Source organism: Taurulus bubalis (assembly GCF_910589615.1).
Source record: "Taurulus bubalis genome assembly, chromosome: 16".
Lineage (NCBI taxonomy): Eukaryota > Metazoa > Chordata > Actinopteri > Perciformes > Cottidae > Taurulus > Taurulus bubalis.
Genome location: NC_136604.1, coordinates 16872630 through 16944718, shown reverse-complemented (window position 1 = coordinate 16944718; position 72089 = coordinate 16872630). Strand labels below are relative to the sequence as shown.

Genomic DNA, 72089 nt, shown 5'->3' with positions numbered 1-72089 from the left:
GGACATTAACTCCTTTATTAACATTTAAGTACAGACTCGATAGATTATTGTATAAATCCCTTTATCTATGATTTACCATTTTAACTGTATGCATATCATTTTTATATGGCTTATTATTAGACAGTAAGAAACTAATGACCTAATATGAATGGCTGTATTACTATTTAACTGGATAATTAATAGTTTATCTTTTAAAAATGATATATTAGCAGTTAGAACAGCAGGTTTATTCAAAATGGGACACTTTTTTTTAAATTACTTAACTACTAATGACTAACCAGTCAAATATTTTATTTTAAGTTATTATCAACTGTTTATATCTGCAGTATAAAGCATTGGCAAACTATTTGGTAACCATTAATAAAGCCATTAGTTAAACCCTTCATAAAGGATAACATTTCAGTAAAAATTGCTGCTTCATGGGGAAAAATCCCACCCAGGCTGCCAGATGATAAAGATAAACTACTTTATATAGCATACGATCAAATATTTGGCAAACTGGTCCAAAACACATTGTTGCTAAATGTAGGAAGTAGTTACAGCCATATCGAGCAACTGGCCCAACACCTTTTGTTGGGGGTTATCTTGATACTTCCATGTTGTTTAGCAAACATTCACACAACAACCATGTCTATATGATCTTGCAAGCCACGCAATTCTTGCAAGTTGATGACTCAGCTGGAAAAGGTTGGCCTTCCACTGGATGAGAGCGACTTCACACATGCAATGCATACTTAATGCATTTTTAATGTTCCAACCAATATGGGCATTATACGACAGGCGCGGTGTGTCGTTAGGTTTGGCGATGAACAACATTACATCACTTGGCTATTAATCAATTCCAAGGGCTTATCGCGCTGCAACAGTATTACCCATGTCTTATTACAGTGCTCACAGTGGCATTCTGCCATTTATTACAGAAGGGAAGTTCAGTCTTGCAGTGTCATCAATTTGCAAACCAGGCCACACTGAATATGGTAATATTTGTAGTGGAACTGATTTTTTAAAATGCCGTCCCTGCCACGTCATAAGGTTGCGCTAGAAGAGGAAAACATGGGGGAAATAGCTAGTTCTGTGCAAAGGGTTACACAACCACTAACCAGTGCCGCAAAGCTACAAATAAACACACTATATCTGTAGATATTTCTAAATATGTTTGTTTTAATACATCTGGTGGTGGAAGGTGTCAGCAGGGGCCCTCTCCTCAGTGTTGTCATTAAGATCCCTCATCCAGATTAGGTTTAAGAATACATTCTACCTCTGAGGTTGTTAGGATTTGTTATATGGAATATCAGTTTACACATACAAAAAAAGAAGATACATTATCACGTAACTTTAAACATGTATTACTGTTCTGCAGTCTTTTTATAATTTCACAATGGATCAGAAAAACATTCTGCTTTTTCTAAATAGCCTCCATTTTTTCCCCTGAATTCCTATTTGCTTTTCTTTGATCTCATGGCTCGAATGACTGGTGAACATCAAACACAGATGTTCGTGTTTTCATTAGGACCATGGAGCTAAATGTAATTATGCCGATACAGTGGGAGATTTTAGCCCTCAGCAGCAATTTGTTGAAAGGTCATTACCCCGACTAATATTGCACCCGAGGAGTCGTATGCTATATTTAATGCTGTACTGTATTATAATGTTGAGATGTAATGATTGCTAAGAGTTAATGTCAGCTAACCTTTCACATGTAGCTTTAGATGAATGCTTTCCTTCCTTCATTATGCCTGCATATTAGGGAAATATGCATTAGTCACTGTGTGTGTGTGTGTGTGTGTGTGTGTGTGTGTGTAGGTGTGTGTGTGTGTGTGTGCATTTATGTTTGTTCTAGTTTCCATTTGATGTATTACTTATTTATTTTTTTAGGGCCACATGGAAGCGAGACACCACTGAAAGAAAATTGGAAGTGTGTTGAATCCCAAGTGCTGTATCCATTTTTTTATATACCACCAGAAGCTGTACCGTGGCTGTACAATCAACGCTCAATGGTTTAGTTTTTAGTGGGCAGTAAATTGAGATTTTGGACTTGTGAATCAACATATGTTTGAGTCAACACTGACTGCAGTAATTTTCACATCTATAAAATGTGACACATTGATTTTTAGGATTTCTAGCACTAGTGCAGGCTACATGTCATGGACTCTTTTTTCTTTCTTTTGTGGATATTTACAGACGTGACTCAAATTATCACTCAGAATTAATGGTGGACGGTGAAAGTTGTGCACTTAATGAATGTAAATAGAGAGTGATGTCGGGTACAGCCTGTACAGCCTTAGTCTTTCGTCTTAAAGCCAGAAGGCTGGTGGGTGCACCTTCTTTCTTGATTAGTGTATTTTCACACAGTAGCAGTAGAGTGGAACAAGCTGCATACAGAATAAAAACTAATCAGACTTCAGCAAGCATTCAAACTGCAGATGGAATCTGAGGAGCCTTGTGAACAATGTCTCTTGAGCAAAACGCAGCATAAACCAGGAGGAAGCTGTTCAAAATGTTCGTTTTATTGTTGTCCCAGCGTCCCATTTGTGTCTGCAGTCAGTATTCGTCTCCATCTTTGGAGATGAAATTAATTTGTTCTTCAACATTTGTGTCCTCCCATTTGTAGATTCATAGAAATGCTTTTCATTGATTATTCCTGATACACAAAGGCAACTGTGGCAACTGTTTAACACATTTGGTTTTGACCTGAGCGGTTGTGCATGTGCAGGTTCTTCTTTTGTGCTTTCATAGCAAGCTGTGCTCCTGTGGCAGACTGTCGCTAAAGCGCAAGCTGTGTAGATTTTGTTGTTGTGTGCTAGCCTGAGTGCCGGGTCATACTGTGGATGATCAGACGCCCGACCAACCGAACTGTCAACACATATCCCCATCCACAGAGACCACCAGTTAGACAAAGGTTAGTTGAGGTTTTTTGACATTGTTGGGTGTCCTTTGTTATTTAAGTTTTGGCAATTTGACCTTCTAAGACACATTTGCCCTTTAGCTAAATAGATGGCAACGGTCTTGACATTTTAGCATTTTTAATGGTGATATCAGAGAACTCCAAGATTCTTGAGTTCCATGTGGTATATCATCCATTTGTCTCAGAATGTTGCTAAATATCTGATAAAGTTATACATTTAAAGCTAAACAAATGTTTTTATATTAAAGGAATACTTAATCTACTAAATGAAGAACACTTCTGCATAGACAGTCTCACTGTTGAGCAGCACTGTACTCATCCATGGGAGTTGGGATGAGTCCAAAGGATTTTAAATGGTACGGTTTTAACGAAGATGCATTTGATTGGGAAGTATTGAGTATACTACTGGGAAATGGACTTAATATTGCATGAGTTATATTGCAGATGTATTCAATAAACAAGTGTTTATCGCACCATATTGCATTTTCTCTTTAATACGCCATTTGTTTTACACCTTTAGCCAAGTGTAAAATCATTTTTGCAAAACGTTTACTTTTTTTATTTCTGGTGTTTTTTTTGCACAAAGTTTATGAAAAAAAACACAAACATTTCGACCCAGCGACTTTCAGATTGTATGAGGAAATGCGTGAAAGGCTGCTTTAAGGTCTGCCCTGTCCTCATTGGCTGTTAATACTTTTGTATTTTGGTGTAAAACCATAAAACTAATCTTAGTAGTTTGAGTTATTATCTCGAACTACAGTACGTTTTCCCTTTTAACCCTGATTTATTTTCTATAAATAGGGGCTCAAACCTCTGTAGAAATATTTGTGACAGTAAATATAAACAGTCTAATTTGAATTGAGCCTCCCTTTTAAGAAGGCTTGGATATTTCCGCCTATGCAGCTGAAAGCAACTCTGCCCCCCTTATCGACATAGAAATGCAGATTTAGCATATTTTGCTGAGGATACATTCAAACTTCCTCCAACCTGTTTCCCATTTCAATCAGTTTACTAACTTAAATGAATAAAAAACCTTTATTTTTGCTCATTTACTATTCATGGTGTAAGGCCAGCTTCTTATCTGCCATCGAGGCACATTTCCATACAATATCAGACTCAGGGGCGCAAAATAGCAAAGCCCTAAACCTTACTGTGCATCTTTAATTCATAAAGCTTTCTTAGACACAGACTTCCTCCAAATCAGTGTTTCTCTCTTTTTTTCCAGCCAAGTACTCCTAAAACGATACCAGGGACCTATTGCCCCTCGGAATAATTTGACATAGCCTATTTCTTTACACAATAGTTACATAAAAGAACAACACCAGAGAAAAGTATTAGAACTACTTTGACATGTAACCTATTTGCAGATTTTGAAAGTTATAGTTTTTTTAGATGTGTGTGTGTGTGTGTGTGTGTGTGTGTGTGTGTGTGTGTGTGTGTGTGTGTGTGTGTGTGTGTGTGTGTGTGTGTGTGTGTGTGTGTGTGTGTGTGTGTGTGTGCGTGCATTCGTCTCCATTTTTCCACTCCACCGCACCTGCCTTCAAATCGGCTCATCCTCGCTCCTGCAATAAACCAGTTAAACTTCAGCCGCCTCTTTGTCTGGTTTCTGAGCTTGGATCCACTTTCAAACAAACCGAACACTCTTAAGTCTGTCAGTCCTTCAAGTTTCAAGAAAATCAACCTCTGCCAACCTGCCCTCCATTTAGGCAAATGGCAGTAAACAACACTGCAGATCCTTCACACCTTGGACACAACATGCTCCAGCTTCTACTCTCTGCTAGAGAACACTTGTACATCACAACAACACGACAAAAGACCAGTTACTTCCCATTGGCTGTCACTGAGGAAAAGTGAATGTCACTTGTACACTGTCGACAACCATGTAAGACCAAATTATACACTGTCCTAATATTGACCTTAACACATTCTAACATATACATATCATCCTGAAGTGTGAACACTATAGAATGTATTTACATTACATACAAGATCAGTGTGTGGCATTTAGTGATACAAAAGGCCCACGTCTGAGCCAAAGTTAGGTTTGTCCATTCTAGGCTACTGTAGTTCAAGGATGTGCAACATGTAAGACTCTGTCAAGAGGACCTGCTCCCTATGTAGATGTGATTATTTTTAAGATAACAAAAACTCAAGAATTCTTCCACAACAATTGTTCTTGATCCAATTGATTATACACTTAGTAATCAATACTATATTACATTTATGCAAATAAGGTCCGCTAAATCCTACACGCTAGACCATTAATAAGTGTTAAGATGCTATTTTGACTACATCACTGACCGCATCACTAACATGAAGGCAAACTACTTAAATGTGAAACAAAGCTGAATCCATTGTTCATGTTCAAAGTAGCCTTTCTTCAGTTATCAAGTGAAAAAAGAGCAATGTTTTTTTCTCATTTCACTTTCAGGTGTTTGCGCGCAAGTTTGCAGGCAGCAGGTTGCTGGATAATGGGGCTGCATTCTTCCCACATATTCACTGCAGGCCAATAGCGCTTAAAAAATGCTTTAAATTTCTGTCTGGCTGAGCATGTTTCTGTCTCAGATAAAGGTGAACACTTTGACCAAAAAAAACTAAACATGTGATGGTCTTTGCCTGTGAAGTAAAGTAACCACTCATCCTTCTGAACTGAATAGAAAGGTTGGGCATTGGAGGATGAAAATGGTGGTTGGGAAAATTATATGGCAGACAATGGCAGAGGAGAACAAAGGTGTATTGCTGCTTTACGTGCTTTTAACAACAATGGCAAAAGAAGAAGAGATTGGTAAAAAGCCAAAAGGAGAAAACTGCGAGAGAGAACGGTGGATCTAGGGCGAATAAATATGTGAGATAAGATGAGCCTGTAAAACCTGGTCTGACACTCTTTCCAACAGTGTTGAGTAGAGAAAAATTATAGTGATGGTGGCAGGTAAACACCATTCAGCAGGGAGACACAGTGTGACAGGTCATTTCCACCAATGTCTTCCCTGCACGGCATCGTGTTGTGTGGAGTTCCTTTCATCCTTTGATGGAGCAGTTATCACATGATGAAACAGGAGGAAGGGCCGTGGATATTCAACATGTAGTGGGCAGTAAACATCCATCTTAGCGCTTTTATCTTTGGTCCACAATGCATTATAACAACAATTAATGGATGGATTGTATTAGAATGTTTCTTTCATGGTCTCCAAAGAATGAATTGTACAGACTTTGGTGATCCTTTGACTTTTCATATCACGCCAAGGTTATCAGCAAGCCAAACATGGAATTGTTCCAAGGTGGAGTTGGAGGTAATGTGGAGGAATCATGATGGAAGATGCGGATAGACTTCCTGTTCAACATGGTTGTGTCAATAGTTAGATGAATTAAAAGGTTTGTGTTTGACGGTTCGTTTAATCATGGGAATGTCTATTAAATGTAGAATTTGAGTTACCAGCGACTGATCTGAGTTGTTTAACCACCGTTTGATAACCTGTAACTGTGTGCCTAAAGAGTTATAATGAACACCTGGGGCATGCAGTCGTCTTATTACAGAGTGGTTAATTAGAGTGCCTTTCCAGTAAAATGTAAAGACAGCAGAATAGAGAGAAGAAGAAGTCAAATGAGGATGTGCCCGTGCCATTTAAACAAAACAATGGATATGAAGTCAGACATTGAGGTCCTATTCATATTTGTGTGATCAGCAGCTGGTAAAACCTTCTGGTCTACGGTCTGTACCTGAACCAGTGAAGAGAATATTAAGAAAACTCTAACAACATAATTTCCCACTTAAAACAAAAACAGTGCACAGAGCATGTACCTATTTTTCCGCTCCACGCTCAATGTCCAGGCTGTCGCTGCCATCAAATCATCAGCCTCCTCCTTCGATCGATCCTGTCATTTTTCTGCTCAGCTTCACCAAACACTGTTTGCTTGCGTGTGGTCGGGCCTGCAGCGTCTGCTGGACTGTGCTAAATCAATCCCTCCAGAGCCTGCCACACTACATTTCCCTAACATTCATCACTATGACAGACAGTGTAGATGTTCTCTCAGCACCTGACTCTGGGACTTTGAACTCCACTGAGCCTCCTACTTTGTACCAGTGGCGGGCCATCAGGGCTGCTAATCCTTCGCTGCTGGCCTGAAAAGAATCACAAAGTTTACATTTAAATTAACATTTTTTATAATTTTTTTTTTATTTATTTTTATAATTAAAAGTTACAGCTATTTTATAATGTAATTGTTTTTCACAAATACACTACATATATTATAATTATTTTCCTCTATTAGCTTGTTTTCTCATTGCACAGCTCATGTGTTCCTCTGTTGCTCTGCTTCCAGCCTGCTGCATGGTGCGACTGCTTTTTAAGGGTCTGCTCATCCAATCACATTTCACCTCTGTTTCTCTATGGAATGGAGCGCGGGTTAACTCTTTCCAAACGGCCGACGCGAGGCTGCGCTTTGACAGTGTTTACGTTTTTTAAATATTCATATCTTCGCGAAAATACATCGCATAAATATGGTTTCACGTCTAGTGGAAAGAGCAGACTTCCGGCTTCCGCTGCCTTCCTCCCATCTTACGTGACTCACACAGCGAGATAGGGGCTTTGGCATGTTATATGACGCGGTGCAAAAAGGTACTCGTCACACAAAATCCTTCACTGTGGTTTGTTGAATCATGTGTCCGTCGACATTTTGTGAAATAACCAACCAATGAACAATCAGGAAATCTCAAAGGACTACACACCTGAACATATAAACACGCTACAGTTTTCAGTAAAAAAAAAGCAACATCATGCCGACGAAGCAGTTCAACACGGAGGAAGCACTTTTGGCGATTTTTGAGAGCAGTAAATCCAGTAAATCTGCCTGTGCCTGCGTCTCTGATGCTGTTGCAGCCTGCCCCAAAATGAAGGCAACAACGGATCGCAGGATTTGCGAGCATTGCAAAATGAAAGGCCTGTGAAAAGTCACACCATGGAAGTGCGATGAGTGTGACGTTTCCCTCTGCCTGCAGCAGGACAGAAACAGTTTCCAGGCATGGCATGTCATGGCATGAGGATATGCCATTGAAGCAAGCCATATTTATATTGTAAATAGTCTGAATGTGTTAATAGTTTTTTTCTGTTTTATATTTCCCAACATGCTTATTCTGTACATATTTTGTTTCGTTTAATGCGTGTTTTTTAATATATTTTTTAAAGAAAATGTTGTAATGGTCATTTTCCATTTGCACACACATGAAGCTTGATCTGCAGTATAAGTAATTTCTCAGTCCCATTTTTATCATGTTAAACAACTAATTCGAGACTCAGGCGGCACTGTATGCGCAGGTAAAAAATCCACGGCCCGCCACCGCTTTGTACAGTAAAATGTGAATCCTCTTTTATTGACTTCTCTAAAGCCACAGGCTCCACTACTCAATATTTTAGTAAACTGAACTCAAACCGTTGGCTTACTCTGAGAATCAGATATAGGTCACAGAGATTAATTAACTTCTTATAGGATGCAAATTCAATCATTTTGGGAGATTCGGCAGTTGGTCGATTTACCTTTCAAATTATGAGAATAGCTTCTAGGAATATGGAATAATAGGCTTACAGCTCTACCAATAACTTTGAAAACATATTCTTATTTTCATCAGATGTTCCACACTTTCTGACTAACAATTTAAATTTAAGCAAACATGCCGTTGCGGACATTTTAATATTGAAAATGGTCTTTTCCTAATATAAACGTATAATAAGTAATACGTAATATAAGTTTACAGTAGCGATGTTAATAATTAACCATGCTATCAGTTAAATAATTACAAGAAATGTAAAGAGAGCTGAGCAAAACGCTGCGGTTCGTCACTTAAAGGAGAATAGCGCTGGTCCACCTTAAAGTAGCTATATTTAACATTTTGAAATATTTTATTGCAGCAAACAACAATTTGCTGTGAAACGATGTATTGGAATAATGTGAGAATGTAACTTGAGTAGAGGATGAAGTTGTTCTTGCTATCCAAGCTTCTCTGTGCTTTGCTGACAGTCGGGGTTGCGGTGGTTATCTCACGGCCGCTGCTTTGCGCTGCTCTCAAGCGTCGATAACTTCGATCCGTCGATAGGCTTAATCAGCATTGTGTGAACTATGTAAAAGTTCCGCCCTCCATCTTTGACTGTACTGGAGAAGCTGTCCTGAGCAGTACAAATCACAGACTCCTGTGGCCATAGGTGTAATGCCGTGTTCACACCAAAAGAGTTGCGAAATATTCGCGCGAGTAGATTACATGTTAAGTCAATGCACAGATGCGAATGATTGTGAAAAAGACATTTTTTGCCGGGCGGCGCGATAGAGGCAAAAAAGCGTTGTGAAGATTCGCTTTTTCACTTTTCCGCTTTTTCGCCAGAGTTGACTTATAATACAAATTTGCCCCGACTCTTAGTTATGAAAGCCAATCAGCATTGAGAAGCTCCGCTGTCGTCACCGCCGTCCTGTCGTCGCTGAATCAAACTGCTGCTGGTCCGCTGAAGGAGCGCTGGAAGCGGCTTCATTCAGACACTCGTCCTGGAGGAGTCGGAGCTGTGTGCGACTACGGATGATATTATGAACCCAGACACGGGGGCGTTTAATGTTCCGACGTTTGTGGGACTTCCTCAACAAGTATAAAGCTAAACTAGTGGTTATTTCAATGGTGAATGGCGGAAATGGTAAATGTGTTCACAGAGTAAAGCCATGGAGATAAGCCACGCCCCCTTTCTGCAGCGAATGGTTGTGAAAAAGCGAATTAACCACATAAAGTTGAGCGAGTAAACTCAAGCGAAAAAGCGTTGCGGAAATTGGCAACTCTGTTGGTGTGAACGCAGCATTAAGGTATGATACAGAGGACTTCAACACCTTATTAGCCACAGATTGACAAGCAGACATCCGGTTATTTTAGACCTCTGGTGTCGTCATTAAGTGGGGCCAAGAACAACGCTTTCATTAGTTTATATCTAAAGAAAAACTGAAAATACGCTTCTGAAAAGGTTGTGTATAATGAGTGCTCCAGGAGAACACAGAAACTCTCTAAGAATGAATGAACAGAAGCTTTTGAGAGGGATATTATGCAGAATGGGTGTGTTATGCCTGATGCAAATTCCCATTATCTACATATAAGCAGTATTAAAGTGCAAGGTCATGGGTGTAGATGTATTTGGTTAGACTCAGTGTATTAGCTTTAACAAACAATATTTTTTAGATATCGTCACCAGACACAGATATTCAACAACACAAATGAAATGTGTGTAATTTAGGAACAACTGCTGATTCACCTTAAAACGAGAACAAAAAAGGTTTTAGAACCTCCCAAATTAAAATATGCAAATAGACAGATTTAAATTAACAAGTGAGCAGATGTCGCTGCAAACAGCACGACCACATAAACACCATGCAGCGTACATTTATAGCCAAGCGAGATCGCTGCACTGGATCTTGATACATCTTTGTGATTCAACTGTACAGCCTTCCAGTCGGCCTGACCTTCTTCTCCAATAACATCTAATTAAGCAGCACTTATGGGGAATGTGAAGAGAAAAAAAATATCTTTGCCATTGTAATTTTGCCAAAGGCTCACAGATGTGTAAGTATTTTACCAACACTAACAGATCCGTAATGTCATGCTTAATAACCTAGTCATGATCACATACAGTAATCAGCAGACATTAGCTGACGTTAAACACACATTTTAAATTTGGTAAATTCTGAGTAAATGACTGAGTACATAACAAGTGGGGAACAGAATCAAGATTATGTCTGATGCCTCCAGTCTGTTTGAAGTGTTTTCCTCTGTTTCCTCCTCCAGTTCCAAAACAAGTTGGGAACATTTGATGCAAAGGAACTGGCTTTTATCTGACAAATAAAAAATGTGCTTTGCCTTCAGCATCACAGGAGTCTGGACGGTAGAACTTTTGCTAAACCGTGGCCACAAGTGACAATTGTAGGATAATGATGAATGCTAACATGGTTTTGTAAAAGTAGCACAGACGGAGGAGATTCATTTTGTCCTTCCATAAAACACAAAAAAATGTGGGATTGCAAACCATCAATACACAAAACCGAGGCCCACTGAAGTCAATTAGTCAACTGGCCAGTCATTTTGGTAAACTGGGATTTCTTTAATTGATTCAACGTTTTTATGCTTTTTTCATGCTGAATGATTTCCAAGAAAGTAAACACATCTCTGGGAAACACAATACGTAAGTGCTTTTGTGGGGTTCTTTGTAGAGAACTTAAATCAAGGAATTCCTCGGTTGAAAAAGTAAATTTGAGTAATAAACAATTATAATGTTTTAGGTTGAGGACAGCCCTACTGCAACCTCACTTATTTTCATTCCAAAATATGATAAAGAGCAACAATGTTAAATGCAAAGAAATGTACAATCACAGTTTAATTGGATTGTCTTTCGGTTTGCATTTGTTACCTTTGATTTGCAACTCTTATCTTTTGCACTTTTGAGCTTGGACCTTATGGTAATTGGACACATGTATTCTCATGTCAGTTACTTTCAGCTCATTTATTGAGAAAGTGAAGAATGTTTGAAACATCCATAGAAATCACTCCGACAGAATAATCTATTTCTCCACTTTTGACCTGTATGTTCCAAAGCAATTCAAAACCAGTTGTTTTGCCCTGTGTCTGACCTGCTAGTGGATTCCATTATAACAGCTGATGACCTTTGCCAACAAGCAAGCTGCACACTTTCAAAGCCATCTTTTAAACCTACAAGATGTGAGATTTAAAGCAATACTAAACTGAACATCTAACCATCCAAAAACAACTTTGAAAAAAACCTTGTCATGAGTAAGAATAGGCTTATTTATTCAATTTGTTGATTTACAAAACAGATGTTGCACTTTCAGAACAAAGACAACATGTATACCTATTAAGACAACAAAGAAAACCAAAATGGAAACAACAAAAACACATTTAATTTCACGGTCATCCCTCTCCTGTGTCACATTGAAATAAACAAAATACCTAAGAGGTTAATAATTGGTATGAAAAGGTGTTGTACAACATGAATATGCGTTGTGGAGATGTGTGTGGTGTTATTTTGTGTCTTTTTTTCCAGTTAAATATTGTCTTTTTTGCAATGGATACAAATGCTGTTGTGGTATTTGTGTAGGTGACTTACGTTTAAATACATTTTAAGGATTCTTTTATTTGCAATATTTCATCAGGTCAGACCGTCTGTGGACAGTTTACATGTTGTTTTTTGTACAGATGCTGCTTTAGTGGATATATCATACATATTACAAGCTAATCAATCCATATCTGTCAACATATTGTAACCTTCCCAGCATCTTGCTCAGAGAACTCGCCTGGTTGTATTTTTTGTTGCTTGCATTTTTTCTGTGTAACACTGGCGGACAGCTCCATTACTCTAAAACCTGCCAAATAAATTGAAGAAACCTGCTATAAAATCCCTCATTAAGGTTCCTTATTCAACCATAGTTTGGTGGCGACTCTTTGAGCTGTTCCATCATTTGCGGACATATTTCCAGAATACCTGCCGTCTGTCTGCACAGACCCTGCTGCATACGGTTGGTTCTGTTTTAATCAGGATAGCTGAGTCGGGGATGTTGCCATCACTTCGGCACGGCGTGATGTGCATGCGTGCGTTGCATTAAAACAGACAATGGCTTCAGTTGGCATTCTCCTATTTAAATAGATGTTGCAATCTACCAGCACCACGTATATTTTTAACCAGTTGAAAAAAAAATTGTGGAAATGTGGAAAACTCATCAGATTGTTGGCATAAACTAACAATACTTATTCCAGCTGAATTGTGTGTGTGAAGTGTCAAGACCACAGAGCTTCAGCTCCTGATTCCAACTCATCCATTTTGCCACTTGATATGCACATGCTGCAAGAGAATAGGAACATCCTAAACAATCTGTCATGGTTCAACTCATGAGCCAAAAATGAAGAGAGCGATGTATGAGCTCAGAATATGTCTACTTGTATTTATAAAATGGGCTCAAACATGAGATACAAGATGAGTAGTGTGGGAGTGTTGTCTGGACAATCTAAAACCCAAAACCCCATTACATTCGGAAAACTAATACGCTTCGTGGATTTCAGTCAGTGTGCAGTTACTCTGCTAGAGACATGAAGCGGCATCTGCTATCACACGATCTGGGCCTGCATCTAATAAGAGTTGAGTAGTCAAATGAATGAATATTGATGTGATACTTAAATATTTTTGAGCTAACAAAATTCATAATGCTTTAAACCATAACCACAGAAAATGATGGATGCTGTTTGACTGCAAGGTGATGATTGACTTTTAGTAAGCAGACAGAAAAAACAGATATTTGTGATCCAAAATATAATGTCCAAATTAAATAAAGACAAATCAAACAATATATATAACATATTGATATAGTTTATATATGTCCCTTTTTATGTATGAATTTACTGTGTCTTAGCTACATGAAAAACACATGTGAAAAGGGTAATTTTCCGAGCTTACCTTGAACACCATATGTAACACCATATGTAAGTTACATAATAAATTTGAGCAAAGTAAACTTTGCTCAGATTTCTACATACATCTAGCGATTTTATGGATTACCACAAATAACTAAATGAAAGCATCACTGATCGATAACTGTATATCAAGAATGGATCAAATTACTTTGAGTAACTTTAAAAGGGCTTGCTGTGACAAACCAGCGGAGAATTTGCGGCCAATTTATTGGAAAGGAACTTTCCCTGAAAGGAGAATGTCGTTACACTCATCAAGAGACAATTAAACAAAACGATTGCTTATGGGGCCTCTTGTCTGATGGATGTGTAAAAGGTGGAACAAGTTAGCTGTAAGAAATGCAGAAGATAATAATGCCAGATATTGTGATTGTAGCTCATTTCACTCTTCCACGAGTGGGCAAACAAATCAAAGAATCAATCAAGTACTCAAGTAATGCTAATAATTATACAAATTACAGACATGTAAATTCATTAACATTAATTTTACAAAAAAAAGTGTTTTATTATGTTTGATTGTGTAAATAAGTTGATAATTGACATCAGTCTCAAACAGACCCACACTACATGGGGTCATGTTGAATGCTTTATGCCCAGGATATTTTCTGATAACCAAACACTCACTCGACGACTAGCAGCAAGGGGACAAGTGGAATATACAGTGAGTCACTTATTGATTTATGTGGTGTTCTCACAACAATTTTATTTTCTCACCTTTTATAAAAATATCCATTGTTATTAAAACATATTGATCAGGTTAGTGGGGGCAAATGAAACGTAACACCTCTGTCCAGCAGCTGCTCCACCTTCTCTGTTGGGAATCTCTTCTACTCTGATGTCGGAGCTTATGTGGAATACAACGGTTTCACATTAATTATTTATTTCCTGTAATAGGTGATGCCACATTATCACTCATATACATTAGAAACGGCTTAACCCGATCACATCTGGGTCCGGGTCAAACTAATCACTCTAAACAGAAGAGTATTTTAACTGTTTTTTTTTTTAAATTGTTATTCATCGTGCATATTACTATCTTATTGATATTAGTATACTTATTAGACAAATATATTAACATTACAGGAATACAATTTGTGCCGTCACAAGATCTGACAGCATCTTGCCGGTGCTTGTAAGAAAAGTGAATGCTGAGCCAAATCAGGTAATCCAAAAACTATCTTAATGTTGATTTTTGTTAATGGACAATAAATAAAACAAATGTGTATTACGGCGACAAAAAAAATAAATACTGGCCGACATTTAAGTCATATATGCAGCCACCTGACGTCCAGTTTGCGGGTCTTAGCTGGTTTGGTTTTCAACTCTATTGGAAGTCTTTTCCTCAGAACTCACTCTGGAACTTTCTTCGCTAGCTAATTGCTAACTTTGTCCAACTTTTGTTTGGCGGAAGGAAGGTCGTGTCACACCGACAGATGATCATCCGGGTTCGGATCACAAAGTGCAACAGGGCAGCAGAGCATCCGACCGATCCTCCAGAATCTTATTCCCTCTTTCCCAAACACATCCAAGTCATCTGGGACATCTAACCCCTTCAGCCTGAACCACTTCAACATCACACCGAGGTCCTCAATGATTGCCGAGCTCCTCACGTCATCACATCTCCAGTGCGCCCCGGAGACGTTTGCAGCTGTGTGTGTAACACTGTCAGAATAAGGATCAGCACGTAGCTAAGAGGCCACGGTGTAGTGTTGTCAATATGACTCAGCTGCCAACTTTGGCCATCTAGGAGAAAGTCACAAGCTGTCTGTCTCTTCAGAACAAACAAAAAAAACATCAGATCTGCAGTCTCTGCGTAGCCATCAGACTCAAACAGAAGCTGCAGATTATTTTTATTATTATTGCTTACCGTTTTGAGCAGTGATGGAGAATAAAAAATGTATTAGAACTTAGGGACCGTTTGTCATTTATTATTATTTATTCTTGTTTTATCTTTTATCTTCCTGGAGCTACAATAATTTATTGGCCAATTCCTTTGCACATACAAGGAATTAGACTCGGTAAAAGGTGCACAACAATAAACAGACATAAAATAAATATATCTTCCCTTGAGCCCCGCTGAGCAACCGGGAGGGAAAAACCTTCTCTCTTTTATAACATATTCTATTCACATTAAAAGGTAGGTATTATTGGAGAAAATAAAACGCAACCATTGCATTTAGTAGCAAATTGTGACTCTTACATCTTGGCCCCCCGTTTCCGTTGGGGAAAAAGTGAATTACCAGCCCAACTTACTGTGTCCTCTCCGATAGTACTGTAACAGTTACCTGTGTCAAAATTAGCTCTTAAATAAAAACGAGACGCTAACATAGCTCAGCCAGTGCATTGAGCAAACAGGAGTGCGTAGTAACCACTAAAACAAACTTCATTTCTAAAGCAATATGCAGACTCCTGACAAATAATTGCATCATCACAAGCTCTGTGCACATGTCATATATGGATGAATGGCATCCGACCATTCTACCACACAAAATTTACAACATTTGACATCACACCCAAACAGTTACATATGGTGTCTTGTCTTGGGTTTTTGTCTCGTAACTTCCTGTTTTATTTTGAAGCCTAACTCTCCTCTCGCTGCAGGTCACTTGCACTTGATTGTCTCCCCCGATCCCTGATTGTTTCCACCTGTTCCCCATTACCCTCATGTGCTTATAGTCGGTGTCTCCCCTTTGTCTTGTGCCAAAGTGTTTCGTCCTTGTACGTGCAGCTAAGCCACAGTCAGTCAATTTTGCCAAGAGTTTTTTGCTATGCCACGTAAGTTGTTTTCCGTTTCCTCTTTGGAGAGTGACTTTTTGTTTGTTTAAAGTTTTCTAGTTTATGTTCGTGTTTTTGTAATCTGTTTTCTTTCCTCCCCTTTGGAGCGATTTTGTGTTTAATTAGTACTAGCTAGTTGTAGAGCCTCCTGTTTAGGTGAGCCTTTCTTTTGTCCCGTTGATCAGCAGTTTTAGTTTTCCTCCTTCGGGAGCGATTCATGTTTTAGGATCTTCCCTGTTTCTAGTGTGTTGTTGTCTCTCCTTTTATTGGAGCATTTCCTTAGTAGGAAGGTTATCTTCCGCGAGTTATTCTTGCCAGGAGTTAATGAGTTTTTCATAGCCCAATTGTTTCACTCTTCGAAGAGAATCTGAAATCAATAAAGTAAGCTGGTACGTGATATCTTCTGCATCTGAGTACTCATTTTAGTCCAGGCCTGACATGTGGGCCTGGTCATCACTCCAACTGAACATAACTTCCTGTGATCATGGCATGCTCGTGTGAGCAGCACAAAGTGTTTGTTCATCCAGAGTGACAGTTGAGTGAGCAGCCATGACTCCAGCTGGGGATCACAGAGCCATGTAAAAGTGAGATGGGTTGATGCAGGCATGCGTTTGGTGACATATTTATCTCAGACCAACCACGATGCTGACGTGAAAAACCCCAGCATGCTGTGTTGTAAACACAATTGTTTTGTAAAGCTACATCTGTTCATCAATGTACTATTTTTGTTTTGTCACTGATTTGGTTACTGGTATTATCAGGCAGTTATTCTATGTGTTTTTCTGCATTAGAGTATTAGATAATTCATGAACCAAATAGTGACATTTGTGTCAATTGTCTGCACAGATGTTCTCATATAATAGTGTTACAGTCTATTAGCTATGAGGTTATGTGAAATACAGTTAGCATGGCCCCTATTTCTTACCTTAAAGCAACATTAGCATTGTTGTGTTTGTTTGGTGCCGGTGTCTAATATCCAATCTCCTTTTAGCTCCATTTTAGCCTCCACCAGGAAATTATCTGGCTTTTTAACGACAAAAAGCTCCCTTATGTTCACCAGAAAGTCACTATACTGTATCCGTCTCCTGTTTGGTGCTGGGCGAGTGGTGACTTATCAAAGCTTTTTAACTGAAAACAGCTGGCAACTGTGGATGGAAACGAGGTAGATGGAAGCAATGAGATTGAGAGAACCAAAGCAGTAGCGCAAAGTTTCAGGCGTTTACATCAAAATGTGTTAACAGATACCAAAACACTTTAGAGGAGAGGGGCACTGCAGAATTGGGAGGTAATTCTTAATAGGTTTGACAAGTGACACCTTTCACATTACAAATTGTCATTGGAGCCATCTTTAATGATACATTTTAAGAAGTGCAGCTTAAAGGCACTTTTCAAGGTTAAACAATTACTTACTAAATTGGTTCGAAGTTATGAATGTGAACACTGTCAGCCAAGTTGAGTTATTTGTTCACCTCCCTAGAAAGGAATGAGACAATAAATCATCATTTTAGTTGACCTTTTCTGTGTCCCTGGAGATGTTCATGTAATATTGAGAAATACTCAAGGCTATATACGACATTGTCAGCACTATCTAGATCATTTATAATCAGATGCCAACCATGATTTATGTCCATGATGTGTTCGATTTCCATAACAGACTAAACCTTTTTTTACAAGTATCATCATATAACACCAACTGGTCTACAATGTAATGCTAGTTGATGATGCGTTGCATTTGAAATGAATGAATTGCTGTTTGGTTTCTAATATTAGCAAATGCTAAGCACTGCTAAACAAGCGCTATAATAACTCTGCCTTGAATTGAACTTCCACGAACCATCTCCGAAACCGATGCCATGTAACAAGATGTTTAGGCCAGTAATGATTTACAGTCATCAGAATCCTCAGTGTCCAATCTGCGCCTGCCCACACAATACGGCATAGAGAATGTAATCGCAGTGTGTTAGAAAGGAGACGGAACCAAATTGGAGGCCATGTCTAAAAAGGCTGTAACCCTTAGATGGCTACTTTCTTTCCCAATTATCTGGCTACAAAAGATAGAGAAGATTGCATGTAACAAAAGGTAGTCAGAAGGGTTATGCAACTGCCTGAGTTTCAGCTCATGGACACTCCAATTTACTCAGTTGATAGTTGACTCTGTTAATTGAGAGGGAAGAACTGCCTCAGACAGTGAAGTCGACAAAAAGCAAATACATTTTTTTACAATATAACATTTTGAAAGCAAGTTGAGAACTAGCAAATCATGTCAATATTGTAGTTGTTGTTTTTTTGCATGCAAATGTTCATAAAACATGCAGTGTTTACTCAGAAGTTAAGCATTACAAAAATGAACATGATTACACACACCTGTCCCAATTTCACAGATGTTTATTTGTGTAAATAGAGCAATTTCAAGTGATTATATTCCCAAATGGAGTTGCGGGAGCAAAACAATTTTACAGAGGTACCGTAACTGCTACATAATAAGTCCTCATGTGTCTCTTACAAAGGAACAATGTTGCTGATGTAAAGGTAACATTTTCTACCGATTAATACAAATACTGTTCTGCCTGTTAGACTGCACCTGTTTATTTAATTGTACTGCATGGTATGAATACAGCAAGCATTTCATTTGAAAATGAACATGTTATAGGTATACCTACATGACAATATTGAGATTGTTGATGAAATGGATTTCATGTTCACAAAACAATCTTGTGCAGTATGTTGTATATAAGAATTTCAGACATGTTTCGACATAAAACATATCGCAAACACATCCTTTGTGATGTCTGCATCGTCTTGGAAAGCAGGTCCCCATCTGGATGTATGAAGCCAAAGCCCTCCACAGTCAATTGACGTCCAATTGTTCCCAATGAGGAGATAAAGGATGCGACTGTCAGGAGAAAAAGCACTACATCAAGCCTCTTTTTCCACAGAACTCAGAGCCTCATCCTTTTTTGTGCGGCTACTAGTGCGCTGCTGGAAGAAAATCTCAAGAGCTTTTCAGATAGACGCTTGTGCCGTCACTCTTGATGAATCTGTCTGCTTTTCTTAGGAAATAAAGCTCTATATGGACAATCGGCAGTCTAAAAGCAGGACTTCTGCTGTATGAGCTTGAAAGCCGAGCGGAAGCAGCATTGCACGCTATGAGCCATCAGCACGACGTTGAGAGCCTCCCAAACACGGATCTTGCACCTTAAAGAATTGCTGTCACTACCAACAGCTTTAAAAATGCTATGAAAGTTAACATTTTTGGACACGTTGGATACAAATTCATTTTAAAATCTGTTTTCTGGAAAGATTCTGCTACAATACTCCCTCTGAATTAGAGCAGAGAGCGGAATATGAGAGACCATCGAAATGAGATATCTCAGAGGAACTGGAAAGATGCAGTACTGCATTAATAGTGAAAACAATAATGCAGACTAACTAAGGCATTGAGAAGGAAAACGTGTTGTTATGATGCGACGACCGTAAGTTACGTTCTTGTGCTTTGCGTGATCACCAGATTTGATTAGTTGGCGTCAGAGTGAATCATGTAGGGCACACCAGCTCCTCGGAGAATTAGCTGAATTTGCTCCACTGTTTAATTTCCCTTCAAATCTTACATAACCCTGTCATGGGGTAGTACATTTAGAGTCTGTTCATCTAATCTCAATTGAAAGTGGCTTTATCCAATACTACACCTTTTGGTTTTTAATGTATTTAGCAAGAGGCAAGACTTACTGTGGCACTCTGTATTTTATTTTTGTAATTCAGAAGATCAAGCTCAAGAAGCCAGCAAGCGTGTCTTATTATAAACCCTCTTTCTCAGTAATTCTGACTACGTTGTCTCCGCTGGTGAACTGAAAACAGTCATAAATTATCAGTGTATTAGCTTCGTTTGCATACATCCATTTGACCAATGTGTTCAAATGTTTTTGTAGGAGTTAAATCCAGTGTCTTTATATGACTATATTCCTAAAATCTGAAAATAATTATGTTCAAATGAGAAGACCGCATTCAGGTTTCCCTCCTGTCCGGCCTTATCAAAGTGAATGTGTGCACACTGAGAACAAAGCTTCAGAGGAACTTTGAGGAAATGTATGCATGAGCATGACTTGCATGAAATAACTTTTCAAAGCCAACGGAAATCTCTGTGGTTTTTTGGAAGTTCATGTTCATGAATATTTGAGGTCTGCACCTTTTGCTTATGTGAAAGATGTTTTCTGAACTGTGACATTGAGCTTTTTTAAAAACCTTTACATTAGCATAGCTTCTGTGCAGTGCAACTATAGCATTAGTCAACACTGAAGATTGTGTTTAGTCTTCATCGGATATAATAGGCTATTAGGCTTATATTTTAGTGCCAAAAGATGGGTGATTGTTTCTATGGAAAGCTAGTATTAATATTAAATTAAACAGACTCTGCAGTGTTTATCAAGCTGTACTGTCATAAAGGTACTGGATTCAATAGTTCCTGCACTCTACCTACACTTTAAACACAACCCTCTGTAGCATTAGGGTTGTGTATTGTATGAACAACATGCTAAGCTAACAAAAATCAACATAAAACATGTTAAGCAAACCAGCATGTTGCCATTAATCGCAGCAAACCACGCAACACAAAGCATCTTCATCATAGCAAGCAACACAACCTACTCCTGTCTATAGCATTACCAGCTAACGTTCACATTTTTCGATGCAGTTAAAGGGTACACCTATTTGTGCCAGAGGTCACTCACCTTTCTTTCTACCCACAACTGGCTGCAGTGTTGGACACAGAGCTCTTATACCCAGCTTGGTTGACAGGGACACAACTGGTTAGTATTGATAATACTGTCAAATATGTTAAATACTAAGACAATATTGTTGACATTAGTGTGGCAAACACAATTGGATTTCCCCCCCCAAACAATTTTACGTACTGCACCATCAAAATTCAAAACGACGGATTGGAAGCTTCAATTGATTATTAGCCTGATAATCTCTCAAAGTAAAAAGGGATTTGTAGTGTGGGCACAACTAAGAACGCACATTAAAACCAACAGTCTGTACATGACACCTACACAGACAGTGGGAACATAAAACAAGAACAATACTACTGAAGGTAAGATGACAACACACAATACAGTAAGATATAATTTAGCAGGACACCAACCTGCTATGAGACCTGAAAACTAATGTTCGCAGGTCTTTTTTCCTTTTTCTTCTTTGGGGTTTTCCAGCAGTTGGCGTCCTTTAAGTTGCATTACTGCCTCCTACTGGGTTAAATCGTCCACTGTTATCTTATTCTCTAACAACCTTGAAAGTAGTCTGTTTCTTTCCGAAATGTTAAAGGTGCATGCCTCCACCTACTGTACTGGAGTGTGTAACATTATGACTTGACAGGTCAGTACAGCTTATATTAGGAGTGATGGTCATGTTATCATTTTTATAAGGTTTGCTGCAAACCAAATTAAAAATAAACTACAAATTTAATAATTGAAGGTTTTAAATCGATGAGAATGGAAGCAATCAACTCAGATTTTTTGGGAAATATGCGTATCCACTTCTTTGCAACTATTCCATTAATTAAAAAAAGGTCACTTTTCTTTCAGACTGGTCACATTCTCGATTGTAAATCATGTTTTCTCGGCAACATGCTGTGACACCTGCCAAGGCAGCTTTGTGCAATGGTGCTGAAATAACAGGTCCGTAATTTGCGGCGCAAAATCAATCCATCTTCCATCAATACATATTCCATGTGGACAGACCACCAGTCTGCAGGGCTCACACATGAACATATTAGGAGAAACTACATACTCTACATCAGTGACTCTCAACTGACCTGTTTTCAGTGGGTCGCAGGCCTTTGCCTGAAAAAAAAAAAGCTTGTGTTTTTATTTTGAAAGGACTTTTTTATGCAGAGTGTCGTTATTTTGCTGGCTGGTTTTGCGCTTGTCTCTCCATGTTGTCAGCAGCATGTGCCAGGTTGGGTCAAACCATCCTGATATGGGGGAGACTGGGTTTTTAGGATAATTTAATTAAACAGCCTCCTGAATATAAAATTCACAACTGATGGCGCTGCTGCATGACAGGAAAAAACTCTGGGGTCGGGAGGAGAATTGAGTGCTGCTTAATTTTCTGTAAAGCACAATGTTTTTCAGTATTTACCTACTGATGAGGTAATCACAAGAGAAGTTCATGTTGTATATATGAATCCTTTTGAATTCCACTTTTGTTTAATTTATTTTGAGTTAGTGGAAAAGCTGCTCCTTAAGGCAGTGACTTGTTCCATAGTAAAGTGTTTGTCATAGATTCGGTGAGTGTGTGTTCTCAGTTAAAGTTAGGTAATTTGAGTCTTTTTGAAACTACATCTTAGTTGGCCTTAGTAAGCTGTTGAGTCTGTTTAAAAATAGCTGAAGATTCTAAATAGTTACGTATGTTGTAATACCTCGTGTCCTGAAGATGCAGTTTTTGTGTTTTAATTCAAATACAGCTAATTGAGTGTAAAAGGGAATAGTTCCCTCTCTATCATTGCCACTAGCTGCTTGTTTTGGTTATTAAACTTGTTTTTGTGTAAGCATACATATTCTGTACTATCTCAGGTTAAAAATGCGCCATCTTTTCATTAAATAAATTGGAGAAGTTGAGTGTTCCTCGATTTGGGTCGCGGCTTGTCATTCAGGGGTATTGGTGGGTCCCGGAGCCAGACCAGCCAGACCAGTTGAGAACCACTGCTCTACATAGAAAAGCTATAGCCGGTGCTCAGGTTTGAAACAGAACAGAGGTGAGCTTCCTCATGTACGCAAGTAATGCCGCAGAGCTATAAAGCTAAAGTTTTCAGGGATACTAATTATTTCTGCTGTACTAAATGACTGAGGTGATATGCTTGAGCGAAACTATTTGAATTAGTCTGTCTTAAACTGTCTTATTACAGCCCCTTTGTGGCGGACTAACCTTTTCCCATTACCTGCCAACGGTTCACGCTTATATCAGCACACTGGAAATGTCAGAGTATCCCCCCCAGATTTCCCTTCCTTCTATACAGACATTGCTGGGTGTTTGGATTTAAACCAGCACACAGTTTCCAAACTTTTGCTCCATATTAGTGATGGTAACTTTTAAACATACAAAAGTACACTTTTTCTTAGAAAGAGCAAAAGTTGGATGTATTTTCCGGTCAAGTGCGATAAGATGTAAACAAAATAAAAGTGTGTGAAGAAGATGTGAATCGTAACATTAGTGGAGCATTTTCACATGTTTGCATTGAACTTTACCAGAACTTTTAGTCACTCAGTCGGTCAGTGGGCGTTTAGTGGGTCACGCTAACATTTAGCAGTGCTGCTATGCGTTCACAGTATTCTCAACAAGAAGAGCCACAAATGTACCGTCAGTAGTTGAGAACAAGACCTTTGTATAGTGTTATAGTCAGTGTTTTGTTTTACCCTTTGTCTATTTCATTATTAAACAAAGTTGAACTGAAGGATGTCTTCAATTTGGTTATTTTGGGAGCTTTTTAAAATTGTAATTTTTTTCAGTCAAGGCCATTACATTTCAAACGAATAGCTGCTCTAACTGTAAGGCTTTGCCATCTATATGACACACACATCATCGTTTCTTTATATATTCTAACTGCTTGCAGGAATAGTACAGAAAACACAAACTCAAGCTATATCCTGTTGAAGTTATGCAGGTTTAACTGAGATTGGAAAACAATATGTTACGTTAGAGTAATCCACAGATACTGAAAAATGGTTGTGTTCCAATTATTCTGCAAAAATACTATTAAAGTAAACAGCTTTACTCTAGCGTTGTGTGTTATGAAGGTTTATACAGACAGCACTGCATTCACAATCCGTAAAATCCCTTGAGAGACCGTGGAAGTATAAATCCGCACTGAGTAGCTTTAGTTGTGTAAATACTCCTCGTCTTGTCTGTCGTAATCACTCAAGAGGGGCTGCAGAAGAGTGAAGCATCCTGTTCCTCTATTCCTCAAATTGGGACTCAGTGGATTTACTCTCTTGGGCTCAAATACAATTCGGATGTCTGGTATGTAATACTGCTTCATAGGAAATGAGGATTTAAAAATCACGACCAGCCAGTTTGATAAAAAATAATTGCGTGAACTGGTGTAACGGATGTGTTCAGGGCATGGAAGAGGTCGACTCAGATGAATTTTCCAACATTCATTTATTCTGTAGAAGACAATAAAACACAGACATTGCCTTCTGGTCTTCCTCGCTGCACATCAGCTTCCTCCAAAAGTATGAAACTTAAGTCCTCAAACATGAATCATGACAAAAAGGGGAAAACAACCACCCTAAGTGGACAAAATAAATAACTGCGTGCGCTAGAGTGACTTAGCAGAAACAGCGAAAATTCCAACATTAAACAAAAGAAAACACATACCTGCAGAAGACAATAAAACACAGACATTGCCTTCTGGTCTTCCTCGCTGCACATCAGCTTCCTAGACACGCAAAACAACACAATGTATAAAGGGAAAGTATACTTCAGGGCGACCGGATGTAGCTCATACAAACGGCGCCAAATAGACCAAATGAAACAGCCACAAAACCTATACTTTTACCGTGTAAAATAATGACACAACAGATGGACAACATGATCCTATTAGCGACCATTACCTTGTCTGACAAACGGTTACTTTTTTTTAAAGAATATAACAAAATAGTGCTACATCGTTTTCCCCACAACTCACCTCCAAAAGTATGAAACTTAAGTGAGGTAGAGACGGGACTACGGGAGCCTAGGAGGCCGAAGAGGTGAAACGCAATTTCCACAGGAAACAGATTTAACTCTTCAAAATAAAATTCACACACACACACACACACTTCAACAGGATCGTTGAATAATAAACAAAAATGAAATATAATACATTGAAAATAAGAAATTACAGTGTATTTCTAACGCCGTTACACTGGCAGGATTTAAGACGTGTGTTATCGTCCTTGCTTTCTTATTGACTTCGTCCCTCTGCTGAACTACCAACCCCTTCCTGCCGATCTATTGATGGAGTGTTATTCTGTTTGTGTGCTTGAATTTCAGGGTAAAACATTGCTGAGGCTCTGGTCTTGCCCTCATCCACCGTCACAGACTCTTAGCAATTGGAAAGCACTTAGAATTGAGTGGAAAGGCAAACAGCGGCACCCTGCATTCTGATAATATTGTATTATATAAATAATGTGAGTTCCCTGATATTAATTCAATTCAATTAAATTCTTACAACCCAAATGCACTGGTATCCGGATCTGAAAGGTAGTCTGTAGTTACACTGAGGCTCGACAGGCATCACGTTCACTAAAGACTTTGTCAAATTAGGCCTTGTCGGATATGTAAATTAGGTTTTCCCCGTTTCAAAAAGTTACAGAGAAGCCATCAAATGTCATTCAGAAGACAAGCTTAACCATTTTCCCGAGGGATTGAGAATTCCCTATGCTGGAAGGCAACCGAAAAAGCTGCACACTGTGTGATTGACAATGCCCTGTGGTGATTTGTCTTTTCTGTGTAGATTATTGCTACTCAGCAGCTACAAATAATGTATGCATGTGTGCCTTTCGGAGATGTGCGCTAACATAGCTGTCAAACCCACCCCCCCTTTTGGATACTCTTACACCTAAATGAAAACACACCGCCTTGTTTTATTGTAGGTAACTTGCAATGAATTTGGACATTAGGTTTTTAAAAGATTGAATTGTTGGGCAGCCAGACTGCTTTAAAAGGTTGGAGGTGCTATATTTATACTAGCAGCCTGGCAATTAGGATAACAATGTGGGCTGGTTGGTCTGTCCACTGCTTCATTCCAGACTGAAATCTCTCAACCACTATCTGGAGGATTGCAATTACATTTTGAACATGTTTCCCATAGGATGTATTGTCATATCATTTTTCATCTAGTGCCATCCTCCAGTTTCAGTTTGTGCAATACTTTGCTTTATTACCAAATACCCATTAAACTAATTACAATCCCATTAACCTCAGCTGCACATATTGCATGTTCATAGCCATTCAACGTCTCAATGCATTAGCAGGCTTTTAAAGTTCTTTATAATGATAACACCCTGCAGGCCAAACAGTGGCTGGTGAAAGGTTAAAATAACCATATGTGTAATTAAATTAGGCGCTGCTCCCTTCAGAAGGCCAGGTACATTTTTTTAATGAGATATCTGCTGAGGACGTATTTAACACAGAGATCTCGCCAAACCTCTGTATTCAGTCATAATCACTCCCCTTAGAGAACATGTTCTATCTCTGAAGTCAGGGTTCGTTAAGGTTGAACAACCCTAGAGCTGGTAACTGGGGCGGCTGTAGCTCATGCGTCGTTCTCAAACCACAAGGTAGCCGGTTCGATCCCCGGTCTCCCCATAGTTCGCATGTCAAAGTGTCCTTGAGCAAGACAATGAACCCCAGTTGCTCCCCGGCGCCTCACAGCAGCACACTGCTCCTTAATCACTAAGGATGGGTTAAATGCAGAGAATAATTTCCCCAAGGGGATTAATAAAGGATAATCTATTATATCTTTCTAAGTGGGATGGTTTACTTTTTCCCACTGTAGCAGCTACTCCATCTATTTATGTGAGAAAGTAAATATACAGGTTTGCCCATCTTATGAAAGATGGATCTTGTATTGGTAGTTCAATATTTCAGTATAATAAATCGTGTGAGACAAGAGGAGGTCTGTACACACAGGCATAGTTGCTGCGATCACACTAAATCAGCACATTGAAATTGGCGGCCCAGCTACTTGCTGAGAGGTCCAGTCTCATTTCGGGAAATAGTAATGAAATCTAGCCATTGTGTACATTGAGACGAATATTCATCTTTTTAAGTGTCCCTCAGCACCAAAACTATGCCAATAGAAAGTAATTTACACAAACTGTGGCGAGACTGCGTTGGGCATTGAGGTGAGCTCAACATTCAAAACCGCGTTTAATTGCTGTCATCGGTTTTGCCAAAAAAAGCAATCTAGAGCACAGCTGCAGTTTGTTATGTGGGCCGTCACTGATTGCCTGGAGTCGGCAGTCGAGATGCATACAGCACAGCGGGAATCCCATTTTGAAAGGAAAAATACAACTCCTACACAAGAGAAGAAGATGCGTCTCATTGGATACCTTTCCATTAAAGGCTCGGCTTAAATCTGACTGATGACTGAGACTTGTGCCACAGCTGAAACAAAAATGACAAAGCAATGTCCTTGTGATCCTTTTGTTAATCTTCCCCTTTTTTATATCAGTATTACATAACATTTGGAAGAAACGGCCAAATGATTGTCTATTGTAATACTTTACGATTATACATGTTATTGGCTGCCAGCCTTTGGGTTTCTAGTTACTCCAAGCGATGAAATTACTCACAGAAATAAAAATAAACAGTGCCTGCTGGTGCTGTCACTGCCAACAGCGTTGAGTGAACTGCAAATATTAAACACAGCTTGTGTCTGCAACTCATCAGCTGCAGTCATAAACTGCTCTTGCAATCTGCAAATATACAAACAAAACACAAATAAAAAACTCGTAAATATTTGAAGAAGCCCTCGCCAGCAGTGTTTAGAATAACAGATGAGTAAATATTTGACCATCTTCACTGGTCTGAAATACATCCCAATAAAAGGAGCGTGTTTTGTGCTTTTATAAGCATGTGTTGCTACCAAATGCTGTGTTTTAAAGAGTATCCGTACCTATAACCAAAATCTAATATTTTAAACACGTCAATAAGCCTAGATGTTCAGTTATCCGACTTATATGCGTTTGATGCAAGGAATATTTCTATTCAATCCACACGGGTTGCCTTTTATCCTCATAGCCGTGACAAAGCAATGTGTTATGTGCTCTCCAGTGATTATGTGTTGGGCTCTGTGACCAACACACTAGTGCCGCTGTGGCTAAATACATCAAGTGAAGACAGACCGAGGCTGCTGCTGTGCTACAGACGTTTCCCCACGCCGTCCATGCATTGTGTGAAATATGATGATGAAATAGGTTCAGTGTTAGGTGTACAGTCTCTCGTGGTTGCTTTTCTTTATTTGGTGGTGCTTAGTAAATCAAGATAAAACAGAAGTAACTGTTTTTGGTCCCAAGGACAAACGATTGAAAGTCAGCGCTCAGCTTCAATCACTAATGTTAAAAACCTCAAACCAAGCCAGAAATCTAGGTGTAGTTATGGATTCAGACCTCAACCTGAACAGCCATATCAAGACAATTACAAAATCAGCCTACTATCACCTGAAGAATATATCAAGGGTTAGAGGACTTATGTCTCAACAGGATCTGGAGAAACATGTCCATGCATTTATCTTCAGTAGACTTGACTACTGTAACGGTGTGTTCACAGGCCTCTGTAAAAAGCCAATCAGAAAGCTGCAGCTGATTCAGAACGCTGCAGCTCGAGTCCTCACTAAGAACAGGAAAGTGGATCACATCACTCCAGTGCTGAGGTCTTTGCACTGGCTTCCTGTCAAACAAAGAATTGACTTTAAAATCCTGCTGCTGGTTTATAAAGCACTGAATGGTTTAGGGCCTAAGTATGTTTGTGATCTGCTGCTACCTTATGAACCATCCCGTCCCCTCAGGTCGTCTGGGACGGGTCTACTTTCTGTCCCAAGAGTCAGAACTAAACATGGAAAAGCAGCGTTCAGCTTTTCTGCTCCACATATCTGGAAGAAGGTTCCTGAAAGCTGCAGGTCTGCTGAGACCCTCGGCTCCTTTAAGTCCACATTGAAGACTTTTCTGTTTGCTGCTGCCTTTAACTGATCCAGATTCAATTACTGCATCTCACTACTGCATTTTATTTCTTAAACTGCACTGCAACTTTTATTCAACTTTTATTTTTTATTTTGCTTTTTTAACTTTTATTTTTTATTTTGCTTTTTGACTGTTTTAATGTTTTCTTAACTGTTTTTAAATCTGCATTATGTTTTGATGCTTTTAATGGTTTTATGTGAAGCACTTTGAATCGCCTTGTTGTTGAAATGTGCAATACAAATAAACTTGCCTTGCCTTGCCTTGCCTTGTGTAAAATGTTGTTCAGAGGGCTTTCAGGATGTTTATCCAATAACGTTCTGCATGATAGCATTAGCGGAACGAGGACCAAAAACGTGTGTTATTCATGTTGGTCTGTTCCGCAGAGAACGGCAGACATAAAAATAATTGTCTGCCTTTAAACTTGTGCATGGACCAAAAAAAACTGCACTCGTATTTCATAATCTCACTGGTTCAACATGGCCACACCAACACAGCCACATGCTTTTTTGACTGAGCAGTTTCCCATTGGAGTGTAGACATTTATTAAAAAATATAAGGAAATGTTCCTCATTTTTACAATAAAAATAATTTCCCAAAGATGCCAGTTGGCAAACTGCTACTTCATTCCCATGGAGGCAGTGTGTCTTTCTTTAGGCTACTGTCTGTTCAGAGTAGTTGAAAAGAAACATCCTTATGCAGTTGTTGTTTTTTGCTGCTGTACCGACCTGTGTTCCCCAAACCGGGTTATGAACCGAATACCTTTTGTGTGCCGTTACACAACTGTGAATGAATGTAAATGTCTCTTTGTTACTCTGAGTAGTCAACAATATGTTTGAGCAGTTGAGTGTTGTTGCGGGTGAGAGGGAAGCCTGGGTCGGCCTGCTGAACCTGCTGCCACCGCGACCCGACCCCGGATAAGCGGCTGATAATGGATGGATGTTTGAGCAGATAAATTACTTGAAACACACTCTCATTAGTGGTGTTTCTGTATTCGGTATCAGTTTTTTTATTAGTTCAGTATCATGATGAGCATATTTGTTGCAATCAGCAATTGTTTTAATATGATAGTTTTATTCGATCAACAGTCTAAAACCCCAAAATATACAAATCCTATTGGATCCTTGAACCAGCAAATGTTCCAATTAAAACATTAATAGTTGCCAATTAATTTTCTTTTGGTTGAATAATTGTTCAATCGACTAATCCTTGCTATCATGGCAGAAAGGTTTTTCAAACACACTTTATGTACTTCTTCTTCTTCTATAGACCAATTACAGCTACAGCTTTACCCAAAGCCCACAAATGAAAGGGCTCACTGTCACTGCCCTCTTCATCATGATAACAGCACAGGGTGTACGTGTGAAGCATCAGAAATTAATTCAGACAAATCCATAAGCCATGTAAGAGCTGCTGGTGCGAAATAAACCATTAGATATTCTCACATCCCCCCAGCATGAAGCCAAAGTAAGTGATAGAAATGTGTCCCGATTCATATTTGTTTTGCCCAAATGTCAGATACTCATGTTGATCTTGAACAGCAGTTTAATAGAAACAGTAGTTTTCTGTTTTTATTGCACCAAATCCATGAACATAAACACTGAATAGATGCTAAATATACAAAATAAAACTTCTCCACATGAGGGAAAATCAGCCCATGTGCTAACCGGGACAGCATCACCCCTCACTGTCGAAAAGAAAAAGCAATTTACAAGGTGCAATTAGAGTCTTATTAGTTCCCTTTCCTGCAGCAGGTAGTTCAAGATTTCTTTTCAGACAGCAGGAAGAGCAGCTGAGGGCTGAATGATATTTTATTCAGACCTATGGGGCTTAATTGGAAATCCCATATTGACTAGCTAAGTCCAAAGTGTTTCTTTGGGTTGTTATTGCCTCCCCTGAAACTTTAAAACTTCAACTAAAATGATTGTCATCTTTTGATTTGGCCTTGTTATAATCAGCTCCATGTGGAATGAGAATAAAAGACAAAGCAGTGTGCGGTTTGGTTCCTAACTTTATTAAAGCTGCATAACCGAGAGCAAGCAGTGATCCTGCGACAGGGTGGACAAAATCTTTAAGTTTTATTATTTTCCCCTGCAGTGTTCAGGATTTTTTCCCCACAGACGTCACCCGGTTCACTGATCAAACACTTTCCCAAGAGGAACCAGGTCACAATAGGCTAAACGAAAAGAAAGACTTATTATTATAGTTATTTGCATTCGAGACACAGGGTGTCTAACTATCAAGATCATCCTCAGCAGAATAAAGAGAGACTTGTTTGTTTGTTTACAACAGCAATCACCTCAAGTTATGTTCACATTCGAGCATAAACAACATTCTTTATTTTGGGTTGCAATCTCCTCTCATATCTGCAGGTAATGTAGTTAACTCAAAAAAGCAATGTTAGTCCTAATGTCTTTGTATCCGACTGTGGGATTGCAAGCTGTCAGAACACGCCATACAACTTTATTTTAAACGTGGGTTTGTGCTGCAGGAGGCAGTTAAATCCCCTTTTTGTGGAGTTAGTCGGCACCATCACACCTGTTGGAAACACTGTCATCACTTCCTGCTCCAGTAGCTTGGAATCAACTCAGTGGGCAAACCTCGATTTTAGTAAGAACTTAAATTAATGGCTATTCCATATGTGGGTCCAGGTCACATTGATTATATTATGAGGAATTATTATTATTATTATTATTATTATTATTATTATTATTATTATTATAATAAATAATTGGGGGTCAAATTATCCCTACTGGTTTTCTATCATGCTTTCCTATAGCCAGTATTACTGTGAAAGAGATATTGTAAACTTGTAATGGAACAGATGAGTGAATAAGTATTGCTACCCCTCTTGCATGAGAGGAGAATGAGGCAGACATGACCTGGCCACCTCCTTTTCAAGGGGATGTATTCACTGAAAAGCAAATGGGTTTCATGAATAAAAGCCATCTGTGTTTTTAGCTGCTTCAGTCTCGACATTACTTGTTTTAATTTCACTATCTTCCTAAGACCCCTAACAGTCCATGACATAATATTTATTTTAGTGTCACCACTCATGATGCAGTCAATAAACTAAGCTTACCTGCAACCAACTTTTTAACCATGCCATGTGAATAGTGTGCCTTCAAAATAAACAAACAAACAAATGGAACAAATAATAACAAGGGCCTCTCCCAACTGAGGCAACAACATGTGAAAGATATATTAAATTGCATTATTTGTGGTATTAATCGGATCATAAAACATCTTCCAGTTAACTGGGTGAACTAAGCAGAAGTTAAATGATTTGTTGTGACATTTACTTTCCCTGGAGATTCAAGAATTAACTAATTGCTGTAGCCGACTAAAACTAACAAGATTTTTGTTTACAATAACCAAATTGCTTTTTGTTGACTAAAATTGAGTAAGCCATAACCATGGAGGTCAAAAGACAGTTGTATGAATCATTTTTCTCAAGTCATATCCGTTGTTTGAGGATGCAATTTTTAATTGAAACGTCACTTTGTGGATTTTGAATCAAATCTGTTTCCTGGAGCTATATGTACCTGCCTGCCACCATTACCACTATTGCTGATCTGATGTTACTGCCTCTGTTTTCAGTATTAAAATAATAGCAGCTCCAGACAGTACTAATGGGTTGTTATTGCTTTCTCACGGTATCATTGCTTTCCATCTTCCACAGTGGATACAGCTCGGCAGCTTGCCTGCCAGACTGTTGAGGTAACGATCTCCTCCCATCACCTCAAGGTCACTTGATAGAAAGTCCTGTGACCTCCATGGTCAATAATATCTAACCAGAAGGCTAAACAACAAACAAAGAGTTATATTACCATTATATGATCCATCCAGATGATTTCTTGATTCATGAACTATAATAGTTCAAGTTCAAAAGGGAAAAAATATATTACAATAGCATTAGTAAACAAGTATCACAGAATAAGATATTCATGAAACTTCGCAAATTCTGATAGAAATGGAGGAAGTGGAGCTCCAAGTCTCCCTCTCAATGCAGCGACACCCAGGACTCATGAGTATTGAGGTATTTAGACCAGTCTCCCACGCCAAAATGATGGACAAAATATTGAAGTTGAAATAAATAAGACCGGTGGCCATAATCTATATTATTGTTACATCATCCAGGAGGGTCCCTAGTTTCTATGTTCAGTTACATTGAGGATATTGTAAAAATGTAAATATAAAATATTAGATTAGAAAACGTTATAATCCCCAGTGGGGAAACTCATCCTAACAACATTAGACTCATATAGACAACAATAGACACAGTCCACAACAGACAAGAAACGCAATACAAAGACACCAGAAAATGCCATATGAAATATATATCAGAAAGATGCCAATTCTAAAAAAAACACATCTAAAGGTGTTCTATTTGGATCATATCTATGAGTGTGCGACTATTTTCCTTCACACCAATACAGAATGGGAAAAACACATAAGCACAACCCCAGCATGTTATTTGTGTGGCACATAGTAAAAAAACACAAATGTGTCGCAGCCTTGCTAATCATAAAAGGCCCAGTAATGGCTGTAATCATAACCATGCTCTTAGTAATGCCCATAGTTACAGAAATGTGTCCAAGCAGCGATGCACAGCCACAGCCAGTGCCAATCACACATGGCAAGCGTGAACAAAATGCTTCCTGTTTCTTATCTAGCTATCTGCAGATAAGGGATCATAAAATACATTTGAACATAAGCTTGCAAAGTGTAGTGCAAAAAAAAAAAAAGACATGTTATGTGCTTTGAATCCTGCGGATGTTTACTTTGGTTTGAGTGTCTCACCTGCTGGTCACAGCCAGTGGCTACGGCAAATGGCCTGGGCTCGGTACAAATGATGGACAGACAGAACGAGCTCCGACTCGGACTCACTTCACAACAAAGCTTTATGTATAATGAAGCAAGCAACCAAGCTGAAGAACTGTTAAATGTCAGCTCCAAATGTCACTTAAATGTCCCTTCTTTTTCTTGAGGATCTAGACGCTTATTTAAGTATTCCTCGGCCTTTAATAAAACACCTTTTAAAGCAAAAGGCGCTGAACACAGCCAGCCACAGTGAGTGACAGCCCGAGGAGGGACGATTTCACCATCAGTGGGTAGCCCCTTACACCCAGAGTGACATTGGGCCAAGCAGAGAGCTGCCAGTTGAATAATCACATCGACTCTGGCGGCTGTCCAGGATATCGCCCTGCCGTCTGCCTTCAACTGTATTTCAAGGCAAGACGTACACGTTCGGAGGGTTCAGCCTGGACTGATGAATAATTAAGAGGAAAACCACAGGTGTCAGTCAGGACCAAAGAACTGTATGCTTCATTGACCAAAATTAATTGATTTCAAACAAAAGCACAACATGTCACAGGAGGGGACGCCATGTGTCTTATGGTCGGCAGTCAGCTAATGAACATGGATTAATTACAACTCCGGCTGCCCTATCACAATGTCAGACTGGCTGTCACATGCAGTTACAGAAGTACAAATACATATAAAAATAAAGTATGTCAGCCATGTTAATATGAAAACATTTTGAATGAAATATCTGCATGATGAATGAGATCAATAGTGCATTTAAAATCTATGAATTGTGGTGGAACCCGGCTGATAAGCTCTTTTGCAGAGCAGCAGAAAATGAAGACCTTCCAAATCCCTCTGAGCTCTGCATTGTTGCCTTTTGTTTCCCTTGAGACCTTCAAAATCCCTCTGAGCGCTGCATTGTTGCCTTTTGTTTCCCTTGAGACTGTAAGTCATCTCACCAAGTCCTTGACAGTCCGCCCTCATCCCTCATCCCCTTCCCTTCTACTGTTCCTACTGGCATTGGACCAGTGGCGGCTGGTGGCAATTTTCTTTGGTAGGGCCATCTAATCAATTTCAGCAAACATCCCCGTATGATTCAATGCAAAAAAAGGTATCACTACTTTGCAGTTTAATATTTAACATGTATTCTAACACTCATACAATTCACTATATATATATATATATATATATATATATATATATATATATATATATATATATATATATATATATATATATCTATTGCTGCTGCTGTTTAACAGCTGATCGCGGACAGCAGAGAAGGCTTAGCAGGCCCTGACACTGTTTATATATCATGTCATCACCCCCTCCGAAAGATAGATTGACTGACGATTTCAAATGTATTGATGAATTCCCCAACCAACGATGTTTTAACAGATTAAAATATGGTTGAATCCCCCTCAACTTGATCAGACTTTTTTAACTTTCATGCGCGCCTAAAAAACGCGAGAAAAACATGAAAAACATTACCATAGGAAAACATAGTTTTGCTAGCGACGCGTTTTTGAGATTCGCGTCTGGTGTGATCGGCCCCTGAGGCAACTACCCAGAACAGGCAGAAAAACTAACATAGTTTACGATAATGAGGCAGCCCTTGGAGGAACTGGTTAGAAATGTGGAACTTGTAAAAACCAGAAATGCAAATGATTGCTGGATATTGTGTTCAGATTTGTATCTTTTAAAAAGTGACTTCATTTAGTTTATATATTTTTTCATTTAAAATATGGAGAGGCAATACATTTTTTGTCTTTATGTTTGAACTGCATTTCTGTATAGATTTTCTTTCACAGTTTTGATTTACTGTAACATATATTTGAATTTCTAAAGAAACAAATATGTGTGAGATGTTTTAACAGATTAAAATATGTTTGAATCCCCCTCAACTTGATCAGACTTTGGTCTTGAGTCTTAAGGGTGTGAAACCAATTACAGGCTGATTAGTGGATGATTAGACTCAGGTGTGCAGTCCTGCTTTGATGAGTCTGATTGTCTGAATATAAAGTAGGAAATGCTTCACTCCTCTCATCGTTGTGCTGCCTAGTGGGTCAGACAGGAGAACAGTTTGCAGTCTGAACCAGTTTGCTGGTTTTTCTGCGCTATGAAGCCCTTGTGTTTTTCGGTTCTCCTCTTGGTTGGACTCTGTTTCAGGTCATATTTAGCTTTTCCTCCCCATGATAATGCTCAATATGCTTCAATTCAAAGTCCTCCTATCACAGAGAGCTCCCAACACAACCGGCAAGGAAAGGCTCCAGCCGAGGAACAAGAGCAGGTGAATACTGTCAGAGTGACCTGTCATCCAGACTCATTGGAGATTATTATCAAAGCTGACATGTTTGAAGTTGGAGCTCCTGTTAATAGCGATGAATTGCGCCTTGGAGTGGAGCACAATGATTACTGTAGAGCTACAACGTCTTCAGGAGATGAGTACAGAATCCTTGTTGGACTCGTGGACTGCGGCACCAAACAAAGGGTAATGATTAATATATTTAAATTAATTGATTACACACTATACTAGTTTTGAAACTAATTTACTCCCCACAGATGACTGAAGATACTCTGGTCTATACAAACCTGCTTGTATACTCGCCTGTGGCCTCTCCGGATGGGGTGGTTCGAATGGATGATGCTGTAATTCCAATTGCGTGTCAATATGAAAGGTTTGTATTTTAAAGCTCATCTCTTTAAAGTGGTCGAGACACTTTATTTTTTTAAATGATTTTTGTTTTTTCTTAGGAAGTTCAGTTTGTCCAGTTCTTCACTCATGCCCACCTGGATCCCCTTCAAGTCTTCACAAGCTGCAGTGGCACCTTTGGAGTTTGACTTGAAAATTATGACTAGTAAGTTTCGTTCATTTCTCATGTTTTGACTTGTATGATGTCACTATATTTGATATATTTTGTATTTATTTCCGTGCAGATGACTGGAAAAGAAGAAGCTCTAATGTGTTTTATCTCGGCGAGCCCATCATCATCGAAGCCTCAGTCAGAGTTGGACATCACACGGGGCTCCGAGTGTTTGTGAGCAGCTGTGTGGCCACACTTTACCCAGACGTATACTCTGAGCCAAGATACGTCTTTGTTGAAAATGGGTAAGCACAGTGAAGATTGCTGCATTGTGTTCAGCCCTTTATGGCTCCAGAGAACACTGAAGTCTTATCAATTGCTAGTAGTCAGTTGGGTCTGAAGATTACAAATTAGAAGATAAATGCTTGCATTGAAGGGACGATTAGCCACTAGTGGCACAACTGACTCTACTTCCCTCTTCACAGGTGCTTGGTGGACTCTGAGCTTCCAGGTTCTAGGTCTCACTTCTTATCCAGGACACAGGACGACAAGCTCCACTTTACCATTGATGCCTTTAAATTTTATAATGAGGACAGTGGAGAAGTGAGGCTCTACTTTAACTGGCTCAAGTCATTATTTCACATGTAGATTGTCTTCCTGCACTTACTTTATTCTTCTCACAGTTCTACATCTCATGTCACCTGAATGCTGTACTAGCAAATGATGCAGAAGCACCAAATAAGGCATGCAGTTTTGTAAATGAAAGGTAAGTGAGATCCAGCCTGAAATGTGTCATAGTAAAATGAGGGTGCTTGAATATTTTATTTCTTTTCAGATGGAGATCAGCTGATGGTAATGACTATTTATGTAGCTATTGTCAAAGTCACGATAAGCCCAGCAGCCCTGGAAAGTTTGGTCCTCGTGGGTTTGGGAAGCCAGATGAACCTGAACAGTTTCGGAGTGGACTGGGAACCAATACAGGTTGGTTTCTTTATAGAAACGTGTATGATGGGAAATTGCAATGTCTGTCAGGCTTTACAGATAGTTTTGGGCCTTTCATTCAGTGTGGGAACAGGAGGCAAAAGTGGGTCCATTGATTGTCTTGCCTGCCAAGTTGAACAGTGGGCCAATACCTGTGGAGGAGCTTCCTCCTGGTCTGAATAAAATCAGCAGACCTTCACTGTCTGGCAGCCAGTGGAGAAGTGGAATAAACGACAAAGTTGGTAAGTCGATCTCCATATCTTATGCTTTTATTGTTTGGGCCAATATGTTTAAGCCCGTTCTGATATGCAAAGAAAGATCTTAACTTGTGTCCCTTCTAGATGAAGCGGGACTCCTTCTTGGGTCACAATCTACACCAGACGAGGTGATTCTTCCCACTTTTGCTTCTAAGCAGAATCAAGATGAATATAGTGGAGCAGATATAGAAGGTAAAATATGGGAAGACAAATATTTATTTATATTTTTAAATAGATCTCTAAGTAACCATAGCAATTAAAACCCGGCTCTAATTACAGATGGAGATTCGGCAGAACTCTCTGTCCTTCTAGAAGAGGAATCTCCTGAGGTGGACTTGGAATCTAAGGGAGCGGTGCTGGACGAAAACAGCATGCCAACCCTCGACGATGTCCTCCCAACTGTTCAGTTTACTGTGAATGTGACCCAAATGTCAAATGCAACTGAAAATGCCCTTTCAGATACAAATGACCCCAAAATATAATAAACAATTGTTTATATTGAGTGCTTTTTGTGTGCTGTTTGACGGTTTTCCTGCAATGCAAAAATAACTTCGTTAAAAGGACCAGTGTGAAGGCTTGAGTTGCATCTAGGGTCCAGACCTTTAACCAGCTGAATACTCTGCTTTCTAAAAGAATAAAAGTGGTGGTTTTGACACATTGTTGCATTTTCCTCCTGGTACAAAAGGTGAGCCTTGTATACTTGCCATTAAAGTGTGTGTGAATTTGGGATGCCAGTGTCTGCAGTCAAACAACTTAAACGGCACAGTATAAATAATGAGATTATGAACTTTTTTTTTTTTTTTTTTTTTTCCCCAAGCTTTCTAGTGGTTATCCAACTTTCCCTGCTGTCCAGGTTCAACACCAAATGCCTCTTTAGTCGAGTATACTCGATACCTTTTCTAGAGTGAACTATACTTAGCTGTAAGTTGGCTTTCATTTGGGACACTTGTTTCATCACTGTAATGGAAGCGGCCACAGTAGGACTCAAATGTAGCACGCAGAGAACTGCAAAAGAAATATATTCAGTGCAGAACTGTCAAACTAAGTGTGTAATGCTGTAAACTTTATATACTGAGGATGTACAATGTCAAATTGTTTCAAAAGTACGGAACGTAGGTGGAAACTTGACTGTTGTATAAAGGAATCGAAACCATTCTGGCTCAAAGGTAGGGAAGTCCTGAGCTGTGGTCTCGAGACCAGGAAAAGCAGATGGCTTGTCTAGATTGCCTATGGCTTTTGAGAGGTACAAAAATCTGTGCACAGACATCTGGAAATGGTAAGTGCCACTAAGCAGGGTATCCTGGTGCAGCAAGAACAGCCAACACTGAGCTCTGTCTCAGGCAGTCCTGTGCAAGAACAGATACAGAACGGTTTCCAAGCCAAAATAGGGGATGGGTAATAGGCAAAGTATTGGACTACAAAAATGAAAGCCCTAGTCCTAAGGAAAGCCCTGAGCTGAAGAACATCGTTAGGGACTGGAGTAAACTGGAGATCAAGGAATTTTCCATAGGAGTCACTCTAAAGCCCGATCCCAGGCTGCAGTCGACTAGTCAAAAAAATGACCTAATGCTGCGTTCACACCAAACACAATTTTTCGCACCGCGTTTACCGCTTCAGTGTACTCGCGCGAGTGAAACGAGGGTGTTCACACAAAACGCAAAATCGCTTCTCTCCCTGAAAAAGAGTTCTCTTTTCCGGTATCGACTATGGAATACATAACAACTAGTTCTGCTTTATACTAGTTGTGGAAGTCCCAAAAATTTCGGAAGATCAAACGCCCTCGTGTTTGAGTTCATAACGCCATCTGTAGCCGCACACAGCTCGGTGAATTTCATCGACTCCTCCAGGAACTGCGTCTGGCTTATCTCTGTAAAAAGGATACCGTTTCTGCCATCCACCATGGAAATAACCACAAGTTCTGCTTTATACTTGTGTAAATTCCACATACGTCGGTGTAGCGAGCTAGACAGTTTAATCAGATCTGATTCAACTAATCAACAGCTATCTTGGAATGAAAAAAGTATGTCAAGCTGTCCAAATCAAGGTCATAGGCTTGGTCTCAGCATTGGTAGGGATTGGAGAGGAGCGTGTATACAGTATACCGCCTGTCACTGTGGAGCAACAGAGTCATTTCCCATCTTCTTTTTCAAAGCTTTTCAAAGTGCATCTCATGTCACCTCCCACTAAGTTCTTGACCTTCACCAGTTTATTATCTCAAAAGCAATGAAACCTCTATTTCAATTATTTTCCAAGTCTCCTCAGCAGTAAAGGCTGCCAACACTTTATTTTTATCATAGTCAACAAATCACATGAAAAGGCCGTGGTCAGCTGTTAAACTATACAGCATTCGTAGTTACCAAATCCACGGCCCGTCACTGCGTTCAATTATGCTTCAGTTGAATTCAGGTAACCAGTCCATATGAAGAGCAAAAGAGGATGCATTGGCAGAAATACAACCTTAAAACTAACGGCTATTATGTGACGATAATTTGGCTTAATTGGTTTAAAATTAGCTTGTAAACTGGCTACTTCCTGTTTTATCCTGTATTACATGTGGTCTCTCAACTCCAATCCAGTCTTGCATCTCAAGTTGCAAATAGAAGAAGAGTCCCTTGGGGAAATTGGTCTTCCCAAAGCGGTGGGCTGCCGTGAGGCGCACGGGGAACTACTGGTTGTTCCGTGTCTTTACGCACAAAGTACGAATCGAGACAAGCTGGCACAGAACAAGAAGTTGACACAGACTACATACACAGGGAAAGGCAGGCAACGGGGCACAGGCGGAAACATGAGGAGCGAGGTGTCTGAAACAAAAGACAAAATAAGTGACAAGAAAACACAACAGAAACAGACTGACAACAAAACTACTCAGAAGGTTACAAAATGTCTGTGTGCGATTCAAATAAACTACTCATCGTATGTATGGTGTGAAATGGGCTGCTTAAAAGCCTGCCATCCCAACCTCCTCCTGGCTATTTCACAGTGGCTCCCTGGTCACCCCTCAAGAATTTCAAATCCTTCGCATTGTAGAGTTGACACCAGGTTGGTTTGTATAAAGGGTCATTAATGGCTATAACGGTTCCTGTATTCACTGTTCACGGTTTGGTGCACCCGGCCGCATGCAGAAAACACGGTATGTATGATGATGGTAATGCCCAACCTAAGTTCAGGCACATTCAGATATGCCGATCACCAGGATGATTCATGTTTGGCTGCTTTGGAAGTTTGTATATAGGTGGAAACAATCGTCTTAATGCATAGGTTTTATTTTTTATTATATGTATTTTGTACTTTCAATTTCACAGCATAAATTGTATTTGTGTTCAATGTTTGTGCAGTGTTTAAAATATTCTGTGTTTTTTAATGAAAATACTAAACCAAAGTGGCCAAATTTGACCTCAGTCCCCAGAAAAAATATTGCCCGTCTGTCTTTGAAACTTTCACTACTGCCAACTTTTCAAAATCAATGAAAAGAAACAGAACCTTGTGAACTTTGTGTTTTTTTTCCACTTTATCAAACGTGAATTGGCCTGGGAGTACTAAACCAGGATGTGAACCAAGTCGTGACTGCCATGTAGTGTTACAGCCCTTATAAATGACACTCAAGGACGGTCACTTGGGCAAAGAAGCTGCGTGAAGGATGAGAGAAAACTGCTTCCACTGTCAGAAAGGGAGTTTCAAAAGCTGTACGATGTCCGTCAAGCACTTCAATAAATCAATCTCTCTGGAATGAGACGTCAAGCCCAACCCCGTCTCTCGAAATGTCTGGAGAGCCTTTTCGACTTTGTGTTTCAAACTTCAATCAACGCGAAAGAGCTTGGATCTTTGTGTCCAGAAGTGAATACATTTTCCAACTCTTCCTCACTGAAATTTAAAGGGGAAATAATTAATTTCACTTACTCCTAAAATGTTATAGACACTTATCACGACCAAATGACTTAATGACTGCTTGCTGTTGGGTCCTCATTTTTAAGGGACATGCAAGTGCACTGCAACCTGCCACGGGAAAAAAGTGCGGAATAAACATGAATCTAGTTAACGTCACTAATAAGAGTCTAAGTGCTGTTCTCTGACACCATGATTGCGCTGACCATTTGCCCTGGCGTTTCAGCAGAGATAAGCCATTATTTGTTCTACATAATTAATCATCTGTCATTACTGTGTTCATTTTAGTAACGCTGCAATGGGCTTTCATGATTTAAACCTGTCCAACCTGCAACTATGCAATGTCACCAATAATTGCTATTGATGCCTCTTGGGTCGCTAAATGAGGGCAAATTAATGATAACATACTGCTGAAACTCCTCAAACATAATTGCTTTAGTCTCTCTATTCTACTCCATAGAACCGTAAATCATAATATCTTCACAAATAGCTTTGTTGCAAAGCAAACCAACATACTATATTATCCTCAGCACTCCTAAAGGTTCCTCCCCTGAGTTTCAAACTGACAGATGGCTGCTGCTAAAAGATGTGAAGTTGGAAGATAGAATCTTTACAGGTTTTTTTCCCTCCCTCGGGGCAATTTAATATGCTGGGCCCGAGAAGGGTGCTCCTTCCGCTACTATGTCACTGCTCCTCTGCGAAAGAAAAAAACCTCACTGCGCTCTCTGACATGATATCAAAGACCTCTTTGGTTCTCGAGTCTGCCAACTAAAACCCTTCGCTTTCTAGCCATTGGTCGACATGAAAAGCAGCGAATAGTCGCCAATCTCAGTTGGAGACTGTAGAGAAAGCGCATGTGCTGCAAATGAAGATCAAAAGCCTTGAAGCATAACAACAAAAATACTAGAAATCAATAAATGCAATGTTTTTATATCAACTACCTATCAAATTATGTCACTTACAGTGCAGTAAAGACTGAATTCCAGAGCTTTTTTCTCTATATTTCATGCACCAGTCGTGACAATTTCATTGTCAACTGATCTTGCATTGCCCACCTCTATTGCTTCTCTCACTTGGATAATTTTCTCTTTAAATTCCATAAGGAATGATTAAATTCGTTTTTACAAGGTTGCATAGGGTGACAATGAGCTAATTTGTAATAACCTTTCAAAGAGGGATTCAGACACTGTTGCCTTGTCCTCAGACTATTTGCAATAGCACCACTTTCATTCAAATATTCCAAGATGCACATTGCTAGAGTTGCCTGAGGATACATTATTATAACAAGCTGCGTATCTGGGGATGGGTTTACTGACAAGTAACAGGAGGGTTAAGAGACAACGCAAAAGAGCCGAATCATAATCATATCAAACGCATCAGTATCATGTTTTATAGGGTTTTGGACCAATATGACTATGGAAAAAAGCATCTTTTTATATTTTAAAAGGGAATGTGTAGTCATAGAGGATTTTCAAAAGCTAGTGACTATGTGAGGCTGCCACAGTGGTTGTTTGACACTGGACTTGAACACAGCAAAGCAAATACCTGCAAGAGCACAAACAAGGTACGATCGTTTTTAGAAACCCTTGAAACATTTTGCTGATGTTTTCATGACAGACAACAAAGAGCTGCTTGTGATAACTTATGTCAAAATGATCAAATGCCAGCATCTAATTATGCCTTACAACTGGACAAATAAATAAATAAAATAAAAATAAAATAAAATTGATAAATAATCAATTTGTATCCTTCAACTTCAATTTATTCTCTGTACAAATAATTACTGCAACAATAATTGGTTGAGGTGAGCAATAAAAAAGCAGATACACACGCACCGACAGATAATCTACCTATGCTTACTGGTTTGTGTTTAATTGGCCAATTTGTTGCAGTTTATTGCTGCATTGGCCAGGTCTTGCATTTAGATTCACAATGGATGACGAGCCAAAGGCAACATTTTTGCTGCACTATCCTACTCCCCCTAGATCTTTACATCTTAAGTCTAGCTCTCTAAGTGATATGAGTGAAGTCTGTGTTTTTGCTGAAGGCTGTTGTTGAAGTGAACAGACCCTTAGAAGTAGGAATGTTTTGAATTACCAAAGGTAATCCCTGTGTTGGCTGAACATCAGAATCTCTGAAATATTCATTGTACCATCGCACTGCTTTTTGCCCCAGTGTATTGTTATGGCTGTGTCATCTGACAAACTGAGAGAAAATCTAAAGCAAGTCTGACTGTGAGTCATCAAGCAGATGCAGTGTGATATTAGTCATTGGCTCAGCAGATGGTAAATGGAGGCGAGGCGGGAGCTAAGGGTGTGCTTGGCTGGACCAGAACGTCTGTATAAAGAGATGCAAAACAACTACAAAGAGACACAAAACATTTGTGAAGAGATGCAGAATGTCCAAGGGACACAAAACGACAAAAAATTGGCTCATTATTTGTGGTCATTTTTTGTATCTCTTTCAGTCTGGGTGTCTTGCTCTTATATTATAGGAGGGATACACATGTGTCCAGGGTATACGCTATTTGAAGTTAGAAATAGCAGCTTTTTACTTGTATTACTTCATATTCAAATTCATTTGGGAAATATTTAAAGTTGCTTAGTTGGCATTTACTTATTACAGTGGACAGACAATGTAACTTTTAGTCATGTGCAGCTTATTTGTGCAGGCAAGAGCAGGTTTTAAATGTAAGTCTCAACACATTTTTGCTCATTTCCAAAATGTGTTCCCCTCTCTTGAAACTGTGCTCCAGTCCAGACGCCAGCCACCTCGGCATTCCTGGCATCAGACCGCGAGCCTCGCACAGTGCGGCTGGTGTGTCCAAACAAACAGAAGCTTACACAAACACAGTACATCTGCCAAACGTCGCTTTTAGTATTTGCAGGTTCTTTCTGTTGAGTAAACTACACAGAATACCTAAATACGATAACACAGGCCATTTCTGGCACCTTTGTCAGCACCAGAGCTCCTGTCAGATGAGGATGCTCTGCACACATTCAAATTGGTGTTTGTGGCTCAGTAATGGTGCAGATGGGGAGGAGTGGGGGGCCCAAATGAGAGGAGTGGAATGGCAACAACAAGGACACTAATTAGATAGTTATTTTGGCTGGTGAGTTTGTAAATGAGAAAGTGGGTCTCCTGGGTCCATGAGTCCACTCTGCTTTGAAAAAAAACTGAGCCCTACATCGCTCTCGGAGCTAATCAGCCGTTCCCCTTCCCTCCGTGTTGATTTGTTATACAGTCAGGATAGCAGCTCGAGATATAGCAAAGATTCTGTTTTGTTTGTTTTCCTCTAAATAATGAGAGAAAGTGAATACAGGGTGCCAAAGAAGTCCACAAAAATAAAACACTGATGTGCGATCCTGAAGTTGACTTTGAGGGAAACATCAATCAATGAGAATTTAGTCTGTGCATACCTTGCTCCCATGCACCCATCTGCTGCTCTCACACAAGGGCGAAAGGCTGCTTCACCATTTGAACGAACGAATATGAGGTACACTAGCCCAAGGCTCAGATTTCATCTCCCACTCACTTGAAAATCTAAACATTTGCTAAACAAGCCTGTCACTTCCGTGATTGAAATGCATGACCAATTTCATTGCATCTTTTTTCATTAGAGCAAATGGCTTTTTGATGGAGCTGGCAATTTCGCCATACAAGACCTTTCCCCATGTGAAATGTGGGATGGGGTGATGGGGAGTGGGAGGAAGACATCAGTATGGCTATTGTTAAGCTATTGGCAGTGCAGTCATGTGCATGACCTTTGATATAACAATAATAAACCGAGACCAAAGGGACAGGCATGAAGCTTGAGGCCGGTTATTTCAAGCATGGAAATACATTTTGTTCAATCGATCCAGTGGTCTCCTACTCTTGTGACAGCTCTTCAAACAAGCCATGAAACACAAAATGTAATCATGTAACTTGATGGACAGCAGGATTTATATGGTTGTTTGGACTCAAGGACAAACACCAAATCTCCACCGTTTGAGCTACATTACAGACCTGGTGATGGAGCAAGGTGGTGCGTGGGCTTTGCTCAAAACATCGGTGATCCCTTCAAGTGACATTTGTATGTGTGTCTGTGGATGATGTTTAAGTCAGTCATCCATAAGATAAAGATAACTAGAGGAAAAGATTGAGATGAGCTGGCAGTTTCAATCAATACTGCACTGCTGCCACCTAATGGTTTCTCAACATCTTTCTTTGATCTTTTAACATTTTTGAAAACAGCACCAGCAGGGGACAGTGATGTCACATCAAAGAATATACTGTACGGCTGGAGAAGCCAACAGGAGGAAGAGGGGAGATGGAAAACTCATGTACGAGTCACATTTGTTCTACCCGGCATTAGTCAGTCCTCAGGTAGGTCTCTTTTCCTTTACTGCCCTTCAGAAAGAAGAAGGATCCTGTGGAATGTGAAGATTAAGGCTCACAATTATTAGGCCTTGGAGGTAAATCCAGGACAGAAAAAGTCCCATCCCCTCCTGGACTTTCTTATTTAACAAGCCTCAGTGACAGATGGTTTCTATAACCTGCAGCTGGAAAAGAACAAGAATTTCTTCTTATATCTTTCAAGAGGAAAATCAGACATCTCTTGCAGATGTTTCTTTTGACATTGGGATGAAAAAAAATCATAATTTACAAGAAAGAGATCCTACTAGAGATAAGGAATTAATTACACACACATTATATATATATATATATATATATATATATATATATATATATATATATATATATATATATATAGTAATTAATTCCTTATCTTCAGTAGGGACCAAATTAACTCAATTGGTGCTGTTGGCCCCGGCTGGCACCATTACCATTACCACCATCTTCTGTCTGTGCATTGTGTCACCATTAAATAAACACATTTAACATTTAAACAATAATATGCACCATATGAGCATGATATACCTTTAAATCACAATGGTAGGAATACGTAACTTCAGTCGGTATCATTTGTGTGGTTAATATTGCCAAAGAAATGTACAATAAATCAAATAACCGTAACAATACGACAGTTAACTTGGATCTTCTGTGGGACCTAAGGGTTTAAGGGTTCCCGGCCAGCTTTACCTGTTTGATAATTAAGTAGCCATTTAATCGCCAGGTCTGTTTTCACAGACGAGGAATTTTCCTTGGCGGAAGGTGCATAACATTAGACAGACAAGACAATCAACAACAACAACAACAACAACAGTGCAATAGGTATTAAATTAAGTTGTTTTTTTTAAAGTGCTCAGACAAACAGATAATAGTAAAGTAAACGAGTGTTCTGTAAGTGTATGTTAAAGTGTGGTGTGTGACATGTGTATTTAAATATGAAGTGTGAAGGGATGTGCAGGGGCGTGGCCGGTAAGAAATAGTCCTGGGGGTGACAGAGTGCACCTGTGCAGGCGCCTGTTTCCTTTCCAGGGATACAGTGCTTGGTAGATGTGGTCATGTGATCTTTTTCAGGGTCTTTCAACATATCGATTGATAGACGCACTGGCACCTTAACTCTTTTGATGTGCCTTCATAATGTTGGACACTCTTGGCCATCTATACAGACTGGCTACTGTTTTTAACCCTTGTGTATTTTAACACTTTCTATCATTGCCATATTAATATTTGTAGAATGTTTTGTGAAGTGTGTGAATGACTTGTTTATGTACTTTTTATATAAAAATAATGTCCCATGAACTGAATGTAAGCATAGAACGGGTGCAGATATCTGCCATGTGTATCTGCAATGGCATTAGCTATATTTTGTGATTGACAACCAACAATTGGCTAAACTCCGTCTAGAGACTCTAATGGCCTGTAAGGCAACATAAAACACACTTCATTCAATAATAAAGAAAAGAGGTGACGTATGCAGGAGATTGGCTCAAAGTCATTGTTTAAAACACATAATTCTATCTTGCCAAAATAGTTCTCTGTTAGTTGTTTGCCAAACACACCATCTACAACAACAAAAACTAAATATTGTGCAGTTTGGTGAAGCAGAATACAAAATTAGCTGTGGACAGACTGTGGGTACACATTCACTCCCGGGTGCACCCACACACAGAAACGGCGCATGATCCCCCTGGGGAAGATTTAAAAAAGCATCCATCCAATTGCTGCAGAATATTTCTGTCAACTGTATTGTATTTAACCCCATATTGTTGCTGTTGATGTCAGAAGGTCGACTCGACTAGACTGTTGTTTTTTGTTGTGGCTGGCACCAGCTGGCTGACGGTTGATGTGCTGGAGAGACACAGGAGTGACAGGTCAGAGACTCTTGACCACTCGGGTCGCTCTTTATCAGCAACACACCATGCACTCTGCATAAAAAGAGCCATACACATTAGATTGCTACCAAGACGTTTAGCAGACGGAGTTGTAGAACGTTGTGGTAAGCTATATTGTGTTTTATTTGGGGACCCCTGTGGATATATTTCAGAGAGTAATTGAAGGCAATCATAGTAATTCTCTCTGAAGAAGGTCCACATTTAAAATACAATGCACTATTCAATAGGAACCCCATCTAAATGCTGCCACTTCAGCAGCTCTTGACAATTACTCAAAATGGGCAATTGTTTCCTAGAGTGCTTTAATTGGTGTCTTTGTATCACATAATAAGATCATTGTAGGGCAGAGAAACATCAAGTTGCAGGGCTCAACCCATCATTACTGAATTACTTTTCCACATTCCACCTGAAACATGATCTCAATCTCACAAGCCTACCTGATTCTGATTGAACTGTAATATTGTGTCTTCCTATACGGCTTCCTTAGGGATTCTGTCCAAAGGAAGATGCTGGTGGGCTTTGATTTTGAAAGGGAAACAGGAAGTGTTGAACAGGAAGTAAATATATATAATAACTATTTTTGTCTGTGGCATATTCTACAGATATAGACATCAAAACAGTAATAATGTAATGTCAATGTACTGTCAAAATAAGAAATTCAAGACCTCGAATGCCTAAACACGTGAGCTGAGCTGCTCAGTCAGGCGGTGGGGCAGCTCTGACCTGTTTACATGGGCGCCGTAATAAAAAGGCAAGAATGTTCCGCAATGCTCACGCTGGCAGTGTGGCCCGGCCTTTACTCCTCTCTTTCCAAGACTGCAGTAACGTGAGCGGTCAAGTGCAGAACCGTGATAACGCAGTTCGCTTCACTCAGAGACCATCTTTATCACAATGAAATGTCTAAAGGAGCAACAGAAGTCAGCCGGCGACTGCGCTTCAAAAGTTTCACAATCGTTTCACAAGGCGGCCTTCAGGTACCGTGCAATGCTCTCACGAGAGCAGGTGTTTGGTTTGTCTGTTCTTGGCGACTGTAGGAACATGGCGGTGCAACATGGAGGATTTCTTGAAGAGGACACACTCCCTATGTAGATATGGAGAGCTCATTGTACGCTAACGAAAAACACAATTCTTAGTTTCAGGTGATTATACACACTCATGGAAATAAAGTTGAATGTTATGTCCCATTTCTGCAAATAGATTCCCCACAGTGCTACTAGCTCTTAAGTTTTCATGTCAGGGAATTTCCCCCTCAAAGAAATCTTTCAAGACCTGAAGAGAATATGTGAAATCCTTTTTTTGACATGATCTCAGAAATTTTATTTTGAAAATAGCGCAAATGATCAGTTAAGTCATTGGTTCCACCGAGTGCAGAGAGAGAGAGAGAGAGAGAGAGAGAGAGAGAGAGAGAGAGAGATTTAAAAGGGAGCCATATGTTCCTTCATCTTTTCTGCCATAGGTCCCAGAGAAGTCAACGAGGGCAGATTAGAGCAGCCGCTCCAATCACAGAGCAGAACGGGGCTGATTATAGGGCAATCATTTATATGGTGGAGATGACATCAGCAACCAGAAATTGGCTGACTTTATTTGGTCTTGCGGGGATGGCAGTGAGAAAGGGAACAATGACAGACTGTGAAATGACCGTGGAACCATTGGGTAAAGTGGGCTCAGAGAAGCGTTGGTGATGGATGTCACTTCAAACAAGCAAAAGTACATGAAATGAAAGAAGGAACAATTTTAAATCATGCACTGGTCAATTAGCAAGTCTCTCAATCTCTTTGTTCATAGGCATACAACAATCCAGTTGTAAAATGGCAGTAGAAGAAAGTTTTGTTTATCTCACTGTTGTGGCCAGAACTCTATTGTAGCATATTTCTATTCTTCTGAACTTAAAATTATATACACTTCCTTCCCCAGCTGGCATGCACTCTTCACCTCAGTTCTGTTTATGGCTTGTTAAGGCTGAAATACATCATCATCTCCTCCTCTTCTTTCTCCTGTCTCTCCTCCACATCCAGCTCCACCTCCATAACTCTGCCCTCCTCTCTTTTTCCTCACCAAAACCACATGCCTGTACTTGAGCAGTAGACAAAGACACAAACACAAATTGGCAACCTCTGGGTCAAGCCCGCATGATAGAGACAGTCTCAGTGGCTGGAGGCAGGAATTCAAGAAAACGGACAAATACAGTTTTATTGCTACCTACCTAAAACAGTTAATTACATATGGTCGCTGATGTGGAATCTTTTCTGTAGGCTGTCTGTGAACAAACTCTGCGGTTCTTTGCAAGCTGCCTATTTGACCTTCTCTGTGCATTTCCCTCACACTGGTAGCGCTGCATTGACACGTGCTGTGAGCGGAGGATATTCACAGGCAGAGGGAGAAGGACCTTCCAGTTTCAGGCAACAAAAGATTCCTTGATTATATTCACAACAGCCACCCCCTTAAACATTTAGTGTCAAAAGCTGGTGAAGAGCACCACTCTTCTCGACACCATGCACGGCCCTCTTATGCTCCCTCCTAACGTCCATATTGGGCAAACTGGTGCCAAACTAAAAATACTGTGTGTGTTTGTAGTTCCACTATACAGGGTGTCCAAGAAGGTGCACATAGGATCCATGTGTTTGCTGTAAAGGCACAAGACAACTCTACTGTGTGTGAGAGGAGCAGTGTATCAATGGAGGAACAGTACATCAACGTAAACACACACATACACAAATGCTGCAGGTAGAAACATGACTTTGAGTCTACAGCTCAGTGAGACTGTCCTCTGCTAACATCAACATGCTGACTCGCTCAGAAATACAATGCCAGAATGGTAACGTTTAGCAGGAATAATATTTAACAGCGTTTTCCATCATGATAGCATGTCAACAGTTGCTGGTAAGCCCTTAACACAAAGCTGACGCTGTTGGGAATAGCATTAGTTTTGCAGGTCAACTATTTGGTCACAAACTAAAGTATTGAACAGATGATGGGGATATCTGGAAGGTTAAGGGATCACCAGTCCTTAGACTTTGTCATCTACGGCAGCGGTCCCCAACGACCGGGCCGGTACCGGGAAATAATTCATTAATTTGTTTTTGATTGATCAAGGTTGGAAAGATGTTTTATTTTGAAAAATGACCGGATACACCCGTCTCTGCGTCACGTGATGCGTTACCCCAAAAAGTACATTTTAATTTTTCCGGTGTTCTGGATTAAAATCAAGGCAGAATATCCTGAGATCAGCAAAAAAGCTCTGAAAACCCTGCTTCCGAGAAAGGACAACGCCGTGGTATCAAACTGGCAATCACAAGGTAGCAACGTCCTAAAATGTAACCTGCTGTATTGTCTATTTTACTCCAAATGAGACTATCATTTAGGAAATGAACATCATGCTTTTGTAGTACAATCACTAGTACTCAATGTACTCGTGATTGAGACTACAAACTCATGTTTACAGTGTGTACTGAGGTAATAAATCAAGTGGGTCATTTTCTCATAGACTTCTATACAGTCAGACTTTTTCGACAACCAGAAGACTCACCCCCTGCTGGTAATTAAAAAAGAATGCAGGTTTAAGGCACTTCCACATTGGCATCACTTTTCAGAACCGAAGGTGCCATCTGCTTTAGAAATGAGTCGATGGAAAGACCTTTCTGTTTGTATTTGGTGACTAATCTCCAGAAATGAGAAGCATCTTTCTTGCTCTGCTGGGAATTTGCAGCCTTTGTTTCTCTCTCATGTCAAAGTTGAATTAATTGGACTCATTCAAAGAGCAGAGAGGCTGCTTACTGGATGAAACGTTGGCTCTACCTCAGACTTTGTATCAATTGTATTACTTGCTTGGAAAAATAAACCTGAGGTACATCAAACAAACACTTCCCCATGCTGGCTTGAAAAACACAACTACAAATATTTAAGTGATTTGTTGTTGCTAACATGATAGTTTAGTCCGTGTGGAACTGACTCTTACAGCTATACATCTACTACTCTCAGTTTTTAGAATTACACTGTTATCATTATCACTGGGTATGTGCCAGAGGTGTAATGTCAAAACTCATATGAGATGACTGCAGTGTACACAGGCAAAGCTTTACTCCTAACAACTGTGTCAATACAGGATTCAACAAGTATCACTGGCCAGCCACACATGTAGCACCACGAATAGAGACTCTACACATCTGTTTGATTTTTCTCAGAAAGATTATAGGTGCAACGTTCTGATGCATTTTCCATCCAACACCATCTGTTTGCACAGCTGTCAACAGTTACCAATCTAACACTTAAACTCAAAATGCTCTCATCAAAATGATGACTAAAGTATACGCAGATTATTTAGATTCACACTTGTTAGCACAATTCATTTAACACCCACGAACACACAATAACAGTGTGCGCTGCATTAAAGCGGACTTTTATACCTGCAGTTTCTGTCCAAACCATCTACCATGTTCATGATAGCTTGAGCTAATCGCTAATAGTTTTTTTTTTTTAGAGTAACGCACATTTGCTTTACTAAGACTTTTCTATACTTTGTGATTGTTATCGATTGGCATTAATAAGCGCTGCATGTTTAACCATGAGATATTCAAAGATAATATTACACATTAAATTTAATTGAGAACCACCAATTTGGCAATAGCTAGATGCTAACCAGCTAGCAGCAAGCTAGAACAAGTAATACAATTGAGTTGTATCTTCTTCTTTTTTCTAATCTCAAAAGGTTACACGGTGATGCAAAGCTAACAAAATCATATTTTATTTTCCTCTAGAGTAAAAGTAATTCAGCATTTCAAACGTATGCAGCCAGTGTTTTGTGTAAGCCAGGGAAGAGGAGATGGAGCTGTGTCACTGTGCTTATACCGACTTGCTCATTTCCCAAGACGACTAATCTTGCCCAGGAGGTAACGGACCCTGATCCACTTATCTCACTTGTCTCATCTCTACTTACATCTCTACTTACCATCACTTTCTTTTGCTTGCTCCAGGACAGGTTCTAATAGTCTTGTCTACTTATTTGTTCTTAAATAATTAGAGAACATATACATTTATTCTGTTACATTCCAGGTCTTATTCATTTACTGATAAGAGGGAAATGAGTGCTTGAGATAATAGTTATTGTCTGTTTGGACTCTTGTGAACGTCCAGATTTCATTCATTTATTTTTGGAAAAGCCTCATGGATTTAGGTCAACAACCTAGAACAACCTGACACAGTGACACAGCAGTGAACACAGATATAGATTAGGTTAGAGATCACCTGTCTCTGGAGTGCAGGCTAAGGATAATGCCCCTGGCTCTGGCTATTGTATGTATGAATGGAACATGTAGCTTGGAGGTAACATAAACTAACAGGTCCACACAACACCACTACAAGTGCCAGGGGGTCCTTCAGACAGCACAAGCACGAGGAGGACAAATGGGAGTAATTCCCCATAATAATAAAAAAAAGAATCTTAGTAAAAATCAACAATACAAAATACAAACAAAGACGTCTAAATCCAAGCCCTAAACGATATTGTAAAAAGTGCTTCTCTGAATTTGAACACAGATCCTATTACATCATGCATTGTTAGTTGTTGTTTTTTCTTTTGAGTTACGGTGGTATGCTCTGTGTGCCAGGTGTTCAGAGGTTCATATTTCACTGAGGAAGACCAAAATTTGAAATGATCCGTTATTGTAAAAAGCAGCGCTATTCTGTTCTTCTCTGTCAAATAAACCAGAAATGTGTAACACATCATGTTTTAAAGGAAAAGACCGACCAGACATGTAATACTTATGGCAGCAATTCCATGTACTGCATGGCTATAGGTAGAATCACTGTTACGGTATGTCAATTATATTTTTTTCTATATTTCAAAATATTGCACGTTACCACACAAACTGGTGTTGGCCCACTAAAAGTCACAATCCACCGGGACAGCCAGTGAAAATAAAAGCCCTTTTCATGAGCGTATCATGCATATTTCTCTACACTAATTCAACACCAGCGACTGAATTCCCCTTTTCATTTTCACGTAAATACCCAAATCAAAGCTGACACATAGTATTTGGTTCGTATTAATTCAGGAAACCAGGACCAGGAATTTTCCACCATAATGTATCCCATGTCCCTGTCATGCGGTGCCAAAGCAGTAAATAAAAGGACTGAGACTGCAAGCCTGTCTTTTGTGGGCATGCATGCGCTGGCGTAAGTGATTTCATGCTTGTGTGTAACATGAAGATGAAAATAACATTACTTTAAAACACACAGGAGATTATTTGGCATAAGTCAAACAGTTTTTATCATCCCTGTTTCTGGCAACTTGTATGCACTGTCCTTCCTTCTTTCTGTCTTTGGGCTCACGGTTGAGAAACAGATATACCCATCAGAGGATCTTTACTGTCTTTGCCCAACATGCCACCATCCTGTTTTAGCTCGTTCCCAGCGAGCTGTGCCTGATCAAGGAAAATACAAGAAAAGCCTCTCAGCTAACTCGTTGCACGAGAAGTGTGAGAAAAACATCCGCCAGACTTATCCTCATGGCACAAATTAACATGGATGAAACTGTGATCTGAGGTTTTTCTAAATGCACTGTAGCAGACCGAGTAGATGTGTTCTCTGGGTCAGAGTCAAGGGAAACAACAAGCAGATGTACCAAATGAAACCAAGTCTCTTTTAATGTGGCTATAAACTAGGCACACAGTGATATTGGGTGGTTCTGGTGATTTGATAGAAATTCGAGTTACAACTAAACATGGAGAAGCAGCGTTCAGCTTTTCTGCTCCACATATCTGGAACAAGGTCCCTGAAAACTGCAGGTCTGCTGAGACCCTCGGCTCCTTTAAATCCAGATTGAAGACTTTTCTGTATGCTGTTGCCTTTCATTGAACCAGATTCAATTGCTGCATCTCACTACTGCATTTTATTTCTTAAACTGCATTGCAACTTTTATTTTGCTTTTTGACTGTTTTAATGTTTTCTTAACTGTTTTTAAATCCTGTTTTCCCTGAATTATGTTTTGATGCTTTTAATGGTTTTATGTGAAGCACTTTGAATCGCCTTGTTGTTGAAATGTGCAATACAAATAAACTTGCCTTGCCTTGCCTTACTTCAACTCTCTTTTCAAAAATGGGATCTAAGAAAGCATTAAGATGTGATATGTATTCACTTGATTAATGGCACTTAAGGGTTAGTTCACTTAGGAAAAACTGAGTTTTCTCTCTTTCCTTTACTCACGGATAAGAAAAGCAAATAGCAACGTTGAAGGTGAGCAGAATTTTGTTTGCGGTGTTGGAAAAACTTTTCTGAATGTAATTTTTTTCTGAATTAATTCATTTGGAAAACTCAACAGAAATATATCTTTCCAGAAACCCTCACAATATCATACACAGATCCACATCATTTGGACTTACCCTAGCCAAATGGAGTGTCCAAGAGTAGAGGATGTCATATTTTATACAGATTGGAAATCCATTTGAGGCAAATTTGTGATTTTGGCCTCTGTAAATAAAATGTTCCTGACTGTCATCTTTTGACAGCAGAATATGAAACGTGTTGAGAGTGAGGTCTGTGGATTACCCGGAGAACCTTTTAAATGTTTCCGAAGCATTGAGCCCCGCAAACGGAATTCCATTCACCTGCAGTGTTGGGGCAGTGCCAGAAACCTCTGCGGCCGTTATCTGAAAGCCTGGCAAAGCAATCTACATACCGTCGCAGTAGGAGCAAGAAGGGGGAAATATGTGTTTTTGTGATCACGGTGAACTGATCCTTTAAAGTCTGCCAGTCATTTCACCTTGCAATAGTTAGCAGACTGACAGGAGGGAGCAATAAATGCTAACATTTGTGCAACGTGACTACGTGCAGTCATCCTTTGCTTCTGTTGTAAATCATGTCATCAGATCGGCTCTACAGCTGCGAGAGAGGGAGACACACTAAAGAGTCTCTACGAATCTGTGGCTCGACATTAGTCATTTTCCTCTTCTAGAAATGGAGTGTGACAGTGACCATGTTGCCACTGTTTCCACCGCCATGGCACAATGTTGCCTTCAGATGAGGTCACATCTGTCAAGCAGTCCTTTTTCCACCTGCAATACCTCAAAGTTGAGTTATGTAATTGGTAATGACAAGCGGGGGGCACAGATGTATGAAAGGACACAAAAGGAAGTAAAGCGTTAAGTGGCATGAAGTGGAGGACCATATTGGCCTCAGAAAGTCACTCCGCTCTCCTTATGTCAGCCATATGAGTGTGTTTCTACTCAGCCTGAATGAACGCTTCCAACTTTGGCTCACGTCAAAAAATCCAAGGAATGTTAATGAAAGGGCTGCTGAATGAAGGCGAACTGGGAAAATGACGGAAACGGTGAGATGTTAAAGTCAGGTCAAGTGCATATTTGAGAGGTTGCACTCAAATCCTGTGCCATGACAAATTTATATATATATCCCTGTTCAGTAGAAGTCCACTTCTTGAATACCCTTTTTCCTGATTGACAGCAATAATATAAAATAGTATTCCAGATGTAAACAGATGGAGATATTCCCTCACCTTCATATAGCCATAAAACGCTGTGCAAGCTCTGACATGCTGTGATATTACATAAGCTCTTCGCATATTTCAGCACTTATCATTTTACTCCTCTTTATCTACAATGCCATGGCAGTAAAAGCAATAAACTGTCAAAGTAAAAACACCTTCGGCGAACTCTAAATCCCTAATAACTGGTAATAACAGACTGGTGTGTGTGTGTGTGTGTGTGTGTGTGTGTGTGTGTGTGTGTGTGTGTGTGTGTGTGTGTGTGTGTGTGTGTGTGTGTGTGTGTGTGTGTGCGTGTGTGTGAGAGCTGAGTGTAGAGAGGAATCTTGTCAGAAGACATATGAGCTCAAAATGAGATTATGAGGAAGACAAACAACACACAGAATATCCAATAAAGGGGTTTGGGCGGACCAGACCACATTGAAACTATAATCTAAGAATCTCAAATATGAAAAAATAATATTTAAAATGCATATCCAGCATTTATATTTTAAATAAGGGCTGACAGGTAGCCAATTCACAAGAATGAAAATAGATAACATTTCTTAATTTTAACGTGCAATGGTCCAAATTCTAGTTCAAAACATTTAAAAAAGCAACTTCCTTTATCAGCAGAAATTTAAGATCTATGTGTTGCCCCACCTTTACCTCGAGAGGCCATAGTTGGGCACGGTATCGTCCAGTCTGCCCTCAGTCCAACATGAGAGGATGAAGAAGTAGAGTGTGTATCACATTGAAAATAAGTTTTTTTTGTTTGGATTAAATGTGAAATGACAAAAAACGAAAGAAAACTAGTCTTCGTTTCATCCTCCCCTCCTGGAGACAGATCTTCAGTTAGTGGTTAGCTGTTCAGCTCAAATTCAGACAGCGGTAAAAACCCCAGTGCTGGAGGTCTTATCCCCACTGCCTCCACTTCCCGCCGAATCAGCTGACATCACACAGGATAGAATGAGGACCTCTGCTTAGTATCTCCTGTCTTTCACCTAAAAATGTAATAATCTATGTTATTCTGTAAAAGACAGTAAAAAAGTGTGTTTTCCAAATGGTCAAACTGTATTAATTCCCTTAACTTATATATGTGCATACATTGCTTACTATTTTGATCGAGTTTCTTATAAACATGTCCGGTATTCAAAAGAAACAGTTCATGTTATACTGATAAAGATGCAGTCACAATTCATGCTTTATTGTTATTATGGTTTATTAATTACACAGAATTTAGGATTTCTGCAAACCCATACTTTTGGCTATTCTAAATTCCACCTGGAAACATGAGGTTGTGCTGCTTCCATTTGTCATTATGAATACTATTGAAGCTAACGCCAGCACCACATTTGTTTTATCCTCTCCTGGCTGCAAGAACCATTTCACTTCCACTCACAATGGATTCTGTGTTTCTCATTTTCCAAAAGGATATTTATCATAGAATTTGAAGGCCAAAGTAATTGCTCCATTACTGTGTGTTTAAGTAGGAAAGCTCTGCTTTACTCTGCCCAAAATGAAGCTGTTCAGAGGCCAGTAGAAGAATTCTGAAAATGTTATTTCTTTTATTTTTATTGTAGGCACCACCTTCAAATCTTAAATAACACATGCAAGTGGGTTGGTCTTTACAAAATATTGTCGGCATCAAAACTTTGGTTAAAATAAATCATAATAACTAAGGATAGTTTCGTTAGGTTGTCTTAATCCATTACATTAAACCGTCTTTGCTGTTGACGTGGCTCTAGACATGGCGATGTGGGTGGGTTGGTCAGTTGTCCCACCGCTTTTGCTCTGACTGGAATATCTCAACAACTACGGCATGGACTTGGCACTACAATGTGTGCAGACATTTTGGTTCCTCCAGCACAACTAGCAGCTGCGCTATGAGGTTACCATGTGTGGTTGTCGATTAAATGTCTCAACATCTACTGTATGGACTTTGGTGCAGCTGTTCATATTTTCCCTCACGATGAATCACTTTGGTGATCCCTGAACTTTTCATCAGCACCATCATCAGGTCAATCTGTCCAAAACAATCTGTCCAAAATTCAGTTTTCGACCAAATACCTGCAGGGCTAATGATGTTCTAGGGGAAGGGAGGACTGGAGCACCCTGATTTATTTGACGCCTTTTGACAACCAGACTAACAGCACTGTTTCTTCATCAGAGTCAAACTGGACAGAGACAGATGTAGCTAGTAATTGAATAGTTGGCTGAACGGGATCCCAATTTATTTGATAATGGATCTAAGAGTGGGAGTTGCTATTATCAATGTGCAAGTACCACCGCCCATAATGACATCAGCAACAGAAAAACACACATCTTGAAGACACAAAGAAAAAGTGCTGCATCGCTCCAGTGTAATCTGTTACAGAAAACACAACATGATTAATTCATTTAGGCTAAAAGGCTCGACTGTGCAAAGACAATGCAATATGCATCTATGTAGTCAATAATGTCACCACCTCAAGAAGGATTGTTTTTAATTCCCAAAACTTCAATGACACTGCAGAACCAATATAAGTATGTGAATAATGTTGCATGCATAACTTTAGATATGTGAATGTCATTCAGTTTGTTCAACATACCTCAGACCAAGGGGATATTTCAGCATGTTGACGACATGCATGCTGCTGAGGCACCTTATAAAGGATTGTATGGTGAATGTGTTACCAGTACAGTATGTTGATGAGTTGGATCATTGTGCACAATGATCCAAGCTGAAATTAGCAAGGAGTCAGTTTTCTAGTGTGAGAATAAACCAGTTTGTCTATCTATCAGTGTGCTGCCATCACTTTCTTTTCCTTGGAAGTGTGTTGTCCTCGAGCTGGGAGGGACCTGATTCAGCTGCATACAGCTGCAAGAACCCTGTTCCAGCTAATGACTTTACCACCAGTCTCAGCATGCAAAATGTAGCATGCTCAGATGCTATACATAGATGGTGAGCATGCTGCACATGATACCTGCAAGATATAAAATGTTCACATCAGTATCTTGGCTGAAGGAAGCTTGAAAGCCGGCTTCCCTTATGGTCTGTAATGTATCCGCATCTTGCCTCCAGACAAAACCTCAGAACCTCCCCCGTAGTGTACCCTTCCGTGTGTGTCCGAATGCTTTGTTGGGAAGTCCAGAGAGCTCCATTATGAAAATGTATGGTTGCTGTAAGTGATCGTATCCAACGCTTAGCTGCTGTATGTCACCACCCACCCGTGGTCTAGCCAGACATCCTTTGAAATATTCCATCACTCTAAACTCATTTCATTTTTCCACTCCTCCCTGGCTTCCCAGGCTTGTGACACTGTAAATAGTAATCCGGGAGGCTTCCGTCGGCCCGAAGATTGTGATTGCTGGAGCTTTCGCCTCTGTTTTCCGAGCATTCCTCCTTTTGATCGTCGCATCGGCGTTCATGAGCACGGAAAGTTCCTTCTTAATTAGGGGTACGCTGGGGGAAAGTCTTTGGGAAAGTGCAGAGCCGTCCACATCTCAAGAGCAGCCGGTGCACCGCAGGAGGAGAGAGAAAAGAAATTGACATTTTCTTGCAAGTTGTTGACCCGTATCATGGCTGTGTAAACCAGACTGAGTGACTGATGGAAGGCTCTGTCTTGTTGTCACAAGGTCCCGGACAGTGTGACAGGTCAATATGAGGGGCATTCAGAGTATGACCTCATATGGCACAATGCCAGCCAGATCATAATGTGTGCGTTGTACCAATAAACACTCCCTCTCAGTTGAGACTGGCTTCCAAAGACATTGATGAAAGGAAATGCCTCCAAGGGAGAGTTCATTAGCCATCGGCTGTGTACAAAGACGCAGCTACCCTGAATGGAGATGATTAACTTGGCTGGCCTCAGGTGATGTTCGACCATGCATTCAGTCTCATTAGTTGGCACCGCCTTCTTGTCATACCCGCTGCCGGCTCACAGCTGCAGCTCTGGATGCAAACCAAACTGTTGCTGGGAAACAGAAATGACCAATAGTATGAATTAGGAATCAGTAAACAGCAGAAGAACAAACAAAGTGTCCAGAGATTCACGCAGGACATTGTGTATAACATTGTGTATGACATTGTGTATGACATTGTGTCCCGCAGATGAGCTGTGTTACACAATACTTCTTCAAATACACAGCAAATATTACAGTTTCAGGGATGGAGGGATGTGTAAATCCACACAAAACCACCTTTTATTCAAAGAATTAAGTCATATTATTCTTTTCGATATGGAGGCCTATTTAAAACTATAGTTCATGTAAATATGTTTTTAAATATATTCTTCTTTTTTTCCTCTGTTATCACTTTCTATTAAAGAAAATCACTTTGAAAACGTTACTGTAAATCTCAAGCCCTCTTTAACCCACTGAGGTATAATAATGAGCTGCAAGATTGAGCATCAAGATTAGGGTAAACAAAATTGTATGCCATTTTAAGGCCCATTATTTCCATTTATATTCTGCTTTAGTGCTGCATATTCCCAAAAATATTCACAATTATAAAAGAGCCGCACACAGAATGCCACACAGCTATTAGGGCCGGCTTTGCCCAGTTTACAATACAGACTAGGAGACGCTGACTCTGGAAAGAGAAGTTGCTTTTTATTCACCCCAGTTGTATTCTGATGGAGGTAGACATCTGGACAGTAGAAATCTCCTTTACAATGTTGGATTTTCGGCTTTCAACCAAAGTTGTCAATTGTGAAAGATAATAAATCCCAAATGGTGATCATAGATCACACTGTGAGGCGCCCACCAACCAGCAATTTCTAGCTCTGGTGCAAAACTGGATGCTGATGAAGTGCCTCTGCTCTTGTATCCACTAACATAAAATCGTACTAATGCATGTCTCCCATGTCCTCCAGGAAATAGTTTGTATGTGATTTGTAGCGTTCTCAACCAGCTCCAGTCCTGCACCACCGGTGTAAATGTGTACCTACATGCTGAGGTGAGTGTTGGGTCACGTGTGAAACTGCTGCAGCTGCTGTGTGATTAATGGATCAGAAAGGTACACAGTGGCAGATCTCAGGGATGGTATTGAACAGGAGGGATGTTGTTCCACAGATTTCCCTATGGATCTCGACTGCTGCTGAAGGAATTTAACACTGTGGTGACGCTCCTTCTTCAAGGAAAAAAAAGTCAAGATTTTCTTCTACTCTGCATCACAAATTGAGGCCGCAGGCGTCAGAGTTGAGGTGCTGAGAAATGGACTGGGTTTGATGGGGCAAAGGTCACTGACAAGCACTCTGCTGTTGGATGGCAATGCATCAATTAAACTCTAAAAAAAAAGGGTAAAACACGTGGAGCTACACATAGTTCTCACTTAAATACTTTGCCATAATTTCCTGTTTCAATGTATGTAATTGATGGGGTTGTTTTCACCTGTTAAAGTTACCGTTCACTTGAAGGCAATTTCCAAGAAAATTCTTCTGAAGGTAATTCCATGGGCAGCAATCACACTGCCAGTTCTACAAATAACGAAAGGGTGCTACAGTAACTGAAATACAAACATTTAACATAAGTTAATGCTTACAGTTTATATTAAATTCACAATGGAGCAGACCAAAATAATTTCCCATCAAGATGATTTCCCATTCATTTATTTAAAGATAGTTTCATTAAAGGACTATTCTTTTTTATATCAAATTGGGTCTTGTCATTTTCACCATCATTTCTATATGTCATATTATAATACGGGTAGATGAAATCAAGCATTCTGATTGGTTGAGAGTAAGTACTGCCTCTCGTACCTTATTGCTTAAATAACATTAATTTCCTTGCACAACAACTAGATTCTTGCGATTTCACAAGATCACGTCAGAATTGCATCATCACATTTCACCAGATAAATCCATCGTGTCAGGCTTCAACTAAGGCGGTTGTGTCCAGCAAACCAGAGCATGGACCAATCAGTGTCCTGTGAAGGGCTTTTGAGACAAACATTTTGTTTGAAAGCGAAAAAAGAAGATTGCATTGTTTCTTCTTTAAATAAAATCCATTATCCCTCTTTAACATATATATTTTAAACTTACAGATATAGCTTCAGACTATGGTATCATATTTAGTTTCAGCCATGATCAGTGCCAAACACCAAACACTCCAAATGTGATTTATGATTCTGAATACTGCATGTTGGGATGTATCTAGGGTCTTTTTTTTATAGTGAGAAGAAACACAAAGATGCAGCGAAGGAAAACACAGAAGATCATCAGGGACTCATCACTCTAGTCTACAGTAATGACTAACACGTGTGAGCTATTAGACCCTGGTTTTCTTAACAGGAAAAATGTACCACCACCACCATACCAACTGTTCACAGAGTGTGCCAGACGTCATCCATAACAGTAGGGAGAAGGAGGTTGATACTTCCCCAAGGCCACGATCAGGTTTTTAGCCCTTCAGATTCTGGAAACTTCAATCAAAAGTCTGATTCTCTATTGATAGCCTAAAGCAAACACTTAATGTGGCCCCATGTGTGTTGCAAATCATCTGCAGGTTAGGAATCAGACCTACTGGGTCCTAACCAGCATTTTTATCTTCATAAAAAAAAAGTGTGGTCTTTCAACTTGAGATCATAACTCATTGATTTTATGTTTAAATGTTGCTTTCCCTCAAAACCCTGTCCTCTCACTCAAATATCCCCTGCTTGTGCCTGGATCTGCTCGGCTTCTGCTCAAACTGTATGCTTGCACTCAGATATATTGTTGCTTGCAAAGATGTTCTGCTCCAGCCTCAGTCCTTCGCCTCACTCATAGTCTGCTTCTGTGTGCTTGTGAAACATCTTGTATGTTGTGCAATAACTCTGTCAAAAATCCTCCATCAGTGAAGGACTGGACCGATGTAATTGTCTCTGCGTCATAGCGCAGGTTTGTTCGCTTTTACTTCTTAGAGAGTCCCTAACGGGTGATAACTCTTTAATCTGGTTCATCCACTTCCATCCTCCAAGGTTTTATTATGTGCTTCGCTTGCATTCATTACGACTTTCTAAACTTCATGGACGGGGTCATCACGAGGCATTCCTCACTGACTGTGAAGAATTTGAATGATTTTATGAAGGGATGTCAATCATAAGATGGAAAACAGGAATGGATAGAATAGTAACTGTTTTGTTGAAAGTACAGATTGTCCAAATAATATTATTGTTAAAAAACAACTCTGGATTTGCAGTGAATTTGACAACGTTCAGGACCTAATTATTTAAATAAGCAACACATTCTAACGCCAATGTATCAGATTAGTTCATTGTCATGAACTATGTGGCTGAGCTATTGAAGTGTTCCTACCAGTAAGTTTGATTTACGGCAGAGTTAAAGACGTCTCGATGTATTTTAATTTACATTTTTTATTTTCTCTTGATGGACTATTTGTAATTCCGTGGTTTGGTCAACAACCAAAGAACTTGCAATCCTTATTTATGCCAAACAATATCAAATTGTGTGTTTTACAGTTTGCACTGCTAACATAATTGCAGGGTTACTTGTCTTGTAACACAGAAAGACATTAGCCAGACATGTCCAGACTTTCTTTGTATTCCTTTATTTGCTACTTTTTAACTTTTAAGCCCATTATTTCCACTGACAGTACAAATTCAACCCCCATTTTTCTCAGATTACCTTAAACTGCAAACTGCGTGTCAGCATTAACGTTGACGACAAGCACACACTTTTTCCTTGATATGAACCTCAGCAGCACTTTGAGTAGCAGCCCTGTCAAAATATTCCCTCACTGTACTGTGCTGCTTTTATGAATTGAAGAGAGCCAGCATAAACCCTCTTGTTAGGGTAAGCGATAGCATAGCAGAAACTATTTTCCAGTGTAAATACTACCTCCCAAAAGCCTGGCTGCAAGGCAAGAAGATAAGCAGCAGTTATGATAAAATGTCCTAAAGCTCTTTGTTGTTGCTGGGAATGCAAGCAGGCAGGTCACAGCATGGAATTTACAGACGGCTCGCTCTTAATGAGAAAAAAAACCCTGTTGTAAATCTTTTGGCAAACTTAGTCATGAAACATAGATTAGGGTGTTAATCGGTCATTATCACTCTAAAAACAGATTATTAAACTCCAACAAAAATCACCAAAGGCTATGTTGTTAATGAAAGTTGGAACCCACTGGTTATTCTTTCATATTTAGCAAGTTGTAGCGTTTAAGTGCAAAATGAGGGGAAATAGTTATTGTATGCACTTCAAAAGCATGTCACAGCATGCAGGACACGCTCACTCAACACTTTTTAAATCAAGCTTCAGATAAAGTGACTACTAAGCACCTTTACGTAAAGGTACAGGATGAATACCACTTTCACTTCCCCTCTCAGGCCTCCGACAACTTGTCCCAGTCGTGGCCCCTTGCTCTGCAAACACTTTGAAAAGGGAAAAAAGAGAGATGCTGTACAGCTGGATCCACAGCAGTATTTCCCCCTTCGGCCCTTGGTTTCCCCCAGAGGCTTCCGACCCTCAGTCCCTGACCCCAGTAGGGAGCCTAGAGCACCGCTGGTAGGATTGGGCATTGAGGGGGATTTAACAGCCACAGACCTGCAAGGCAAAGAGCTGTTTCATATAAAATTGTCCCACATGGCCATTATAACATCTCCCCCCCGGTGAGTGCTGGAAACTCAGGGGAGCTGTCAGGCTGGCAGGGAGGCCCAAAAAGTGCATGTTGACAAAATTCTCTCCACCACAATAGCGCCCAATGTTTTCTAAGACTGGGAGCTATATCACTGGGCTTATATGAACAACAGGGGGGTGATTGAAATTTTACAAAGAGGCCTACTGTACTGTATTAATGCCATGCAGCTCCGACATGTGCGGTACTGTATATAGACATGAGTACACTTCCTCCATGCAAAAGCTTAAAAAGCAAACCATCCAACTAAATGAGAGGCTGGTACTTACCCAGCCCCAAAATCTATTGAGATTTCCACGAATAAAGCCCTTTAATCTCTGTAACGTAATCACATTACCGCCAAAAGATCTGTACGTGATTGCGCCGAACCATTTCCCAAACATACTAATGTCAGCTGGCTATTCTCAGAATCTAGTTGGCTTTACAAGGAAACAATTTCCACACTGTTGCACTATACAGGTCTAAAAAGTGTTTGACATTTATAGCTAGTTCCTCCTCCGGTATTTCTACAGATCAAATCACTTTTTTTCTCAAAGACAAAGGTAAAACAAAGTTATATTTTGAATAACTTTCATTACTGTAAATTCTCAAATGTGTGCAAAAGTCTTTCAGGAGGCGGTAGCAGCGATGTCCACTTACAGAGGCTAAAAAGGAGGTCTTTGTTACAGGGTGATGAATTCCCCTCGCTGTAATTACTTCAATGCTCTCAGACATGTGTTATCCTTAACCTTCTGTCACCACCTGTCTGCCCTTCTTTTTCACTAGATTCAGCCGGCCGTGATGCCACACGGAAACACCTCCTTTGCTCTGACGTCTACTGTTATTTCATATGGAGCCCGAAAATGGGCTTGGAAAAAAAAGAGCTAGGAAGAAATGGAGGCAGCGTTACAAGGGCCTCATTGTTTGAGCAGTCTAATTGTCTTGTCAAGTATTGCCACGGTGAATCTCAGAGACGGATTGCTCACCTGTTCTTTCCATTTGAGCTTTCCTCTTGGATCGTCCCACGGAGACCGCATCCTACAGCAGCGCCATTGGGTGGGAGAAGGACACGGAAAGAGAACATCTAGGAGGGCCGATCAGTTCACCTTCCAGATTAAAACCTGTAAATGTTGTCTTTAGCATAAATCACATTTTTGTGTTTACAAGTTAAATATAAATGGGATTTTGACAGAAGTTTACAAAAACAAATTATCATAAATTAATGAGAGGCTTCAATAGTACATTTGTGTGAAGCCACAAAAAAATAAATGAATAGTCAGCATTGTAACATTGATCTCTGAAGCTGAAGAGCTCCATTGTTAGCCAACAACAGTCTTGACCTTGAAATGTTCACCTGACACTATAGATTCAAATTATGTTCCAAATTTCATGACAATCCATCCAATAGTTGATGAACTATTTTATTCGGCACCAAATGGTTTGACCAACCAGGTAAGCCGCACTGCTATCGGGGCTAAAAACTATTACAAACACACCATTGTCCTTGCTGACATGATTATTCAACATAGACACTGTAGTTTAAATCAATCCCACATACAACTTGCTGCCCCCAAGTACGCTCACTAATACTTCTTAATAGTCCCTAAAAAATGCACTATTTATTCCTGTTTTTATAATATTTGCTGAAAACTACAGTAAAAGGAAATAACTGAACTCTATATTTGTCACCATTTCTTAAGAATATATCCCACAGAATAGGAACCAATGGGCTTTCGCTTGATACTTTAGGAAGAACTGAGAGACTGACCTAATGCATTGTTGGTGTGGGTCTTTTTGTTTAATTTGGTGGCAATAAGAAAAATATAATGTCACTATTAGCCGTTAAATATGCTTTTGGAATCAAATAATATCAAATCAAGAGTCTTGGTGGGTTTGATATCTGAGGTGCACCTGTAATACCGCAGCTGTAAACCCTGCCTTTCCTGATGTTTTCTGTATGCAAAAAAATTGAAATAAAAAATGTGCCGTGGATATTAATGTCAATATTGAAATTCAAATCGCTTTCATAGTTTTCTCGATAATCAGAAGATATTTGCTTAATTTAGACTTCATCGTACTCAAAATGAAAAGGTCACTTTTGAACACAGGCACTTAGATGTAAGGTGTGGAACACTAGAACCACTCAAACTGCTGTCTATATTTGTAACCTGTACTCTGCAGACTGCGAAGGAATGTGCCAGTATCAACATGTTGAAGTTCCATGAAAGCTTCCAGCTAAATGGCCCATTCACAAACAAATCCAGCCTGTCCCGGCCTGATGCGAGTCTCCTCCCTGGCACTGCAGGTAATGCAGCTGCATACTGAGTTACTCTGCTCTCTGGACGGATGGGCTTACACCTTGTTTAGTAACTGCATCTTCTTGGCGGCTGGTCTTGCGTGTTGTGGTGTGCTGCGGGCCACGGTGTCATAGAGGACCTTGTTCCCTGGTAGCACTCTGAGCGGGACAATGGAGAAGCCTGGGAACTGAAACGCAGTAGGCAGTCACTCGTGGAAACCCAAGAGCTGCTCCCAAGACGCTGTCTTGTTTTTGTCATTACACTTCCCTATAATGTAGATGAACCTACCCACTAATGTATGATCTGGCTGTGCATGTGCAGGGTAAAAGTAGGACACAGCGTTTCTCTGTGGTTTTTCTGGACATGACTGACTGAGTGATTAAAAAAATGACTGACAATATGCAGCTTTATGGGGGAGCTAGCCAGAGTTTAGATATATCAAAGTGTTTATTCTTTTGCCAAAAAGAGAATGAAACTTGGTTTTATTTTGGCAGAGTTGACCGACAGTATTTTTTCAATTGCCAGCTCAAAGGGGCTTTAACTCGATCATGCCTGTTTCCATGTGTGCTCACTTATATAGGTCTCCCTTCATAGAAAACAACTAGAGGGAATCAACCCCACACAACTAATACTCTGAGCTCATGTGTCACAATAAGTTAATGGTTGTCCAGAACAATAAATCGTTGTCAATTGAAAGGATGAGTATGCATTATTACGACTTTAATCTTTTTGTCTCAGTTCTTTGTGGCCTACAATATGGCAAACACAAGTTGAACAAGGTCCCAAAGTAAATAATGATTTAGCTCTGATTTAGTAAATTTTTAGATTAGACGTTCAACAGAAACACATTTGATTTTCATTAATAATGTATTATTTTCAGCTTTTTATTAAAGTTAATGAGGAACTTTCAAATGGTTCACTTTAAAACGGATGCCTCTCTATGACCAATACAAGTGAACGAGACCATCAGCAAGAAGTTTGTCCATTTTTAGTTATTCTTAATCCTTGTTATCGGAGACCCCGTTCAGATTCCAGAAGTCCAGAAGTCATGCAGGTTCACCAGAACCTTCAGCTCAGACTCCAGCCGGCGCCTCTGGCAGCGGACAGACCCAGAACCCAGATCCGGCTGCGCTGTCCTCTTTGGTCTGCAGCAGCAGCTCCGACGGAGAAGGACGAGAGAGCCCTGCGCCCAAGAGCAGCCGCTCCTCCTCTGGCCAGGAGCAAAGCTTGGCCTCGCTGCTCCGCTGGGAGCCAACGTCAACACCATGCGGCTGGAGGGCCAGGTCCGTAGTGCTGGGCCCACTGGAGGAAAGGGAGACACGGAAGAACCACACGCAGGACTGTCAGACCTTGCTGCAGTGAAAAGAAGGGATTCTGGTGCTGGGAGATACTATTGTTTTTGTCCACAGGCACCACTGAAATTAACAGAACATTAAAGTTTGGGTAGCTTTCAGCAAAAATGATCTCAACTTCTGTCATTTGAAGATCTGCTACTCTTCTCTGTTTGATATCTATAAATAGTAGTTTTGGTCTGTTAGTCAATCAAACAAGTAACTTTTGGATGACAAGGCATGCCTGGTGTTCTGGTCTTCCTGCATCCTCCAGCTGCTGAGCAGAGAGGAATCCTTGGTATGACAGAGACGCTAACATTTGGCCGTACAGCATGCTGTCAATCTGTGATATTGCTGATACAGGCATGAGAAAAAACAGTTGCTCGCAGTGCTGTAAACCAGATTTTAATCCAGTGTAAATCACTTTGTTTGACTAGTCTAAAGATAACAAACATGCGCACATGTTCATGCACGCATGCATGAAAAACAGATAGACCTGCTGGGTGATGAAGATCTGGAGCTGAGACTGGGGTATTTCTTAAGGAGGAGTGGCATGGCGTGTCGCTGCTTGGCAACTCTGTCCTTTTTTGTTAGTTCATTTGCTATACTCCCATCAGCACTTCTTTATTTTATGGCTCATGACACCTTTCCAACATCACAGGGAAGAGATTTCTGGGAAGATAAGGCGTAATGCCCAAAGCTTCTTTGTTGATTCTCCATCTCAGTCTTGGCTGTCTTTCTATCCCCTCACCACCACCGCTCTGTCTCTTTTTCTCTCTTACTGTCTCTCTTTCGGCTCCATCTGAACGATTGCCACTCTCCCACACAGTGAATGCTGTGAGCCACACATACCCTGTGACCCCGCCCGTCCACTGTGCTATAAAAAGCCAGTCAGTTTTCCTCCAAACCCATGGAAATGAGTAGCAGCGCCAGCCGCCACCCTTACTTAACCCTCCAGTCTACTTCCTGCCAAGGACCTGCCATTCGTGCCAATCTGTACTCTGTGTACTACAGAGAGTGTTGTGAAACTTTGCATCTATTATGATTTTATGCACTGTTGTATTTAGCCGAGGTTGTACTCTGGATAGCTGCGCAAACAATCTATGTAGTTTTTTTTCTCGCAAAGAAAACAGGCAGTAGTCTTCATCGAGCAATGCTAAAGGAATCCATCGTGTGCAAAGGTTCAAGTTGTGTCCGTCAACTTCTCTTTCCCTCAGACATAAAGGCAAATGTTGTTTTTTTCCCAGTGGTTGAAGAAGTGCTCATATTTGTTTTATAGGTAAAAGTAGAAATCAAAAGAACTTGATGGGCAGAACTAATGTTGCATTTTTAAATATTGTGTTATTAGGATATTATTGCTGATACATGGAAGAAATTGATTTTGAAAAAAAAATTCTTCCCTTTCTTGGTAGGTTGACTCTCTCAAGTCATGCCAGGCAACCAGGATGTTACTGGTTGCGGCCTCTATAAGTCTGGTACATGAATGGCAAGATTAGATTTTTATGAGACATGAGACACGTTACTATGCAGCAACGAAAAAAAGAACAAGTTGGGAAAACACTGGCGTTATCACCTTTTTAATTTTAATTTGATGCTTGTTTGCAAAGAGTTGCTTTTTTACACACCAGCAGTTATGGCACGACATTATAATTTATGTCATTCTTTTGGAGTTGTGTTTTACTCCAATTGATGAATTTAAGTCCAATATTCAATCTCTATTCGCTCTGTTTTTGCTCTCCACCAACTCTTGAGGGAAAAGTTTGACTCTTAAACTGCTGAGGGCTCCTCTATGTTCACCTGCTGTGGCCACACAAAAAAGTATGCAATAAGTGTAGTTGTAGCCGGACAGATGACCAATGCACTGAAAATCACTATAAAGTCGAGAGGAGATGCAGTTTCAGGTCGTAGTTCTCTGGAGGTTCATCAGTGGCTACGTTCACATTGTCACATGATTTCAAATTGTCTTTTGATACATTGGTGCTACAAACATATTGCTTATACTATATATAGCTAATTTAGTTATTTCACACAATGTTAATCTATAATGCAGCATCGTATTTTATAAGCATATCCAAATGTTAAATTGTAACCGGCAAAGTAGAAGTAGTAGTAGAATATTAAGTAAAGCATGCAGTACTTTAGTAAAGTTATTTTTACCACTGTTTATTTTTTTCAAGATCAACAACACACGGGGAGTTTCAACCATCCAGAATACATTGCAGCCATAACACAGTAAGTATTGTATCTGAGGAGGAAGTTAGTTTGAAAACAAATGCATGACATTACAAAGTGAAAGAGAAGTAGAAGAGACATCAGGAGGTTGGCAACCAGAACAGTAAGATAGACGTCACCAGAAAATATCTCCTGTAATTCAGCGTTAATATATATAACAGTTTAAGAGCTGGGCCTATTCAGCAGGAGGACAGCTATTGTTGGCTTCTCCTCCAAAGACAAAAGCCAGAAAGCTCTAGATGTTTCCACATTGCCGCAGCCAGATTGGCCCTCTAGGAGGGACACGCTTGAGGTTAAATGACAGCGCTAGGGCTCAGCACCAGGGGAAAAGGCAGCAACGTAAAATCATATGGATTGATGATAATTTCGATTAGCAAGTAACAAACAGGGAAGCGAACTGCAAAGGAAAAGGCGCTGAAGGAGCTGCTTATATCAAATAAATTGAATACTACAAAAACAGAACTCCTAACTTTGAGTATTAGCAACCTCAGCGATCTGATCTGTCCAAAACCTTATTGATTATAACATATAGATCTATAGATGCAAAATTGCATCCTCTTGATTGGAGAGCTGGACTTTCTTCCTCTCCAATCGTGGTCCTCGGGCCAGCAGCAAGGAAGTTAGACGGGTGGGGCCTCAGCATCTGGACCAATCACACGCAGGCATGTAAAACTCTGGAGGGGATTAGTCAGGAGGGGCGGTCGATGGTCGAGGCCGTAACACAGCAGCTAATTAAAGTTTGTTAGAAGAAAATAAATATTGCTTACATGTCTCTGCGGGGGGAAAGGATTTGGGCTGTGATGTGGGCAGTCGGTGAAAGGGTCAAGCTTTGAGGAAAGATGGATAGACTGGTGGAGGCGGAGGGCGTGGCGGTCTTGTAATGGAGCGATGAACCAAAGGCCAAAGTCAAAAGTGTTTATCCTCCCTTTCCTTTCATTCGTAACATTGGTTGACCATAACTAAAGCATAGGCATACGATAATTCCCAGAGAATAATACACGGTTTGCCATAATCACCCTAATCCAAAAATATATATTCCTTTGTGTGTGTGATTGTGTGGCAAAAACACTGTTCACTCTGACTGCACTTGTAACTTCAGCATAAGCAATGTGCTCTCAATGAGTGATCTACATCAAGTTAAAGCGAGGAACTTCATGCAGCTGATGCTACGATCTGTTCTTTCTTAAAGCCAAACACATGGAGGAATGTTCTCCTCTTCCCCCTCAGCTGGCATATTCATCCGACTTTACTAAGTATCA

The 72089-nt window shown here is 39.9% G+C and overlaps 1 protein-coding gene across 1 annotated transcript; it reads left to right on the top strand.

Annotated features, from left to right (window-relative positions):
- Positions 1 to 35819: 35819 nt before the first annotated feature.
- LOC306748519 (zona pellucida sperm-binding protein 3-like) lies at positions 35820 to 67295 on the top strand (the record flags this gene model as incomplete). Its single annotated transcript, XM_079231693.1, has 11 exons — positions 35820 to 36191; positions 36263 to 36378; positions 36455 to 36558; positions 36638 to 36809; positions 36990 to 37107; positions 37188 to 37270; positions 37340 to 37485; positions 37569 to 37727; positions 37827 to 37934; positions 38055 to 38155; positions 67152 to 67295. 11 exons carry the CDS (start codon positions 35820 to 35822, stop codon positions 67293 to 67295), a joined length of 1623 nt encoding a protein of 540 aa, XP_079087819.1.
- Positions 67296 to 72089: the final 4794 nt, after the last annotated feature.